Raw genomic sequence first — 72,089 nt, 5'->3', positions numbered from 1 at the left:
ATTTGACTTAAAAAATTTTTAAGTATATGATTACAATGAAAAAAAAGGGGTATGAAGGAACTACCAGAAGAGCTAAAAGAGAAGTCATAAAAAGAGCTGCCCCTAGGGGTAATGAGGTAGGGGGTAGGGGCCAGAGGTCATTTGTTTCACCATAGGTCATCTGTATTACATGATGTGTTATGATGTTAGTACTTTGATTTAAAAAAATTAAGGCAGTAAGAAGATGACTATTAAAAGACAAAAACCTATGGATGGTTCCATATGTCTTTCTGAGCAAATGCCCCCATGCTAATTAGCTACAAAACACTCATTAGATCTGCAAACAGAAATCAGAGAGTTCTAGGCTACAAGGTCATTGATGGCTCTTTCCAGCAATCTGGCCAGGCTAGTGCCCCCCAGTGAAGCCAAGCTAATATTGCTGGTGACAGAAAGGAGCTGTTTTGTGCATTACAGAGAGACCTGTGTGGCATCAGAGAACCATTAATGTCTGCTCTCAGAGAGAGTGCTAGGAGACAGCAAACTTGTCCCTCTTATCTGTGACAAGCTTGTGACCATGCAGAGAGCAGAGAACAGAGCAGCCAACGAGGACCGGCAGCTCCTCGACTTTTACTGGGAAGGAGCAGAACTGGCAGATTGAGTCTCCTGAGTGCCGGCTGCACGTGAGGCACAACTAGCCCTCAGACAGTCTGAACTGAGGCAATGGTGGCAAAATTTGACAATGCAGAATCCAGGCAGGTAGCCGGACTCATACTCACAGCCGCATCTTTAACCATGCTTCTAGAAGTGGGTTTTCCCAGGCTATGAGGCTGGAGATTGGCAGGGCCTCTGACTTGACCACTGAGATTTGAGGGGATTCCTCCTGAGAAAGGTGCCCTCACTTATAAGTTACCCCTAAAACAGAATCTGGGGAACTCTCAGACAGAAAAATTAAAAATTGATTGCAAATAGGATTGCGCCCAGGAACCAACAGTACAGTTAGAAAACAGAGCAGTAGCAGGACTATTCCCCATGTCAGAACTGAAGAGAAACATGGACATTTGAGTGAAAACCCATACAGAACACATCTTACCTCTATTCCTTGGGGCATCATCAAGAAAGGCTTTGAATGCATTTATTTGGTTTGTATGGTTTATCTTGTAATATCTGCCTATTTTAACAATAATTACATTTCAATAATTGTTTAAGTAGCAATGGACATACACATTTAAATATAAAGGTTCTTAAGCTCAAATAATACTTTATGTCCTGTGTAAAGGATTTCTTTTTTTTTATTTTAAATATATTTTATTGATTATACCATTACAGTTGTTCTATTCCCCCCTTCATTCCCCTCCACCCGCACACTCCCTCCCCCACCATTCTCCCCCCCTTAGTTTATAACCATGTGTCTCAATTTCTTTAGACTCTGTTTCCCCCACTATTCTCGCCCTCCCCCCTATCTATTTTCTACCTACCATCTATGCTATTTTCTGTGCCTTCTCCCCCCTTCTCCCCCTCACACCCCCCTATTTCTAACCCTCCATGTGTTCTTCATTTCTATGGTTCCACTCCTGATCTAGCTGTCCTCTTGGTTTGCTTTTGTTTTAGGTGTGGTTGTTAATAACTGTGTGTTTGCTGTCCTTTCACTGTTCATATTTTTCATCTTCTTTTTCTTATATAAGTCCCTTTAGCATTTCATATAATAAGGGCTTGGTGATGATGAACTCCTTGAACTTGACCTTATCTGAGAAGCACTTTATCTGTCCTTCCATTCTAAATGAAAGTTTTGCTGGATAAAGCAATCTTGGCTGTAGGTCTTTGGATTTCATGACTTGGAATACTTCTTTCCAGCCCCTTCTTGCCTGTAAGGTCTCTTTTGAGAAATCCGCTGACAGTCTGATGGGTACTCCTTTGTAGGTGACTGTCCCCTTATCCCTTGCTGCTTCTAGGATTCTCTCCTTCATTTTGGTCTTGGCTAATGTAATTATGATGTGCCTTGGTGTGTTCCTTCTTGGGTCCAACTTCTTTGGCACTCTCTGAGCTTCCTGGATTTCCTGGAAGTCTATTTCCTTTGCCAGACTGGGGAAGTTCTCCTTTATTATTTGTTCAAATACGTTTTCCACTCGTGGCTGTTTCTTTCCCCCTTCTGGTACCCCTATAATTCGGATGTTGGAACGTTTAAAGATGTCCTGGAGGTTCCTAAGCCTCTCCTCATTGTTTTGAATTCTCATTTCTTCATTCCTTTCTGGTGGGATGTTTTGTTCTTCCTTCTGGTCCATTCCATTGATTTGAGTCCCAGTTTCCTTTCCATCGCTATTGGTTTCCTGTGCATCTCCTTCATTTCAATTAGTTTAGCCTTCATATGTTCCTCTAATTTGTGACTATAATCTACCAATTCTGTGAGCATCCCGATAAATAGTGTCTTAAATTGGGCTTCTGAGAGGCTGGCAATCTGTTGGTCACTTAGAGTTATTGGCTCTGGGACTTTGAGTTCCTCTTGCGCCATCTTTTGGGCTGTTCATGCCTGTTAAGTAGCAGGATCGGAGCCCTAGGTTTTCACCAGAGCAGGGCAACTAAGTCGCTGGGTTGTGACGTTGTATGTGGGGGCGCGGTCAAAGAGGGACAATGGCTTCCCTCTGCTGCCCGCTGCCGCAACCCCCACCGGCACCGCAGCCACCACCGTCACCAGGCCCACGCGTTTCGTTCCACTGCACACGAGTGTGCCACTGCCGTCAGCCCTCCACCACTGGGTTCGTCCCCTGGGGCCCTGCGTGGTCCGTCTCACTGTGCACGAATGTGCAACCTTGGTCAGTCTGCCCCGCACCCCGACTGGCTTCCGGCTGCCCAGGGGCCTAGTGCCTAGGTTGGGGGATCTGTCCTGCCCGACCCAGCTCCGCTGCTGGCTCCGCCTCTCTTACCGTCCCCGTTGAATGGTTCGTAGCTGTCGGACTTCCGTATAATTCTGTTTTCTGGTCTTTGGGTGTGTCCTAGTTCTCCAAAACTTTTGTTGTAGTCAAACTTGGTTGTGGGAGAAGGCACAGTGTTTCCACCTATGCCTCCATCTTGGCGGAAGTCCAGGATTTCTTGATTAGGAAAAAAATATACCTTTATCTTCAAAACACAACAAAATAAAACAAAAAAGAAACAAAAAGAATTGAGCTACCATATGACTTAGCAATCCTTCTTCTGGGTATGTACCCAAACATTTTGAAAACCCTTATTCATAGAGATATGCACCCCTATGTTAATTGCAACATCATACACAATAGCCAAGACATGGAAACTACCTAAGTGTCCTTTGACAGATGATTAGATAAAGAAGATAATGGTACACACAAAACAGTGGAATACTACTCAGACATAAAAAGTGATGAAACATTGCCATTTATGACAATATGGATGGATCTTGAAAGTAATATGTTAAGTAAAACAAGGCACATGGAAAAGGATAAAGAACTACATGATTTCACTCATGGGGGTATAAAACAGAAAGCAACAGATGGTGCTTGCTTTCTGGTGGTTACAGGGGGAAGTGGGGTGAGGGGAGGATGAAGATGGTAAAGGGGGTCAAATGTATGGTGAACAGGCCCTGGCTGGTGTGGCTCAGAGGACTGAGCACCATCCTGTGAACCAAAGGGTCGTTGGTTCAGTTCCCAGTAAAGGCACATGCCTGGGTTGCAGGCCAGGGACACATGAGAGGCAACCACACATTGATGTTTCTGTCTCTTTCTCCTTTCCCCTCTGTCTAAAATAAATAAAACATTTTTTAAAAGTTAAAAAAAATATATATGGTGTTGGACGGAGACTAAACTTTGGATGGTAAGAACACAGTGCAATATGCAGATGATGTATTATAAAATCACGCACTTGAAACATACAATGTTATTAACAAATGTTACCCCAATAAATTTTTTAAAAGAAATTGTACTGAAATATAAATATCTTTTAAGTGGAAAAGAACAAATAATATGCAAAGTTTCAAACCATAATCATTGGATTTTATTTCTTTATAAAACAGCCTATTTACAATTTAATATGAGATAAAACCACAAAAAAAATGTTGCTTTGTAAAGCATATTTTACCTACTTTTTTCTTCCTCAAACCTTTTGGCCCATCATTACACAAGAGAACAAAGATCACCAAGCTCACATCAAGCTTCACATACTGCACTTGTTGTTGCTGGTTTGTGTGATTATTTTCAAGTTTGCAGGCACACTGCCTTAGCTACCTTGGTTTTGGCAAATTCCAGCAGAGACGACCACAGAAAAGGTGCTTACTGAGAAAACAAAGTCAGGTCCTAACTCTGTTCAATTGCAGTGTGACCGTGGGCAAGCCCTGGTGCCTCCCTGCGCCTCCCTGGGCTTCAGCTGCCTTATCTGTGAAGAAGTGTTGGGCTGACAGGTACACAGAGGGGCCCAGCAGAGATGATGCAAATGAGTAGAACAGGCTGGGTACCGCGGGGAAGGGAGTAGTGGGGGCCCTAGAGACTAGAGAGGATGTGCCCGGCTTAAAGGGAGCGGCCGCAGCCTCTCTGCCACCCAGAACTGCAGGCTCAGAGTTGGCCAGCTGTTCTGGTTTCTCATAAGAAGGGGTGGAGAACTATTGTGTTTTTTGTTTGTTTGCTTTATTTTTTTTTTTTTGTAAGAATTTCTTAATTTAGCAATCATTCTAACTCAGAAAAATCTCTTTGGGTCCAAAACACTTTTCCCAGCCAAGCTGTGGGCCAGCAGTTTGCAGCCTTCAGGCTGGGCCTCCTCTGGGAGGAGGTCCCCTCACCCGTGTCAGTGCTGTGCCGGCGCTTGCCCTGCAACGTGACAGACATTCTCCAGGCTCCACCGCTGCACACGTGGTCTCTTCACCTCAGGTTTGGGACCTCGGAGCCCAGTGCTCCTCTGTTGTTTGGTCAACTAGATTTGTTTTTCTCTATTAGGAAAAGGTAATTTTTTGAATGACTGGCAAGTAAATCAGGGCTTTGTTCAAAACAGATCGTTCTAAAATATTTATGCCATCAAATTTCTGTTACTTCTAATACCATGTGCTAAAAGATCAAGTTAAAATCATGACCTTTAGGCACTTCATGAAACCTTTTTTTAAAACTTTATTGAGATATATTTTACATGTCATAAAATTCATCCAGTTAAAGCACACAGTTTTGTGATTTTTAGTGCATTCCCAGAACTGTGTAACCATCACTAGAATCTAATTTTAGAACATTTTCAACACCCCCCAAAAAGAAACCCCACACCAAATAGCAGTCTCTCTGTATCCCCCTTATCCCTGCCCCACACAACCACTAATCTGCTCTCTGTCCCAGTAGACTTGCCTGTTCTGTACATTTCCCATAAGTTAACAGTTCTGATCAGTTTCTTTCACTGAGCGTGTTTTCAAGGTTCACCCACGTTGTTGCATGTATCAGTACTCATTATTTTTTATTGCCCCAAAATGTTCCATTGTGAGAATCATTTATCTATTCATTCATTAGTAGAAGTTTGTGTTATTTAAACTTTTTGGCTATTATGGATAATGCCATGGTGAACATTCACGTTCAAGGCTTTTTTTTTTTAATATCCGGAATTTTAAGAGGCAAATGATGGGAACTGATTTTTTTTATCCTCTCCTGAGGACATGTTTATTGATTCTAGAAAGAGTGGAAGGGAGGGAAAGGGAGAGGAGGAGAAACGTCGATGTTAGAGAGAAACATCAATCAGCTGTCTCTCGTGCATCCCCCCATCCTGGGATGCACCCACAACGTAGGCATGTGCCCTGACCAGGATAGAACCCTCAACCTTCCAGTTTATGGGATGATGCTTCAACCAACTGAGCCACACCAGCCAGGCCCATGTACAAGTTTTCATGGGCAAATATATATATATTTGTTTTCCTTGGGGATATTTCTTGGAATAGAATTGCTGGCTCAAATGGTTTTAAGGACCCACGAAATTATTTTCCAAGGTAGCTGCACCATTCTACATTAGCACCAGCAATATAGGAAGGCTCCCATTTCTCCACATCCTCTCCAACACTTGCTTGCCTGTCTTTTATATGATAGCCATCCTGATGGGTACAAAGTGCTATCTCATTGTGGTCTTGGTTTGCATTCCCCCAAAGACAAGTGATGTTGAGCATCTTTTCATGTGCTTCTTGTCTAATTGTATATCTTCTTGGGAGAAATGTCTATTCAGATCCTTTGCCTATTTCTAAAGTGGTTATTTACCTTTTCATTGTTAAAATTACAAGTTCTTTAAAATAATCTGATACAAGTCCCTATGAGTTTCATTTTTGTCTCAAATTTAATGCTCCAAATATTCTCCTTACTCAGATAGGAAACCATTCTAATACAAGTGGAAAACAGTGTAAATAACAACTTCTTTAATATGCCTATTAGATTTGGTCAAATTTTGACCATGTGATGCTGAAGAAATTGGGTGTTTCTTTTTTTCTGTGATCATATTGCATTTCAACTAAAATGATAATTCATAAAGTTACCTGTTAGATCCCAAAGAATGTTCTATGTTTCTTTTCTATTTTTATTTTGTTTTAAACATGCTAGAAGCTTACTCATGGTTTCCCAAAATGAAAAAGTTTTAGATTGAAAAATATTTGCAAACTGGGTTTACTTCTAGAGAGGTGAATCTCTGGGTCACAGAAGGACAGTAGAAAGAAGAGGGTTACACTGTGGCTACATTTTACACCACAAGTGGTGCCATTTAAGTCATTTTAAAAAGAAAAGCCCCTCTATAGAATATTCTGTTACACCCTTAATCTTAGAAATCAATAAAAATCATAACTAAAAATTCAAACAGGAAGGGGAAACCTTAGTTTTGAATCTCATCAAATAAATTTTATGTTTATAAAATAATCTAGAATGCATTATATAGGTTTTTTAATTATATAAATATAAATTAAATATTTTATTTATATTTACTTATATAAAAACCACAAGTTACCCCCTGCAAAAAAAAATGAAATAAAAATCAAGATTCTAAAAAAAAAACATCAAGAGGCATGCCAATCACATATTGTTTGGGTACCTTGTTCTTCGTTTTGATGTTTAGGTAGATAATTTCTCTTTCTCATAAGGCTTAACCAGGCAGGATCATTTTCTGCCCACAGGAGTAGGAAATGGCATCTGAAGAGTTGAAAGGCAAAAGTCAGATAAAGAGTTGTCTTGATCCAAAAAATAACACAAGCAATGTTTATTGCTACACAGAGCTTCTCAAAATAGCAGCCCTTGAACACTGGTGGTTTCCTGAACCCAAGAAACCTGTGGAGGTTTATATATAAAGTCAACAGCTAGATAGGAAAAGAACACATTCCCCCTGCTCTTTAAAAGCAACCAGAACACACTCTGTCTCCCATATTGTATAACACATCTTAGGTTTCTGAAAAGCAAGAGAACTTCTTTTACAGTATCCAGAATGTAGGAGAAAATGCTCCAGACCAGAAGCCAAGTGGTTTTAGCCTTTGATTCCCACATTCTCAAATGTCATCACATGGAAGACCTACAAGAGACCCCATCTCCGCGCCCGCCTAACACCGGTCTGCATTCTTGCAGTTTTCTCTTTGGGTCTTTCATGATGATCAGGAAGAAATGCAAATGAACCAGAGTTATTATGTTAATCAGCTTAACAATAACCCACAACCTTTGGACCAACTGAACCAGAGTTATTATGATCCCAGAGTTCTTTTCACAGTGTTATTTTTGATATTGTGAAGGTCAGGATTTCTAACTGTTCCACGCATATTCAATTAATAGAGGGCAGTAGATATGTGTAGCTCCCATACTAGGAAAGGACAAGGGAATGCAATGCCCTCGCTGATCTCCCATCCAACTGGAGTCTCAGACAAGGAGCTCAGAGGATGACTCCAGGTGGGGGTTTTCAGAAGGGGTAGGCTCCAAGCTAAGCACAGAACGGGGCAGGCCCTGGTAACGGGGAAGTGAGAGAGGAAGCCAGCCCTCTGCAGGCCTGCTCGCAGCCCTACTTACTGCCCAGGGAAGGCCACAGCCAAGTTTGCCCCCCTTCTCCCAGCTTGTCTGACACAAATATCACACTCATCCACCATTGTTTGCAGATACTATGTTCTCACAGAACCATCACACAGCAAATTTCCACAGGTTAAAAACATAACTAATTTTTATTTCAGTGGGGAAAAGACTGTGCATTTCTGAGCCCTTGAATTAATGACCAATGTAACTACTATGAAAATGGACCAATTACTTAAACAGTGAGCACTGGTATCATGACAAAACAAGGTGGTGTCCCTTCATACGTGACTCTTCAATATGACTGTCTTCTTACAGTCCTTTGGCTTTTGTTGTTACTGAGGGCACATGTAGGCTTATCCTCAAAAAGCACATAATGCAAAGCTCTGTATTTATGTAATTCACTTCTGTACTTATATGACTCACTTAGGTATTTATGTCATTCATTGTAACTCACAAGGTAGGCCTTGCGCCAGCAGCGTGAGCATCTCCTGGGAGCTTGCTGGAAATGCTACCCACAGCTCTGACAGAATCAGTGCCTGGAAGTGGGGCCCAGGGAACTGAGCTTTAACCCGCCCTCCAGGGGCCTCTGATACACTTTGAAGTTGAGAACCATGGCTGTCATTAAACCTTTCTTTCTGAAAATAGAAACAAAAAACAATAGAAGGAAATCATCAACACTAATGAAGCACAAGGTTATCTTTTGTAAACCAGCACAGCAGGAAAGCTGTGAGAGGAGACCATATGCATGGAGACCAGCTATTCAAAGCCAAAGATGACCAGTGGCCTTGAGAGTCACGGCAATTCTCCCTCACAAGGCACAGGGCCCACAGGTGACCCTCAGAAATGTGAAGAAACGTTTCGTCCACCGAAGGAGACAGAGAAAACTCACTGTTAGTAAAACCCAATTACTTAACCTCAAGTGAGCACATCTCCATGTGTAACGAGATTGCCTTCAAACACTCAAAAATTTTTTTCTCCCAAAAAGCTTTCCCCCACTCAGCCTCTTTAGCCACAACTTTGGAGGTGTCCTTGGATCTCGTTCGGGAGCTCATTTACTCTTCTTTACTTTTCCAGTAAAGGATTACCTTCCAGTTCGACATTTACCTTGGAAGAGGGGACCATCTACTTGACTTCTGAGCCAAATGCTCTGGAGATAGAGGATGATAATGCCTCCGTGCTTGATGTTTATTTAGTAAGTAGTTTTCCGTTTCTTTCCCTTCCCTGCTGGTTTACACATGCACCCAGGTCACGGTTTACACTGAACAAGCTCTGTGAGGCCAGATGCGCCTGGGCATTAAAGGAGACAGGGCAGCTGGTCACTTCTACAAACAGTGCATCTTTCCACAACCTATCATTTATGTACAACATTACGCAAAAGAATACCTAGGCTAATATCTAAATCACCACATGTAATAAAAGAAGAGGTCACTTAATGTTGAGTGACCCCACTCAACATTAAAGTGGGGCTCCTAGGTGTTATTCCAAAGTCACCTCTTCTGTGACTCAGCTGTATGCCTGTGTGCGGGAGTCTTCACTTGGGGAGACACCCTTGAAAAATTGGTGGCCTGAGAAGCACAGACGCAGGTTGTGGGAAGAACCTGAATTCAGCACCAAGCATCGTGGCTCCCTCCCTCCCTCTGTTGTCACCAACCAGCCATGTGATCCGGCGGGAACCTCTCCAGCTATGTGGCCTTATTTGTCAGCAGAGGGGAAAAATGCCTGCCCAACCCACCTCACAGGCTGCTTGGAGGATTATGAATGATCATGTGTGTGGACACTCTTCAAGTCCATCAAGTGGTCTTTAGAGGTTTAATTGAATCATTAGAGGAGGCCTAGAAAGAGCCTGTTAATGGCTGGATGGTAATATTCCCCTGAAAACTACACCTGGCGCCCATTCTCCATATGCTTATATAGCTGCACCAAATCTCACGAAACAGGGAAACGTTGATTTGGAATTTTCCACTTTTTCAAGTTGTGCCGAACCTGAGCCAGTGCATCACTCTTAGTGTCCAAGCCGGACATCAGGAATCGACACCATGTCTCGGAGTAGCACATCAGCTCACCCCATGTCATGCTTCTCCATGCTCCCCAATGTAGCACTGTGTTTCCTACGTGTACTCTGTGGGACATAGTTACCCAAAATGCTGGTCTGCTGTCCACAGCCCTCTAGGGTCTTCCCATCTTCCCTGGAGTAAAACCCAGGCCTCGAGGCCCTATCCAGTCTGGTCTCCCCTGCCTCTCTGACCTCCTCCCTGCCTACAGTCTCCTTGCTAGTGCTGTTTCAGCCACACTGGCCTCCCTGGCGGTCCTCCCACCCACCAAGCATGTTTCTGCCTCAGGACCTTTGCATATGATATTACTCCCTGGACACTGTCTCGGCTCTCCCATCCTTGTTCCCTCGCCTCCTTCAGGTCTCAGCCCAAACAGCTCCATCTCAGAGAGGTTTTCCTTGACCCGATATATAAAACAGAAGCCCCCAAAATATTATCAATGGATTATTTTTACAAGCCCTAAATATCCTCGTATGGCAAACAGAATTTTTTCTCACTAAGCAATACTCCTTTCCACAATGCCCTAAAATAAGCTATAGAGTATATTGCAAAATCTTTACAACAGAGTCCATTCCTCTCTAAACCAAGAAGACAGGGAATTAAATAGGAAAAGAATACACAGTGTTTGGGGGGATCTCATGGTATGTTTTGTTTTATCCAAAAGTAGGTATTACATAGCAGTAGAATTTTAAAGGAGTTACTGCTCATGTAGTCCATTCCCCTCACATTTAAAAGTGCATGTTATATAATCAATGAGAAATTCCATTATTTCATTTTGAAAATAAAAACTTCGATTACTGCCAACCCGATAAGCGAAAAATTATATCTTGTTCTAATTTGCATTTCTCTGAAGAAAAGTAGAAATCAAGAAAGCTGAAATGAAAGACCAAGTGAAACCTCACCTCCGTGAGCAAGGGCTCCGGCCACTTGTATGTTTACCACGACCAGAAATGCGCCCCCCAGGGGCACGTGGTTCTCTGGAATGGGACTCGGACCACAAGGTGGTTAAACGACATTGCTAGTACCTGTGCCTTATTATCCCTTATCCCTTTGGTAGAAAAGTTGTCTTATTATTGTGTTTGCTCCTCCTTGGTACTATCAGTTTCATTTATGAGAATGCTGCTAAATATTTATTTGGTTTTATTAGTATCTTTATTGTTTTATGTCTTTGATATTAAAAGCAAAGCATTTTGGGAAAGGATGATGCTTGCCTCAGAAGCCATAGGCAAAAGCTGCAGTATTCATCCTTGGTTATACTGAGAGCACCTGAGGACCAACTGGGAAAAAAGGAATCATGGGAGTTTGGAGTTGAAAGAGAGGGTGGTAGTGGTTAGCTGGTCGGTGTGCTCTGCTACCTCTTCCCAGCATGATTTTTGTTGTGCTTCAGAAGCACTGGAGGACAGGAAGGGAAGGGAGAGTGGAGTCAGGCCATGGAGGGAGTGACAAAGCAGTGGAAATTCCTCTCACCAAGATTAGAGGAAAAAACGATCTAGCCTAATCTTATTTTGTAGCTAATGGTAATAAGCTGTGAAACACTTTTGAGCTTTTCCTACATGCCTGGCACTGTCCTAAACACTTTATACATATTAATTCATTTAATCCTCGTAACAGCTCTGACGAGGCAGATATGGTTGCTAGCTTTGGTGTTTACACGTAAGGCAATCGGGCACGTGGAGACTATGCAGGGCACCCGCGGTTACGCAGCCCGCCGTCCGTGAGACTGGAGGTCAAACCAGCGGAAGCCCCGAGCCACACTCGTAACTTCTGCCAGGATCGGGAATGATGCTTCCTCTGCAGTACACAGATGACGCCTAGAGAAGTTAAGTGACACGTAAAAATATATATATACAACAAGGTAACATGTCATGAAAAATAGAGGGAAAAGGGCACAGAGACAAATTTGGGTTAATAAGCATTATTTTTAAATTCCAATACAGAGTGTGAGAGTTCAAGAAGAATGGTGAGGGCGACAGTTCGGTATTGTTGGGAGAGCACGGGATTTTGAAGAGCCAAACTAAGCACCTGCCAGGCCGTCTGGTGCTTTCCTTACCTAGCTCTTCCACACAGGAAGGTGTCGGTCCCGCTCATGCAGATGAGGAAGGCGGGGCTCACCTGATTGGCTCTCAGCTGGTAAGAAGCTGAGCGGCAGGCCAGCTCCTACGCAAACGTGGAAACCGTGCAGTACGCGGTCACGGTGCTTGTTACTGGTGATTGATGCTAGTCTCATGTTCTGATCATGCCTTTGAAAGTGACAGATGGATCCAAAAAGGAAGGAGTGGCAGTTTTATGTTGAGAATAGTTTTTGTAAAATTTCACTTTCATTGCTGTTTCCTTTCTATTTTTTTGTAGTTCTAGTACTGCCCTTTTGTACTAGAACTTCTAATACTTAAACCTTTTGCTCTTGCAACCCCTTTATACTCTCAGTTATTGAGGGTTCCCAAAGAGCTTTTATGCCTGTGAGTGCACAGTTAAAAAATTTAAATGAGAAAAATTTTTTATATTTGTAATTTATTCAAAATACTTCTATTACATGTTAAATAAATTTCTATGAAAATAACTATATTGTTCAGAACAAAAATAAATTTAGTGAGGAGTGTTATTTTTATTTTATCTGTTTACAACCCCTGATGTCTGACTGTATGGGAGCTGGAGTCTCAAACATTTCCACATCAGCCTGTGGCTGTACAGCACGTCGTTGACTCACATGTACAGCCGTGATGGGGCACAGGCATGAAAAGGCAATAACACCTTAAGTACTAATGGGAACAGAGTTTGACCTCATAGTGCCCCGGAAACAGTACCTCCCTCATCGTTCTAGTACTCAGACTTCATCCTGTCACCTGTTGGAAAACCAAATGGGATATGAATTAAAGAAATAGGCATCTGGATTCTATGCTTGTCTCTGCCTCTCGTTAATCATGGCCCTTGAATTCATCACTCTTTGGGGGCCTCAGTTTTCTCATCTACAACATGGATCACTAGATCATCTCTAAGACCCCTTCCAGCTCTGACCAGCTCTGACCCCTTCTAAATAAGGAGCAGCTGCAGATGTAGGGTTTGTCCAGAGTAGCTGTAGTTGTTTCTCCAAATTTTGTTCTCTTCACATAATCTTCCATAAACCTTCACCGTAGTTATACTTAGTTTTATGGCAACACATGTAGAAAGTTCTGCACCATTAACTTGTAATTCCAGGTTGTGTTTTCCTGTTGGAGACTTTTATTTTGTAATTTGCATGCTGTTCTAGATCTGAAAGGACCCAGCCCTCGCCTTCCCTTCAGTGTTTTTATTTGCCTCACCACTGTGAAGGAGTGAGCAGAAAAGCTGAGGAGTGAGACCACCTTGCCTCTCCCTTTGTCTCTCCTTTCTCTCGACATAACTAGGATCCTCTCGATCACAGCCGTCCTTACCTGAAGGGCACTTGGAGGCTCTGGGGTGACGCTGTGTTCAGTGTTGTCACAAACGTAGTCACATTTCTGTTGTAATGTTTCTCCTCCTCTCACATACAGCATTTCTCTCTCAACCTAATCTCCTGATGCTGTTATTTGTACTAATGGACAATATTGTTTATATCCATTTAAAAACAGATGATCTAACTCAGGTGATTTGTGCACACCAGATAACATCTGAAATTTCCTTTTTGTTTAAGGATCCACTCACATAATGTGCATGTATATTAAGCCAGCTATCCTGCTTCTTCCTGTGATTTGACATGAAATTAAAGGGGTAGGGTACCTTAAAAGACAGAATTGCCCCACCATCCTTACTAAAACATTTGGTTCAGGCTCCTAGCTATTCAGTACTGCTTTGGAAAGGCCGTTCGCCTTTATACTCTAGAATTTCAGCCTGTCTGAATCATTTGCAAATATTCAAATCAAGAGAGGTGTTTTAGAAGATCATTTTATCCAGTGACCAAAGATGTGTTTCCCATTGAATTTTGAGTTGATGACATAGATTAGGGTATTTAAAAGAATGCGGCAGAAATTAGCAGGCTCTATTGATTTAAAATGGGCAATCAGGCAGTTTCCATAATAGGGCTAGATTCCACTGTTTGAATAGTCCCTGATGTTCTAAGGCACTGACTGTAGCTGTTATTTTAGTTCCTAAGGCAGCTTTGTTGCCTGGTATGAATGCAATTTTGTGTTAATGGGGAAAGGAACAACTAACAAAGCCATTATAGCTGAGAAATGCCATGGGTGACGAGCAGGGATGGATGGGTAAGTGGGAGATACAGGATGGCTTTTTTAATAATACAGAAATTTGAAAGATGGCTGCCACTCAACAGTGACTTTCTGGCCTCTCTTGTTTAGTCCTGAGGAAATGCCCTTCCTTTTTACGCTTTCCATATTAGCATCCTCTCCATAAGAGGATGTTCCTTTCCTCCAGATATGTGTCTCTGCAGAGTGGCTGTTTGAAGTGCAAAAATAGCTGTGGGCAAAGGAGAAGAAACAGTTAAGCCATGTTGTTAGCCATGCTGGGGCTGGAGATCGGCGCGCTGACGCACAGCTGTAGGACGGCTTGATTACCGACTGTGTCTTTGGGGCGGTTAATAATACTCTTTGATCGTGGGCGACAGGCGGCAGAGAAGTGAAAATGATTGAGTTAACAGCTTATCATACTATTATGGATGAGAAAAGCCTGAGAAAAAGAAGAAAAACATTTTAAATTAGGTCACAGGGGTCTTAGAACATTCCACGGGAACTTTCTGACCAGAGAAACTGCATTTCTGGATTTGATCCCGTTGGCATTGAGGATAATGGCATACATGTGAACTACCAGGTCTCTCAATCACTTCTTGTCTGAACCAGTGTTGGCTGCTACAAGGGGTGTTTATCTGACTTAGTGGCAATTCTATTGCTTCTCAGCAAAGAACTAGATTCTCCACCAACCAAAAATAAATAAATGCTGCTTAGGTTTTTGCTAGATTTTAGTAAAAGCGAAGTAGGACCTGGAAAAGGCTACCTTTGGCTTGTAGGGCATTTAACCAAAATGCTACTTCCTTCCACTATCTGGCCACTTGTTCAATAAAGGGTAAAACAGTCCCCATTTTTATCCCCAGAAATGCTTGGCCCCCTTAAGTCATTGGCCAAACAGTGTTCCTGAGGAAGAGCTGAAGCCCAAATCCCTTGGCCTGAGCCCCACCACACCCAGAATTGACTTCTGCCCTGAAATGAGAGACACAAGCTTCCAATTAGCGAAGCAAAATGTCGGTCTCGGTTAGGAGGCCACCGGTAGGATTTGTTTTAATTAAACCACTGTTTAAGGATTAGCTTAGGGAATTGGAGTTATAAAAGCATGCTGGCTTTTCTGTTAAATCAGGCCCATAGTTAGTGACAGAATGACAGCCTGCAAGGCTGGGGCAGTTTTTCTGTTTTGTTTCATCCTAGCTTCTCAGGGAGTCCTGGCCTCACGGGCCAGCTTGGTTTCTTCCTCCTCCGAGGCCAGTTCCGCTCTGCAGCTTGGCTGGGTCTCCTGTCACCTCCAGCCCGACCCCATAGGTAGCCCCCTCATCTTCCTCTCCTTGCCTCCTAACACTGGTCCCTCTCCCCTGCCCACCGCCTCCAGACCCTCCTCGCTCTCTTCCTGGTTTCCATTTTCCTCTCCTCTCTTGTCCTGGAAAGCCCGTGCTTGCTAGTCCCCTGAGTCTTTCCAACTCTTGGAAGAGTGTTTAGAAAGAACAGTCTCTAATGGTGTGAACTTGGGATCTGCAGGAAACAAACAGCAAACTCAGAAGGAACCAGATTAGGAACAAATGTGAGTTTTAGGGAAAAGCAAGTTCAAATCATACCGTGGGCCTAGTGAACAGGGCTGTCCTCGCTCCTACCCTTTGCTCCCCGGGTCTGCGGGGGACGGGGAAAGTGTGGAAGAAGGGAGAATGCAGCAAACACTGCACACTTAGGGAAAAATAAGGCCTCCCTGAGCAGGGCCTGAGGGCTTAGCCTGTGCTGGGTCTCTGCCTGTGTTCCTTTGCTGGGGCTGCTGGAACAAAGAGCCACAGCCTGGGGGCTGGCGGGGGGGGGGGGGGNGGGCGGGGGGGCAGGCTCTAACAGGGCAAACCTGTTGTGTCACTCTTCCAGAGGGCAGACCCTCTAGGTCCAGGTCGGCAGGTACAGGTTCCCTCTGAAGGCCCCGGAGAGGCTCCTTCCTTGCTGCTTCTTGTTTCTGGTGGCTCCGTGTGTTCCTTGGAGTTCTTTGACATGTGACCTCTAATCTCTGCCTCCCTCTTCGCTTGGCCTTCTTCCCGTGACACCGCATGTCCTCTCTTCTTGTCATGAGGACACCAGTCATTGGATTAAGGGCTCACTCTAATCCCACGTGACCTCATCTTAATTTGTAGAGGTAATTACATCGGCAAAGACCTTATTTTCAAAAAAGGCCACGTTCCAAGGTTCCGGGTGGACATGTATTTTCAGGGGACACCATTCAGCCAAGTGCACTGCCTTACTCGGCCTTGCAGATTACTTTTTACCAAGCATGGCCCCATTTTCCCATGCAATTGCCATGTCCTGGCTAAGTAACTGAGGTTGGTTAGATGTTTCCCAATGATTCTGGATCCTAACAAAAAGGTACCACGTATTGAAGAAATGAATCTATTAACATATACAGTCACTTGTTGGGTACATACTGTGTGTTAGAAATAAAACCTCTGAGGTGGACCAGGGCATTGGTATTTTCAAAAGCTCAGCACACATCCAAGGCTGAAGTGCCGCACTAAGCAGGCTGACAAGGTCCTTCAGCCCGGAGCAGCCTATAATCCCCTCCTAAGACGGTTGGCCAGCTAGCTCTGCTTTACCCTAGAGGAAAAAATATGTACTCAATTCCAAGGTGAATCCTGTAGGTTCCCACCACACTCAAGTTTATGCATTGAGCGTGTGACTGTGTTCCTGGTTCCTGCAGACCCTACTGCCACCTACTGGTAGGAAGGTACCGCTGACCAAGGCAGATCCGGCATTGAAGTCCTTGAAGGAAGCCTGATAAAGCTCAGTGGGCTGTTTCCACTCTGTGTCCTCTCACCAGGGGCACATCCTTCGCATGACCAGGGCAGCTCCCTCGGACAGGCCCAGCACCTTCCACCTTTCGGGCTGGCCTGGAGGCTACTGTTACAGTCAGACACAGAACTAAAGGTGCTCATCTCCCCTGGGCTGTGAGGCTGCCTCTCTCCATCCATCCAGGCCATCTCCCCCTGAGCCTCTTTGAAAGGGCTTCCTGGCAGTTTGGAGGTTCCACACCGAAATTGCTCCTTTCTACTGGTTAGGCAGCAACTTTAACAAAGCCTCAACCGATGTAAGTTGGAAAAAGCCTTTTCTTCACTTTCAGCCTTTGAGAAGTCATCCCGTACAGCCACGCAACTTCTAGGTAACTGTACCTTTTTAAGGAACCCCCTAGAGGGGATGGGATTAAGTAGTATAATAACATTCAGATACACAGGGTGGGGCAAAAGTAGGCTTACAGTTGTTCCGATGGAAAATAATACAGTAATAAATAATAATACAAGCATAAACTCTGTGTTTTACATACAACTTAAACCTACTTTTGCCCCACCCTGTCGAATCTTCTTGTTTTTAATTTTCTAAATTTCAGTCATGGCGACTGCATGTTTCCCAGGGCTGCCATAAAACCAAGTCCCACACACTAGGTGGCTGAAACACCAGAAATGTGTCACCTCATGAGCCCAGAAGTCTGAGACCAAGGGGTCGGCACAGGTGGTTCCTCCCAAGGACTGTGAGGGCAGGATCCATTCCAAGCTTCTCTCTCTGGCTCCTAAACGACCAGCTTCTCCCTGCTGGGAGCTTTTCACACTGGCTTCTCTCGGTATGTGTCTGACTCTGTGTCCAAATTCCAGTCATCCTGGATTAGGGACCATGCGAATGACCTTATTGTAACATGATTACCTCTGTAAAGACTCAACTTCCAAGCAGTGTCACCTCCTGAGATACTGAAGGTCAGGACTTCAACACAAGAAATTTGGGGAGATGATTCAACCCCTAATGGTTCAAAGTACTAAGAGGGGAAAGGCTTGATGGAGAAAAGCTTTGAGTTTCTACCTTTCAGACTAGCAATTTTCAACTGGTGCGCTGCAAGAATTCTGAAAACATGCAACACCTGACTACTTAGTCAGGGGCACTGACCTCTTTTCCCTTAGACTGTCAAATTAAAAAACGACAGCAGCCAACACAATAGCCATCCAGGGTGAATGAATCAAAATTATACTTGTTGGGGTTTTTTTGTCATATCAGCAAAAAAAAGATTATTTCTTTTGGTGTGTCACAGAATTTTAGTCATTAATTTGTGTGTGCTGTCAGATGAAAAAGGCTGAAAATCGCTGCTCCAGACTATGGCCGGGAGCTGTTGGCATCGGATGCTTTCCTCCTACGTGTGAGAGAGAGAAGCCAGTTGCCCCTCCGAAGGGCTGTGCTCCTGTTTGAATGAAACCAGGCCCAGGTTCTTCCCCACAGCGCTTTCCTAATGCAGCAGACGCAGGGGTCAGAGAATTCGGTTGCAGCCCAGGGCTATATGATATATTAGATAATAAGGTAACCATTTGGGTTTACAATTAGCAGAAGTCACTCAAGTGCTGGAAAGGCCGCTGTAGACTTGTCAGCCAATATAAATCACTGATGCCCTCAGGCTTCCCTTGGGTCTTTGGAAAACAAATTAATCGGGCAGGGAACCATGTTAAAATATTGCTCCTGCACTAACGGTTTTGAAATGAGAGGCCGTAATCCTAAATCCATCCCTCGAGACGTCCGAGATGAGTGCCAGCTTTTTTCTTGGGCCTGTTCTCATCAGTAATCTATCTGCTGGTCGGTATGGGAGGCTTTGCTGGGGCATGTGGAGGCTGCCAGGAGGCCTGGCTTTCCGTGTGCTGCCAACACCTCAGACCTCAACAAACCCTCTCCCAGATCAGACACAACATGGTGTCTCCATCTGAACTGCCCGTGCCCCTCAAGGACCGTCCCCGTCCCACCTTCTGCCCCAGGGATTTCTAGTTAAAGGCCCGCAGTCCCTGGCCTTTGGGAAAGAGTCAATTCACCTCTGATTCTGAGTCTAAATTTTTTAAGTGCCAGGGTTGGACATTGGAACCTAGGCTTCTTTAAGTTCCCTCCATCGCTAAGGTCCCATGGTGGTGAGATCTAACTCCATTCATACCCTGTGTCCCGATTTGTACACTAGCGTGTGTAGTCATTCTACCACCTAAGGAAATGATGAGCTTTGGATTCCTGCTGCTACGGGACAAAGAGAAATCCCTCACTCCAACCTGTCTCCACGTGATTATGCCTGGCAAAGCAGCCCCCATCTTGAAGTAGAGATGAAAATAAGGAGATGTAAATGTAGACCCTCAGATGAAAGGAAAAAGACTCAGGACTTCCCAGAGTCCAGTGGTGGCTGCTTCCTCAGCACTCCCTGAATGTCAAACATGAGGCAAGCCAATGGCCCAGAGGAGGAGGGGGACTCCAGAGCTAAGGCAAGGCTTTGTGAAGCGTTAGTGCGTCTGTGGGGGGGGGGGGTGTTGATGCGGCATTTAGACTGAAATGAGCAGTGAGGTGGGGGGAGGCCATGTGCTCTCATGGCTACGGAAGGAACATAGGCCAAAAGCATAAGAACAACATGAAAGAGAAAGGAAACAGAGCAGGGCTGGCAAAAGCAGAAGTTAGGGATTGCTGATGGAAACGGGCTGGGAATAAGAAAAGGAAAGAAAAGGACCTACTGCCTATGATAGCCTGGAGGAAAAAAATGCTCTCCTCACACATATTTTGGCAAGGAACTTCAACTGGAAACCAAACTAAGGAGGTGCTTGGACACTAAAAAGGCAATGATTCTGTTTGTGTGGGTCCCGAGGATGAAGTCTGAGGCAGTTGTTGAAAAAGAGCATCACCCCTGAGAATTAAGAGCTGGTGGAAGGGGGAGACCTCGCAGACTGTTGAGTGCTGATTTTCTTGGCCAGTCTGTCGTGAAGCTGTGCCTCCTTTCAGCCCTGCCCTAAGATGCCCTCGCGCCATTCTGGGTCTAATGAAATTCTACTGACTAAATACAGTTGTTAAATGGCAGGTTGAGGGGTATAACACTAGCGACTAAGGTGTGTCAGGCTGAAAGGAGTGTGGAATGGGAAACGGCCCTAGGAATAAGACCTCTGAAAAGCAACCTCTCACCTTTGATGCCCTGCCTGTGCCTCAGAAAAGTGGACTCAGACCCTCCAGGTTGAAAAGACCACCTAGAAATACTCCACACTTTGGGGGTCCCCTGGGGGGACCTGGCTTCCACATAGTGCAGTTCACCCTTAGAAAGGACTTCTTGGTGAGTGAACAGACTGCTCTTGATTTGCCATATCCTTTTATTTTTCTGTGTTTGTGTTTTAAATCAATTTGACGTTGAAAAAGCTTGGTAGTCACTAACCATGTGTGTACATCATTGTGCAGTTTCTCTTGAAGAATTAAGCACTTGAGTTTAGGTGGCAGTAAAAATACACCTGGTCTCTCCACACCACACATAGACACCTGTGTGGAATAAATAACACTAGCAATTAGGGTCACGGAAATACCTAAATACTCTTATTTTTCTATGCCGACTATTATCACACCTTACCTTCAGGTCTTGGGATTTAAAACATATCTTTGACCTCAGAGCACACCATGCACAGGAAGCCGCCGTGGCACCCCTGTGGACAAGGTGTGTGTGTACACACGGCAGTTCAGGTGGTGACAGCTAGAATGTCATTCTGATGGTCTGTCCTCCCATCTCTGATATCTGGTGGGGCTCTCTTACCAAAGCACCAGTTCTCATTTCTCTTTCTAAAGTCAGGAGAGGGTCGAATCTCAGTTTCCCCTGGGAAGTGATTCATGTTTTGGGCAATAACACCTGAAGAGCCCACCTTGGTGCTGGGGAGCTGGAGGCACTTCCAAGTGAGCCACACTTTAAAGAATAAACTCGAGCCATCCAGTGTCCTTCCTAGGGCAGACAGCCGACTCTCCTGTCTCTTTATTGATGGACTTGTGGACTCTAATTTGAAGGAAAATTATAGTACATTTTATACAAAAGATAAAATTGTTCTCTGCAGACTTCTCACTGTGACCATGTTTACAAGCCTGAAGGCACTGTGCTTGTAGATCCCACCAAACACTTAATTAAGACCTGTCAGGCCATCGTGCTTTGTTAGAACTGTAAATCAGCACAGAATGGGCACTGCCGAGTGGCCAACCGTGCCATCCCAGGATTACGTCATGACACACATGCTGAGCTGGCACTTCACACCCGATCTTGACATTCTTACACCCTGGGGGTGAGAGCAGACTGGTGTATACCATCTACAGGAAATACAACATCCTCAGTTAAAAAAAAAAAAAACTTGGTAAGTTAAAGGACTTTTATGACCAGAGCAGGAAGTGACTCAGTATTGTTCTTTTTTTTTTACTGAATTATAAATGTAGCCAATTTTTTGAGGTACCAAAATATTAAATTTTTCAGACAGTGACTTATTTAATAGGAGCTAACATTTTACAATATTCTGAGTATTAGGTAGTATACATTTACAAATGGTATTTAACCTAGGAATAAATTAACCAAAGAGGTGAAATACCTGTATTCCAAAAACTTTTAAGACATTGAAGAAAGAAATTGAAGAGGACACAAATAAATGGAAGGATAGACTGTGTTCGTGGATTAAATGGATTAATATCATTAAACTGGCTATGAAACTCAAAACAATCTACAGAGTCAGTGCAATCCCTCTCAAAATACCAATGACATTCTCAGAACTAAAATAGCCCTAAAGTGTATATGGAATCACAAAAGACCACAAACTGCCAAAAACAGTCTTGAAAGAAAATACAAAGAACAAATCAGGAGGTATCACATACCCTGATTTTAAACTATACTACAACACTGTAATCCTAGAAACAATATGGTACTGGTACAAAAACCGATACATAGATCAAGGAAACAGAACACAGAGCCCAGAAATGACCCCTCACTTACACGGTCAGTTAACCCGTGACAGAGAAGGTACAAATGTACTCCAGGGCAATGACAGTCTCTTCACCCAGTGGTGTTGGGTAACTGTATAAATACACATGAAAACATGAAGCTGGGCCATCTCTTCTACACCATACATGAAAATAAACTCAAATGGATCAAAGACTTCAATATAAATCCTGAAACCATAAACTCCAAGGAGAGAACATAGGTAGAAAACTGTTTGATACCAATCTGAGTGATAGCTTTGTGGACACGTCCCCTTAAGCTTGGGAAACAAAAGCAAAAGTAATCCAATGGGATTTCATCAAACTAAAAAGCTGCTGGGCAGCAAAGGAAACTATCAACAAAATAAAAAGACCACCTACCAAATGTGATAATATATTTGCAAATTATATTTCCAATAAGGAGTTGATATCCAAAATGTATAGGAAACTTATATAATTTAGTAACAAAAAATGGGGTCAAAAATGAGCAGAGGACATGAAAAGACACTTCAAGAAAACAAAGATGGCCAACAGGCACCCTGGCTTCTGTGGCTCAGTTGGTTGGAGCATTGTCTTATATACTGAAGAGTCTTGGGTTTAATTCCCAGGTCGGTTTTTTTGTCGGTTCAACCCCTGGTCAGGGCATGTGCAAGAGACAAGCAATTGGTGTTTCTCTCTCACACAGATCTCTCTCTCTTTCTCTCACCCACCCTCTAAAAATTGATGAGCAGGTCCTCTGGTCAAGATTTAAAAAAAAAGATAGCCAACAAATGTATGAAAAGATATCATCCATCAGGGAAATGCACATCAAAACCACAATGAGGTATCACCTCACACCAGTCACAGTGGCTCCCATCAATAAATCAACAAGCAAGTGTGGGTGAGGATGTGAAGAAAGAGGAACCCTGACACACTCTTGGCAGGATTGTAAATTGGTGCATCCAGTATGGAAAAAATGTGCCAAAAATGGCACATTTTTGGTGCCATTGGTGGCACCCGATCGCGGTTCAATTCCCAGTCAGGGCACATGCCTGGGTTGCAGGCCAGTTCCTGGTTCCTGGCAGGGGACACACGAGAGGCAACCATACATTGATATTTCTCTCTCTCTCTCTCTCCTTCCCTTCCCCTCTAGGATAAATAAATAATTTTTTTTTAAAATTCACTGAAGCTGAACACAGCCTCTTACAACAATGCCAGTACACTGACACAGATGGATTCCTAGAACACTCACCTAGTGGGGAAGCCTGTACTACAAGGAGCCTGCCCTCCAAAAGATAATTCCAGTTTTGGGGAGGTCCCCCATCCCTTATTTTTTGTATACTGTATATACAACTACCCCATTTTGCAGATAAGACAAATACGGTGCAAAGAAGGTTAAGTAACTTGCATGTTCTGTAGCTGTAATAGGAAATCAATAGATGTAACTCACTGTGTCTGTCTCCAAAGACTGAGCATGGGACTGCTTCCCCAAACCTATCTTAGTATAACTGTCACAGACTGAATTACCTGCCTCTGATTTTAAATGCTTATCATTTTAGGTGAAGTATTTACTGGATGTATTTTTACTGCCCAGCCACATGGACAGTGTTTGAAAATGAACACAGCATTCAGGATGAGTTCAAGACCATGTCCAAGTAATTTTGATTGGCTTCAGACCTGATAGACCACAGCACATCCCCAAGCCCTGTGCACTTGGAGGAGGGCAGGAGTGCATCTTAGGTGATGCAGCGTCCTTCTGAGTGTCGAGCACAGTGCTGTGATTTATTAGGGACTCTATAAACTGCATCAATGACCTATAGTGAGTCTGCTGGAAAAGCATCACTGCAGAATCCCAGCCCAACCCACCGCCACTTCGACCTGCACATTTCCCAGGCAGGAGTCACTGGGAGAAGTAACAGACTTGCGTTCGTGTTTATGAGGAGCAGTGATAAATCAATGTCAGAACAAAGTCTCACAGCTGCTTTCTTTCTTTTCCCCCCTAGTAAATGCAAATGGTGACCACCTAAGCAGATAGATGAGACCTGAACAGTTGCGGGAGAAAAGTTCCTCCACTCCAGAATTTGCCAAAGGAACTTGGCGGAGCCCCACGACACAGAACGATGACCAACTGGACTTAGGAGCTTGTGGCTTTCAGGGGAGCCTCAGTCCGTGGGCTGGTCGGCAGATGTGATACCACACTCTTCTCTCATTTGCTGTTGCTTGCCGAACTGTGAAGAACTGCATGAACCATATTTAAGCTGCTTTCTATACCATTGCCAATCACTTTTTTCAGACTTGAAAGTGCTATTTTCCTATTCACACTAGCATTATTTCATTCTGCATGCATCCAGTGATTATATTTAAGCAACATATGTAATCTGCTTATATATTTTTTAAAAATCCATTTGTGCAAAATGGTATATAAAGTATAAATCCTGCTCTTCTTGCAAAATTATAATCATAGCCATGTCATTAAAAGTTTAAATTGGTTTTATCTAAAGATCAGTATAATAGGTCTGCGTATACTTTATAGATATCTAGCCTCTATAAAGGTATTCTCACTGTTTACTAGTGAAGGGAGAAAAGCAGAGCTATTTACAAAAGGCCTTATGTCGTGTACATACACGTTGTCTTTGAAATATTTGTGATTTAGTTTATTGCTTGTAAAAGAGAAATTATATAATTTATTTAGTAAATACTATTGTAAACTATAGTTTTATTGAGAAAAATAAAATATTTTGTTCTCAATTGCGGTAGTACAGTAATTCCAATAGTTTATGGTCTTCTTTTATTAATTAAAAAGAAATGACTTAGATGCCTCTCATTTCTAGATATTGCGGGATCGTTACTAAAGCACCACTCATGATGGATAAAACTAAAGAGAAAACCCTATGGGCCCTGAGAAAAGACTCAGTAACAGGTTCTGCTCCACTCGTTCGAGACTCCCCCAGTGTCCTGGTGTATCAGCCAGCTTGTACCATGTTCTGCTATGGTAACAAGCCCCGAAATCTCTGGATGGGGATCTGAGGAGTCCCTACCTAGAACATGCCGCTTGCATGGAAGAAGGAAAACAGGGGAAGTGTAACTAAGATGGGAGCTCATAAAAAAACTTCAGCTTAAATGTGGTTACAGTGCTCCTGCTCACACTGCACTGGCCGAAGCAAGGGATTCTGCCAACTCTGTTGTTGAACGGGTGGGAATACACTTCCCATTAAGGAGTGGATTCAGTAGAGAGGCAGTGAATGTGAAGCAATGTATGCATCTATACCATCTCGTGAATGTCCCAAGCAGCAAAGAGTTAAGAGGCTGCATAATCATACACTGGGCGGGGGGGGGGGGGGGGGGGGGGGGGGGGGGGGGGGGGGGGGGGGGGGGGGGGGGGGGGGGGGGGGGGGGGGGGGGGGGGGGGGGGGGGGGGGGGGGGGGGGGGGGGGGGGGGGGGGGGGGGGGGGGGGGGGGGGGGGGGGGGGGTGGAAGGGGGGGAGGGGGGAGGAGTCATTAGAAAGCAGAATGACCCAGGCTGCAGAAAGACTTTCCTGATACGATGCTCAGTGTAAAATACTTCAAGTTAAAGCAAGGTGATTTCTTGTAAGCAGACATGGTATTAACTTTTATAAATGTAGCCTACAGCCACAGTTACTCAGTATAAGTAGTTTTACCTGCAGAGCTGGTGCTGGGAATCCATCCTGGTTTGGGATGTCAATGGGGAACTCTACTGAAATGGATTTCTGAGGGTTCTTGGCCTCTCTCTTCCTCGTATTCCTGTGTGCTTGCAGATGCTCTCCCTCACTACAGGAGTTTATCTAGCTGGAATCCCACTCTTTCCCCCTCACATTTGTAAACCTACCCATTTATCTAAGCAGGGATCCTTAGCCCGGGACCCATTGATTCCTATGAGGGTCATAAGTAGATATTAATATGATCATAAAACAATATTCACAAGTAGGGCATGCCTTTGAGCAGGTGGAACTTCTTATTCATAAAAAGAGAAGGAGTAATTTTCATCAAATTCAAAGTGACCTTGGCCTGAGAAATGTTAAGTGTTATCATTCTTAAGGCCTAATTCAAATGCTATTTTAATGCCATGACGCTGTCTATGACCCCAACCTCACCCTTGGGCCGCCTGTAGTCATTTCACCTATGTCAGAAAACCTCAGCACGGTCCACCCTCTTTAAATAATTGAGGTATAATTTACATACAATAGAGTGCACAATATTAATTGTATAGTTTAGAGGAGTTTTATACCTGTATATGCCCGTGTCACCAGCATCTAGAACAAGTCAGCAAAGATTTCCAATTAACCTACAGGCCCCATCGTGCCCCTCTTTATTAATGTCATGGGTGAATTGATGCCTTCCCCCTCAGTGCCCCAAAGGTAACTATTGTTATGAGTCCTATCATAATGCACTGGCTTTGCCCATTTTTGAACATTTTATAAATGGAATTATACGATACATACTTTTAACCTGGCTTCTTGTTGTTCGACATTATATGAGATTCATTCACTTTGTTGTGTGTGGTGGAAGCTCATTCTTTTAAATCACTGAGTAGTATTCCACTGCGTACACTATTCCATAATTTTCTACTGTATTGCCAATTGACATTTGGGTAGTTTCCAGTTGGGGGCTATAAGTGTGCATGTCGAAAAATGAATGATGAGACCCTCAGGCCTCTTTGTGCATACAGTCCCTAGATGCAGACAACTTGACTTCTACCGCCCCTATTGGGCACGGAAGAATTTTCTCTGAGAAATATCACTACCAGAAAATAGGTGATCTTAGTAAAAAAAACCCTAAAGACTTCATACCCCCCCAAAAAAAATTGCTAGAAGTAATAAGTGAATTCACTCAACTTGCAGGGTACAAAATCAATATATAAGAATTGATTGGTTATACACAATATACTAATAATAACCTATGAGAAAAAATTAAGAAAACAATTTATAATTATGTCAAAAGAATAAAATACATAGAATGATCAAGGAGTTAAAAACCTCTACACTCAAAACTATAGACATTAATGGAAGAAATTGAAGAAAACAAATGAAAAGATATCTTGTACCCATGAAAAAATTAATATTGCTAAAATTTCCATACTAACCAAAGTGATCTATACTATCAAAATTCCAGTGACCTTTTTAAAAAATTTTAATTTATTTTTAGCAAGGGGAGGAAAGGGAGAAAGAGTAGGCGAGAAACATCAATGTCTGGTTGCCTCTTGAGCACCCCCTACTGGGGACCTGGCCTGCAACCCAGGCATGTGCCCTGACTGGGAATCACACTGGGGACACTTTGGTTCATAGGCCAGCATTCAATCCACTGAGCCACACCAGTGACTTTTTAAAATGGAAATAGAATAAACAATCCTAAAATATGTATGTAAATCCTAAAATATGTATTCAAACGGCCAAAGTCATCTTGAGAAAGAAGAACAAAGCTAGAGGTATCACACATCTTGATTTTAAACTATTTTTAAAAGCTATATTAATCAAAATAGTGTGTTATTGGCATAAAAGTGGACACACAGATAATGAAACAGAATAGAGCCAAACAAATGAACCCACACGTACACAGTCAATTAAATCATGACAAAGGAGGCAAGAATACAATGAGGACAGGGTAGTCTTTTCAATGAGTGCTTCTGGGAACACTGGACAGCTTCATGCCAGGAATTAAACTATTGGGTTGGCCAAAAATTCAATTATGATTTTTCTGTAAAATAAAAGACACTTCTCAGTTTCACCAATAACTTTATTGATTTGGATATTTTGGGTATGCTGTCTATCTTCTATTTCCCACTATTGGCTTCTAGTGGGCAAAGGCCAGGGGCGCTGCTAAACATCCTCCGATACATAAGACAGCCCACAGCAAAGAATTATTTGGCCAGGATGTCAGTAGTACCAAGAAACTGGAAACCACTTTTGACACATTGAATCAGTCACAGCACCTTCTCCATACACTGTGCACAAATCGCCTTTTGCATTTCAGTTGTGTTTTCACCTTTCTTGAAATAATAAAGCATAATATGCCAAAAATGTTGCATATTTTCTTCCATCTTCAATATTAAAATGGCTGCACAAAAATTCATCAATTTTGATAAGTTTTGAATACTGTTAATGAAGTGGAAGACCTGTACAACAAAAAATGCAAAATTTTGTTCAAAGAAATTGAAAGCATAAAGAAATAGAAAAGTATTCCATACTCATGGAAGAATATTGTTAAAATGTTAATACTAGCCATCATCTGTACATTCAATGCAATTCCTATCAAAACACCAATAGCATTTTTCAAAGAAAAAGAAAAAACTATCTTAAAATTTACATGGAGCTTTCCATGCTGATAGCACTCTTGCAAACATGGTGAGGGTTCCTAACACCCACCAGTCTTTTTGTAAGACGTGAGGCAGTCATCAGCTCCACAAAGTAACACAGTACAAGAAGGGCAAGGATTCTCTGTATGTGCAGAGAAAGTTGCAATCGCAATATGACAGGAAGCAATGTGGCTATCTATAGTGGGCAGACTAAACTGATTTTCCACACACACACAAAAAAGGCAAAGAGGATTGTAATGAGGCTTGAATGCGTTGAGCCCAACTGAAGATCTAAGGATTCTGGCAATTACAAGATGCTAGCATTTTAAACTGGGAGACAATAAGAAGAGAAAGGGCCAAGTGATCCAGTCCTAAGCTTTATATTGATTTTATTTATTTTATTACATGACGGTACTAGTACATGTACTTTTATTACATGACAGTACTATCTTGAGGATATGTTCAAAAAAAGTGCATGGAACTGCAAGACTCCTAATAGCCAAAGCTACCATGAGAAAGAAAAACATCCAGAAGCATCACACTTCCTGGTTTCCAACTACACTACAAACCTGTAGTAGTTAAAACAGTGTGGTACTGGCATAAAACAGACACATAGACCAATGAAACAGAACAGAAAGCCCCAAATTAAACCCATGTGTAGGTGGTCAGCTGATATTTGACAGGCATGCCAAAAACACCCAGTAGGGAAAGGACATTCTCTCCAATAAATGGTGTTGGGAAAACTGGATAACCACAAGCAGAAAAATGAAATTGGAATCTACCTTATATCACACACAAAAATTAACTCAAAATGGATCAAAGACTTAACATAATACCTAATATTATAAAGCTCCTAGGGAAAAAAAAACATGGAAAAAAAACTCCTTGAGGTTGTTCTTGGTAGTAATTTCCAGGATATGACACCAAAGCACAAAAAACAGAAGCAAAAAATCAACAAATGAAACTACATCTTAAAGCTTCTGCACAGCAAGAGAAACAACAAAATAAAAAGATAAGCTACAAAATGGGAAAAAATATTTACAAACCATGTTTCAAATAAGGTGTTATTATCCAAAATATATAACAAAAAAATCCAATTAAAAAAATGGGCAGAAAACTGGAATAGACACTTCTCCAAAATGGATATACCGATGGCCAACAGATATATGAAAAGATGCTCAATATCACTAATCATCAGAGAGATGAAAATTAAAATCACAATGAGATATCACCTGACACCTGTCAGAATGGCTATCATCAGAGATTTAGCAAGGATGTGGAGAAAAGGGAACCCTTGTGCACTGTTGGTGGGAATGAAGATTGGTGCAGACAGTGTGAAAAACAGTGTAGAGTTTCCTCAAGAAATTAAAAATGAAACTGCCTTATGACCCAGCAATTCCACTTCTGGGGATTTATCCACAGAAACCTGAAACACTAATTCGAAAGAATCGATGCACCCCCATGTTCACTGCAGCATTGTTTACAATAGCCAAGATATGGAAGCAAACCAAGTGCCCATCAATAGACGAGCAGATAAAACAAGTATATACAGTGGAATGTTACTCAGCTACAAAGCAAAATTCTACCATATGCAAACAGTCCAGATGGACCTCCATACTGTTGGACCTTTAGGTCCATGGATGGACCTTACTACACTCAGTGAAATAAGTTATAGAAAGACAAATACCATATAATGTCACTTATATGTGGAATCTAAAAAACAAAATTAATAAACAAAATTGAAACACTCATTGACACAGAGAGTGGACTGGTGATTGCCAGAGGGCAACTGAGTGAAAAAGGTGAAGGGATTAAGAAGTACAGATTGGTAGTTACAAAATTATCACAGGGATGTAAAGTACAGCACAGGGAATATATTGAGATACAATGTACAGTGCCAGGTGGGTACTGGGAATATCGGGGAAGCACTCTGTAAAGTACATGATTGTCTAACCACTATGCTTTACACCTGAAACCAATACAAAATAATATTGAAAGTACACTGTAATTGAAAAATAAAGGTAAAATAAATAGTAAATGGGCAGAGGAACTGAATAGACTTTTTTTTTCTAAAGAAGACATCCAGATAGCCAATAGGCACATGAAAAGGTGCTAAATGTCACTGCTCAGCAGATAAATAAAAATCAAAACCACAATGAGGTGTCACCCCAATACTGTTAGAATGTTGATTTTCAAAACGGCAAGATGCACCGACTGTTGGTGAAGATGGGAGCAGAGGAAACCTCAGTGCACTGTCAGTGGGATCGTAGATTCATGCAGCCACTATGGGAAACAGGACGGAGTTTCCTTTAAAAATTAAAATAGAACTATTATATGATCCAGCAATCCCACTTCTGGGTATTTATCCAAAGGAAACAAAATCACCATTTCATGGTCATGGTAGCATCGTCTACCATAGCTGAGACAGGAAAGCAGCCTGTCTATTGATGGTCGAATGGAGCTTTTTAACTGTGCTACACAGATGCACACACGGAATATTATTCAGCCATAAAAAAGAAGGCAATCTTGCCATTTACAACAGCACAGACGAACCTTGAGGGTATTGTGCTGGGTGACATGAACCCGACAAAAACAGACACATACTATAGGATCTAATTTGTATGTGATGTCTAAAAAAATTGAGCTCATAGATTCAGAGAGCAGATTGGTGCTCGCCAGAGCAGGGTGTCAGGGGAAGGGTTGGGGGGAGGGGAGGGAATGGGTGGCGGTCAGAAGGTTATAACAGAAATAAGTCCTGGGGATGGAAAGTATAGCATGGTCGTTAGTTAATGAAACTGTATTATGTATTTGAAAGTTACTAAGAAAGTAAATCTTAAAAGGGCTCATCACAAGAAAAAATTGTGTCTACATGAGGTAATAGATGTTAGCTAAATTTTATGATAATCAACTATATATATATAATCAATGTTGTATACCTAAAACTAATACCATGTCATATATCAATTACATCCCATTTTTTAAAAACATATTTCCTTTCTTTGCTTACTTTGGGTTTAATATGCTGTCCTTTTCAAGTTCTTAAGGTGGCAGTTGAGGTCATGGATTTGAATTATTCTTTTCTGACGCAGGCACCTGTGCTATAAACCCCCTCTTGCGGGCTGTTTTAGCAATGGGGTTAACAAACTTCACGTGCCTGCTCCCATTTTCACTCAGTCCAAACCACTTTCCAAGTTCCCTTTTGAATTCTTCTTTGATCTATGGGCTATTTAAAAGTATATTATTTAGTTTCCAACTATTGGGGGATTTTTCAAGAACTTTCCTGTTACTGCTTTCCAGTTTAATTCCATTGTGATCAGAGAATATGCTCTGCGTGACTCAAATCATTTTAAATGAATTGCAACTGGTTCTATGGTCCAACACATGGTCCATCTTGATGTTCTGTCTATTTGTACTGTCAGTTACAAAGACACAGCACAGGAGTTTATGAAAGTCAGACTGCAGAAGCGATGGGCCCTGCATTCCTCCCGCAGATCACGGCGCAAGCCCCACAACACCCTCCGGGGTTGGGGACAGCATGGGCTCATGCTCACCGTGTGAATCCCGAACCACCGTCCCCTGGAGTTCTGTACTATAGAGTGTGTTCCAATAGCAAATGCCTAGCTACAGGCATATCCATTTGTCCTCTCTTTCTCCTCTCGCCCTTAAGTTTGACAGTCAGTTCTGCATACCTACGATTCTGATTACCTACCCTGGAAACAACACATTTTGCTATTGCAAGTAAACACAACACCCTTTCTCAGTCCCACAGGCTGGAACCCAACAAAATGGAGAGGAATTCCTGATTGGAAAGTTTCTACTGTGGCTGTGAATTCTCTATTGTCGATTCAGCAAATGTTGGTCAAACAAGTATCTATCGTGTGATAGGCCTGGTTCTGAGCTTATGGGTTAATCTTGGGCCAATACGTGGAGACTGATGTAGAGAGGGTCAGACTGGAGGGGAAGAGGAAGAAAAAATGACCTGGTGTTGATAACAAGGGAAGCCCAGCTTCCATAAAAGAAAAAGCCACACTCCCTCTGGAAGAACACAGCAAGGACTGATTGCCTCTCTGTGTTTCGGGCCAGGGCAGTTTCCTGGGCAGATGGGAATTCTAAGTCTTCCCCCACAGAGTAACTTAGAGATCCCCTCTTTGCTTTCATCACAGTAAACCAGCCAAAGTTCTGCCTATGTCTGACTGACCTCAAGATTGCTCTTTGTGTATCAATTCTATCGAGTAGTCACTGCTAAGTTAACCTCAACAGCAGTCCCATGTCTTGGAAGTAGGCTCATGTGTTTAGAAACAGCCATGTGCCAATACAGGACACTTCATGTGGCATCCGTCCCTGAAGCTCAGTCAGAGAAAGCCAGGGGTCTAGAATGAGTACAGCTTACTAGACACATCTTCATGCTTTATTTATAGGTTAGAACATCAAGTACTTAGCTGACCCAGAACACAGAATAGTCTTTATTTCCCTTCGTTTTCCATTATGCTTTTATTCACCATCTGGGGAGCAGGGGAGTCCTTAGCATCCCCAAGGGAAAGGGGATCCCTTTACAGCGCCCGCAGAGGGTCTTGCCTTGGATTTGTGAAGAATGCAGTATCTCTGAAGCATGGTAAAGCAAAGCTCAGTAAAACCAGGTGTGCCTGTGCGGCGTTCAATTCTAACTTCCCTTCCATCTGCAAAACAGTCTATGGGGACGAAGGATTCAAACAAAGAAGCTTGCAAATGTCTAACTCCCTGCGTAATACTGCATGTTCCGGTCCAGAGAGAGATACTCATCAAAACTGGATTCTGACATGTCCGATTCTAGTTTATTTCCTTCCCATTAGCAGAATAGTAAAAACACAACATCTCTGAATGCCAGGTTTCTACATCAGATTTGTGGACAGAAAGGATAGCTATAATATGGTGATGTTAAAAATTGGCATGGCCTCTATAGGATTAAAGAAAACATAATTATATTATGGGAGTCAGAAAGTTTAGAAGATGGAGAAAGTTTGCTAACAGTAATTTATGAAGAGTCACATTTCGTGACGAAAACTTTGATGAGCATCCATCCACTGACACCACCCACTTGGCTGTAATATTTGTAAACATGGGTCAACACACAAAATGACCAGCGTTGTAACGTTGTCAGGACACGAAAAGGAAGTAGCCCTGGAAACAGGCACCCCTGCCTACCTACGAGCATTTCTTTTGATATATACGGACAACTGAGAAGGGTGGAAATGGGAGGGAGGGGGGAGGATGGGGGGTGGGATGGGATGGGAGTAATAGACAGAAAACTGTACTTGAACAACAATTAAATAAAAAAAAATTGGGGGAGAAAAAAAGACGCTGTTAACAGGAGTTACCTCCAGAGAGAACAGCACTGGGAGTCTGGGGAAATGTGGGTTCTAGGCAGGGAAATTTTTACTTTTCATTTTATTAATTTCTGAGTTGCCCAATGTCGACCATGAATTACTTTTCTTATTAAAGCAGCACTGAGACAGAGCTGTAAGTTTTAAAATGGTAAAGGCCTATACATTGTTATATTCGTGTGAGAAGAAAATGAGTTATGTTAGCATGTATATGTGTACACATATATTTACATGTAGAGTTACATGTACACCTAAAAGCACAAAAATACCTATAAAAATGCATCACGACTTGGTAGCACTTACCTCTGGGGAGGAGAGTAGGGGAGGAACCAGGGGCTTTCTACAGTCTCCATTACACGGTTTCCTAAAGGCACTCATTGATGTGCTACTTGTACACTATTTAAATCAATAAAAAGGGACCGTTTCTATGGAATCTTTTTTCCCTTACCTTGGAAGTTTTCCCGCTTATCCAGGTACCAGCACTCTGAGGGACTGCACCCCCCCCCCCATTTTATCTGATTCTGGTGGGGTTTCCAATCACTGGACCCCGCCACCACCTGAGTCAAAGTCAGCAGTGGGCACATGACCCAAGGCAGACCAATACGTTTCTCTCTTTTAGGGATTGGAATCATGAGCAGAAACCCATGGGGACTGGAGGAATTTGTAAGTGAGTCATGCAAGGCTGTGTTTTAAAAGGCATGTGTTTCTGAGGCTTAACCAATACGTTTCTTGGGCTCCTATCCTTCTGAGCCCTGGCTTCTCCATTCCTCCTTTATGTGTCCTTCCAGTCAATTCCACTTTAAAACAAAGCAAACGGAGAGAGAGAGAGTAACAAGTTTATTGAAAACCATAGCAAACTGAGGAATGGTCACACTGAGTCTGGGTTTCCCGAAGCCACTCAGGTGGAAGTGTCTAACAGACTGTTGGAAATGTGGGTCTGGGACTGAGTAGAGAATAAGAATCGGTGGCACAGATTTAAGAGGTGTGAGCGGGTTCCAGCCAAAATATGTGATCCAAGAAAGACAACAGAGTCGCAGATGGAAGTACAGGAAACCCCATCTGAGGGTGGGGGAGGGAACATCAAACGCTGTCATCCCTTTGCTCACCACACTGGCAACTGTCGGCCTGCCCTACTCAGTCCCTCTGAGGCCTTGAAGGTGATTTCCTGTGCACACCCACCAACTTGTCAGTGTCACGTGGTTTGCAGCGTGACTGCACACGTACGGTGCCTGGTCATTATCATATAACACATAGGCAGTGAAGCCAGGTGACTGACTAAGAAATCGTACTCGGGATATGATGTTACATCCAGGCAGTGTGGACCATGCCAGGAGCTTTTGCAACCATTTAAGACAAAATGGTGTACGAGTTTCTTCTGCCATCGCCATAACAACCCACGTTCCATGACAAATAGTCGGGGCCCTCAGGAGAAACAGGAGAGAACTTGATGTTTTCCTTTGGGGGTCCCATCCGAGACACTCGACATCTGGTGATACAGCGCACCTGTCAATCAACACTGGACGAGGCCTCAGGTGCGGCAGAGCACTCTGCCAAAACAGGCTGTAATAAATCAGAGGTCACGCTGTTGTGCACCAAGCCCAGTTGTTCTCAATCTTAACTACACATTAGAATCACCTGGGACATTAAAACAAATGCTGATGACTCGTCTTGCCTCCCGAGATTCTGACTGAGTTGGCTAGGGGTGTGACTTGGACTTTTAAAAGCTCCCCAGGTGATCTTACTCTCCAACCAAGATTTAGAAGCTCTGAATGAGCACATCCATATACTTTGTGTGACGTGCATTACAGGAGCCTGCACAGTATATTTAAATTTTGAAATTATTTTCTAATAGTTAAAATTAGTCAATGTCACATACCCCAAACCCTCCGGAGTTAGGGCTTCTGTTGGAAGACCTGCAGACAGCAGGCCCGCATTCTCACTATTCCCCTGTGCCGCCTGCAGTCACACCTGATACAAGCATTTCGTCCGCACTCCACTGACCTCTTTGCCCTTCCCACTATCTCCACAGCACAGGGCCAGTGACAGTTGCTGGGTATCATCCTGCTCCCTGTGGGGTTTCTTATATCAGTGTGAAGAGCAGTGAGATGCTCAGCTTATCGCTGTGTCTCCAGCAGAAACTGGAAAGCCAAAGGCAGCCCACGAGGACCACGTGTTCCGTAGGGCCTGCTGCTCACTTCCAGCAGCTGCGAGCGTACGGGTGTGTGCCCTTGGTTTAAATCCATGTCTTCCCTGCAGGAGCACTGAAATGCCCCATAACCTATAGGGCAAAACTGCTAAGAAGAGACAGCTCCCACTTATAATTATCTTAATAATTAGATGGCTCTCTAATACAAGTGAAAGCTATATGAAAACAGTGAGCAAGAAAGGGACATGGAATGGCAGAAGATAGTTCTTTCCAGAATTAAGAAAATGCAAGACGGTTAAAAACTTTGTATTCATTCTTTTTTTTTTTTTTTTGAGAAACAAAAACCAAATCCATATGTTCATTTTTTTTTGCATTTGAAGTACTCCTTGATGACATCCTTCGCCCGAGACTCTTTGCCAGAGTCCTTAGCCTCCACACAACACAACCAGCCACGTAAGGGAGTTTTCCCTCTCTGTCCATCTTACAGAGGCCTGCCTTCCCATCCCATAGTTTCTTTTTTTAAAAGATTTAATTTAACTTAAATTTAGATATTTATTTATCTTTAGAGGGGAAGGGAAGAAGAGAAGGAGAGAAATATCAATGTACGGTTGCCTCTTGTGAGTCCCCTGCTGGGAACCGGCCTGCAACCCAGGCATGTGCCCTGACTGGGAATCAAACTATGATCCTTTGGTTCACAGGCCCGCGCTCAATCCACTGAGCTACACCAGCCAGGGCTTCCATTCCCCTAGTTTCTTATTGCTGTCAACCTTAGTTAGGTTTGGTGTTCAGCATAAAGGGCCTCCACCAACTTGACATACATCCCCAGCTGGGCTCATCACAGTTGGATGCGAGCACATGAGGTGGGCTTGGCGCTTGGCTAAGACTTCGGCAGCTTCATGAATTCCGCAGGGGGCCTCCTAAATGAGGGCGGTCTTGAGCACCTTCCGTAAAGCACTATTCACCTCTGCTTTACACCTCTGGCAGCGATGCCTTCTGAGGCCCTGGCAGTGGGTTTGGGGTAGAGCGAATGTTGAACGCACCCAAGCCTCTGCCTCTTTGCAGCTCTGTGGCCCCAGGGAAAGAGCAAAAACGTTGTATTCATTCTAAAAGACAAAATGAGCTGGAGCCAATCTGACCTGTGAGGTATAAAAATGTGTAACCTAGAGAGAAGAGAGAGAAAGAAAGAGAGAGAGGAAGGGGGGGGAGAAAGAAAGGAAAAGACTGCAGCCTTAGAGTGGATGGCAGCCTTGCTCCCCAGGGAGTTGGGGATCAGTGCAGCCAAGCTCGATTCTATTTTGAGAACCCCCTTACAAGACTGCCCAGCATTGGCAGTTTCCTCAGCCAGGCTCTGTGTCTGTGCATTCCGTCCCCTCTGCCTGCTGTACTCTTTCCTCCCTGACCTCCTTTGTCCAGCCAACTCCTCATGTCGCAGGCCTCATGGACTCATGCCCTCCCCACCCCCAGCTAGATACCGGGCCACTCCTGCGTGCTCCCGTTGCACCTTCTAATTACCCCATCGGAGCACTCACGTGGCTTTTGTGTGTGCTTTTAAGTTATCTCTCTCCTCACAACAGTCAACCGGAAATGAATGAAATGACTTAAATATAAGACCCGAAACTAAAACTACTAGAAGAAAACACAGGAGAAAAGTTTTGTGACATTGGTCCTAGCAGTGGTTTCTTGATTATAACACTAAAAAGCACCAGCAACAAAAGAAAAAAATAGACAAATGGAGGTACATGAACTACAAAGCTTCTGCACATCAAAGGAAACAATCAACAAAGTGAAAGGGCAGCCTATGAAATGGGTTGAAAACAGAAAAAATAGACATGAAATGGGAGAAAATATTTGCAAATTGTATGCCTACTAAGGGGTTAATGTCCAAAATACATAAGAAACTTCTACAACTTAGTAGCAAAGAATAATAATAATAACCCCATTTTAAAATATGCAAAGGACTGGAATAGACATTTCTCCAAATAAGACATACAAATGGCCAACAGATACGTGAAAAGACGCTCAACGTCACTAATCATCAGGGGAATGCAAATCAAAACTACTATGAAATATCACCTCAAATCTGTGAGTGTAGCTATTATCAAAAAGTCAAAATAGGAAGTCTTCATGGGGATGCAGAGCAAAGGAGACCCTTGGACACTGTTGGTGAGAATGTGAAATCATGCAGCATCTTTGAAAACCGGTATGATGCCTCCTCAGAAAATGAAAAGGAGACTTGCCATATGATCCAGCACGTGCATTTCTGGACACATACAAAAAAAATGAAATCAGCATCTTGAAAAGGTAGCTGCACTTCCATGTTTATTGCAGCATTTTTCACAACAGCCAAGACGGGAAAGACCCAAACATCCATGACAGATAAATAAAGAAAATAAAAATGTGGTGTATACACACTATGGAATGCTATTCGGGCTTTAAAAAGGAGGAAATCTTGCCATATGTGACAACATACTGTACCTATAACATCCTGTACCTATAACATACTGTACCTATAACATACTGTACCTATAACATACTGTGTTCCACTTATAAGCATGAAGTAGGTAAACCGATGGTGTAGATTAGTGGCTGCCGGGCTGGGGGCAGGGAGAAATGCAGAGTTCCTGTTCAATGGGTGTACGGTTTCAGTTACCAAAGATAAATAAGCTCTAGCTGTCTGCTATACAACATTGTGCCTATAGTTAACTCTGTGGTACCACTATCACTTAAAATGTGTCAAAAGCCCTGGCTGGTGTGGCTCAATGGATTGAGAAACGGCCTGCAAACAGAAGGGTCACTGGTTCGATTCCTAGTCAAGGCACATGCCTGGGTCACGGGCCAGGACCCCAGTTGGGGGCCTGTGAGAGGCAACCACACATGGATACTTCTCTCCCTCTTTCTCTCCCTCCCTCCCCCTCTCTCTAACAGTAAATAAATAAATAATTTTTAAAATAATACTAACAGTATGTCTGTAAGAACTAAATGACATAGCACACATGAAGCACTTAGCACAGTGCCTAGCGATGGTAGTCGTAGCAGAGAGCATATTCAGTCCAGACTCAACTTCAGAGCATTGACAAAAAGGCTTTCCCTGAGGTTCTGGCTCGGGGTCTCTCATGAGGGTGGAGACTGTGGGCAAGCCTCATCTCCTCACTGGCTTTTGATTGGATACCTCAGCCTCTGGCCACGTGAGCCTCTCCGTAGGACGCCCCAGGTCCTCACACCCAGGCCGTCAGCTCTCCCCAGACTGAGCGATCTGACAGGGAGCCCGGGAAGGAAGCCAGTCCTCTAACACCTGATCTCAAGTGTGACATACCCTCACTTCTGCCACTTTCTGTTGGTCACACAGACCAACCCTGGCACAATGTGGGAGAGGAATACACAGGGGTGGGAGTACAGGGGTGGGGTGGCATTTGGGACTGGCTGCTACTCTTCTCTCCCTCTTTGTTTTATTTTCCCGCACCACCTGTGACTAGCTAACACTGCTTATTTTGTTTTCCCTCAGTCTCCCCACAATAGAATGGAAGAAGGCAGGAATTCCCCCCACTTTGTTCTCTGTCATATCATCGATACCTAGATCAATGCCTGGCACAGAGTAGGGCTTCATTAAATGTTTGTTAAATGGTGAATAAGGAGCCACCCAGCTGTGCCATTTCTGTAAGAAATGCTCTTGCATTCCCAGTCAGAATAGCATAGGTCATAAGTACTGCTCATGCTTTTTAATTTTTTTAATCCTCACCAAAGGAAATGCTTTATTGATTTTTTTAGACAGAAAGGAAGGGGGCAAGAGACAGATATGTGAGAGAAATATCAAATAGCTGCCTCCTGGCCAGCACTTAAAAAAAATTAGTACTTGATGCTCACAATCTATGAGGGAAACAGGACAGCATTTTTTAAGGATTTTATTTATTTATTTTTAGGGAGAGGGGAAGAGAGGGAGAAAGAGTGGGAGAGAGACATCAATGTCTGGTTGCCTCTTGAGCACCCCCTACTGGGCACCCAGTCCGAAACTCAGGCGTGTGCCCTGACTGGGAACTGAACTGGTGATGCTTTGGTTCATAGGCCAGTGTTCAATACACTGAGCTACACCAGCTAGGGCAGGCCAGCATTTTAAAAGTGAAATTCAGGGAGATTAAGGGACTTATTGCTCAGGGCGAACCAACGGTGTGGTGAGTCTGGGCCCAGTTCCCCTGTCCTCACCAGTGCCCCCTCTTTCAGGGCCTCCCTCCTGCACCGGGCAGCCCTTGGCCTTCCTGGCAAGTCACCATTCACACAGAATAGTTCCCTAACAGTTCTTATGGCTTCACGTAATGAAGCGTTCATATTGGTCCACACGGCTTTCGCTCAGGCAAGCCGGCACTGCTGGAATGAAAGGGGAGCCAAGAAGCCTGCGGAGAAGGCACAGGACCCCACTGTCGACTTCAGTGAAGAGGTGGAGACCACAGCTGATCAACAAACTGACCTCTGAAAATGAATAGAAGGATAGCAACAAAGATGCCAGTTACACTGAAATGGAGTCCCAGCCCATACCCAGCATTGCGATTTTGCCTAAAGCAGCGGGTGAAAGCCAGGTGGCCCGACTCCTGGCAGAAAGCAGCACAGGGGGTAACAGCTGCATTGGGTTAGGGCGAGGGGTGATAGCTGGCACGTGGCAAGGGCCAAAGGTAAAGGCAGGGTAACCTGCCCCCCCCGCCCCCTTTAACTCCTGTGAAGACCACCCACTCTTCTGTTTCATACCCTGGTGAGGGGAGGTGCGCAGATCAGCTGCAGCGACCCGGCTTCTTATTGATCCCAACCAGCCCGCAGTCCCCTGAAGCACAGACCCGATGTCTATGGTCCTCCTGTCCTATGGTCCTCCTGTCCAAGCAGCCCCGAGGCCACAGGTGCATGGACACGCCTCTTCCTAGAAGGTACCAGGGCCAACCATGAGGCCAAGTGTGGGACTTGAGTTTTCTAGTATCTGTGTTTTGCATGTATAATTTCACTTAATCCTCAGGCAACCCTCTGAAGTAAAATCATATGTGCTCAGTTTTACAGATGAAGAAACTGAAACCGGGTTAAAAACTAGACCAAGGACACACTGCAAAGGGCAGAGCAGGGATTTGAACACTTAACATTTTCCTTAAAACTTGGGAGTAAGACAAAAAAATGGCTTTGGGAATGTAATTCAAAGTTATACTAGAAGAGTTGTTTTCAAGTGAGGACAATTCCTCCCCCCACGGCCTCCCAGCCTGACCCCCAACCCCCAAAAGGGGCGTTTGGCTAGGTCTGTAAACCTTTCTGATCATCAAAGCTGGATCAGCAAGCAAGTATTACTGCCATCTAGTGGACGGAGGCCAGGGATGCTGCTGAACATCTCAGGTATGTGACAGCCCCTACAAGCAAGTCATCCAGTCCCTGGTGTCCACAGTGCTGCTGTTGAGAAACTGTGTTCTAGGGCATGTGACTATGTTTCACTTATTACCTGCTGTTAAGTAGGCCTCAAGAATGTCAACTTGTAGAAAACTAAGATGCAAATGATTCTTGTTTAAGAAGGTAACTCCGAAGGTTATAGTTACACAGACACGAACTAACCAGTTGTGATCTAACGTAGCAATATTACTCCAGAATTCCCATTATCACTGACTATATAGATCAGTTTCTTCCATCCTCTTTGACACCAGCTTTGCCCTTGTCCTGATTCCCTCTTACACACCCATAAGGCAACTACAGACTGGGTGCTGGAGGCTGGAATTCGAAGATCAAGGTGCCAGCAGGGCTGGTTTCCTCTGAGCCTGTCTCCTTGCCTCCAGTCGGCAAGGAGTCGCCTTGCTTCCTATGGTCTTATCTCTGTGCACACGCACCCCTGTGGCTCCCCCTCTTCTCATTAGCACACCGCTTATATCGGGTTCGGGTCCCAGCTGATGACCTCATTTAACTTCAGTCACCTCTTTAAAAGCTCGATCTCCAAATGCAGTCACCTTCTGAAGCACTTCTCGAGGTTAAGATTTCATCCTGTGAATTGGGGGGGGAGGGCGATTCAGCCCATGCATCTCTCTAATTAATTAATCTTTGACACGTGTTCGGTATATATTTGTATGCGAATTAGGTTCTTAACTTTTTGAAAATCATGCTTTGCAAACACATCTGTCTGAGTCCACCAAGTCTCCATGTTTCTGCTGCATCGGGCTGCTTCCTGGAGGGCTACTGGTATAGTAACACAAATTCAAGAGAAAAATGACTCTCCAAGGGCAATTTCAGATCGACCCCAGGCTTCTTTTCTCTCATCCTATCAACCAGTTTGCATGCAGAGTTTTTGTACAGTGAGAGTCCTTCACCTAAAGTTTTCTTAATCTGTCAGATCAGGGATCAAACACTATCACACTTGGTCCCTGCAGAAAACCTTTCTCAGCAAATAAATCCAAACAACCTTTTTTTCCTGGCTACTGAAAGGTTCAATAATTAGCACATTAATTAAGTAATGCACATATTTCATGTTTATTGTCAGAAACATTTTGGAATTGTTGATTGATTAATTTTGCTGACTATCTTATGAACTTAATCTATATTGAGGTCAAGATCATGCATCAAGATCTTGGGATTCATATTCTGGTCCCATAATCAGTCTCCTGGGACAAGCGCTATTTCTCATCCCTCGTTATAGAAAAATTTGCCCTTAGCAAATGTCAGAGAACATCCCCAGCAATTTCTTGTATCAATCAATCCAAACAAACATAATGGGCTTGCTCTGGCCCAGAGCTGAAATCACCTCCTGGCAGCAAATTAAGTGTTAGGCTCTGAGTCAGAGCCCTGAGCTGAAGCCCAGGGCCAAGCGAGAATGAGAGAGAATTCAGGGACTTAAGTTTTTGTCCATTTATTGAAAGTTTTGAGACTCCAAATAAAATGCAAACAAATATCTCGATGCAGATGTTACTCTGTAGGCCATTATTGGCCAGTATTAGTCAGTCCATTATTTGTTGGTAGTGAGCAAAGAAAGTCACTACTACTGAAGAGGTAGGAGACCAACAAAGAGCATCATTCATTTTTTCTTTCATTCATTCAGTCACCAACAGAATATCCATCATGTGTTAGAGATACTGGCCAGGTAAGATGACTTGGAAGCACAGGGGGTGCCTAAGACACAGTTGTGGGGACAGAGAGGTTGATTTCAGAACAGACACTGGAAGAGGCTACGTCTGCCCTCGGAGTTACTGAAGGAGGAAGAGGAGACAGCCAGGTGGTCCTGTGCGTACGGCTGTGAAACAGATTCCCCCCACACACAAACACNAGCATCATTCATTTTTTCTTTCATTCATTCAGTCACCAACAGAATATCCATCATGTGTTAGAGATACTGGCCAGGTAAGATGACTTGGAAGCACAGGGGGTGCCTAAGACACAGTTGTGGGGACAGAGAGGTTGATTTCAGAACAGACACTGGAAGAGGCTACGTCTGCCCTCGGAGTTACTGAAGGAGGAAGAGGAGACAGCCAGGTGGTCCTGTGCATACGGCTGTGAAACAGATTCCCCACACACACAAACACATGCGTGGGGAAGAGCAGGTTTACAGTTGTTTGTATGGAAAGTAATAAATAATTAATGCAAGAATAAACTCTGTTTCATCTACTCACAACTGTAAACCTACTTTGTCCACCCTGTACTGGCTTAAATCCAAGCCAACATCTTTTATGCTCAGATTCTAGGGGTCTGGAATCAGGGCACAGCAGTGACAGTGTGTCTCTGTTCCAGGCTGTCTGTGGCCTCAGCTGGAGGTGGTCCCTTCTGAAGACCAGTTCACTCGCATGCCTAGTGGTTGATGCTGGCCGTTGGCTGGAGGCCCCAGTTCCTCTCTGTGTGGTCTCTCTGTCTGGGCAGCTTGGATTTCCCCAAAATATGATGACTGGTCCCCTGAGCAAGAATCCCCAGAAAGAGAATTCCTCCTCCCTCCTAAAAACCTGTATCTTTTGACCTAGAATTGGAAGTGACACAGCATCACTTCTGAGGAATGTCAAAGCCGGAAAGACCGTGTGAGGTGGCATAAACATTGGTGTGAGCCTCTTTGGGAAGCCCGATCTTTCATACCAGGCAAAGAAATGGAAGACCCGGGGACAACATGAGGGAAAACCCAAAACAAAAAGAAAACATTGCTTGTTCTAGAAACTACGTGCAGTTTGGAAAGGGAAAATGTCTAGATCCCTCCTAATATCCATTCTCCTGGTTTTTTAACAATCCAACTTCTGAATTTTATTTGGACACACTCGCTGTTCAGCTAAGTGACTCTATCTCCAGATAGATAGGGTCACATGATTAAGTTCTGGACTATGAGATGCAAGTGAAAGTATTACGTTTCAAAATTGTGTCTTTTAAAGGGAGAGTATGCCATTCCCTCCATGCTGCTGCCTGGAATACATGTGTGATGGCCAAAATACTAGCAACTATTTTGGGCCATGGAAACCAGGGCCACAGCCCAGCTAGTAGAGCCATGAGCTAGAAGGAGCCTAAATCCTGGATAACATTTACTGCCCAGGAACCCTGGACTGCCGATTTCATGACATCTTTGAATATGAAAGAGATACAAACTTCTAAAGTGTTCAGAGCATCGTTTTCTTGTTCTCTGTATGCTCTGCGAAACCTAATCATAACTGGCACACTCAGATTAGCTGGAAAATAGGGTACACGGTGGGAACACTTTTCTTGACTGTGGAGAAAGGAAACTGATAGGAGTGCTGTGGTGTGAATCACATTTTATATTTTTAAGATTTTATTTATTTATTTTTAGAGAGAGGGGAAGGAAGGGAGACAGAGAGGAAAAGAAACATCAGTGTGTGAGAGATACACCAATCAATTGCCTCTCTCATACCATCAACTGGCAAGCCGGTTGGGAACCCAGGCATGTGCCCTAACTGGAAATCGAACTGGTGACCCTTCAGTTCATAGGCCAGCACTCAATCCACTGAGCCACATGAACCAGGGCTTGAATCACATTTTTTAGACTTAGATTTATATATTTAGAAAGCTCAACCTGGGCACATTGGCTCAATTTACAATTTTGCCCAAGATGTAACTTAGTACCATACTGCAGAGGTTCTCAAACTTCTGGATGCACCAGATTCCCTGGAGGGCTTGTTAAAGCGCAGATTGCTGGCCTACCCCCAGAGGGTCTGATCCAGTAAACCTGGAGAGGGCCTGCGGATGTGCACCCCTACCATGTCCCCAGGTGATGCTGAAGCTGCTGGTCCGCACATTCTGAGGACCACTGCCCTAGAATAAATCCTATCAAAGTACCCTAAGGGGAGGGAATGTGAGTTTGGGGAGAAATGATCACACCCTCAACCAGACTGGCATTGGAATGCCCTGTACACTACCTCCTTGCACCTGCCCTTTGGCTGAAGCAAGCTGGGTGAGGGAAAGGTGCTGAGACCTAATGAGTCCCTCAATGTGCCCCAGTTTCTAGGCAGATGTGCCTCATTCCCTCTGACCACCTCCAAGGATCTGAAGAAGGACAGATTCTGGGCCTTAACACTCTCTGCCCGGCTACTAGGAGCCTGTTTCCTTGGCTGAAAAGATAGGGCAGTGACACCAACTTTGCAGGGCATTGGAGTATGTGCCAGGCCCTTTCTATGCCAGAACATGCTAAGAATGCTGGTTGGTAAAAGTACAATTCTCCAACTATATAGTGAAGTTCTGAGGATGTGAAGTGGGCCTTCCTGCTAGTGTGGCAGGCTTGGGGCCCTAAACAACAGCCAAAACACTTTCCTTTGCCTCAATGGATTCTTCTGGTGTGGCTTTGGTGAGGGATTCTCAGCCTTGGCACAACTGACATTTGGGGCTGGGTAATTCGCTGTCATGGTGGGGCTGTCCTGTGCACAGCCTGATGTCTAACAGCATCCCTGGGCTCTATCCACTAGATGCCAAAGCACACACACTGCCTATCCCAGCACTGCTGTGACAATCAAAGCATCCTCAGACACTTTGCAGGGGAAAATAGTTTCTCCATGCCTGCTTGGCATATACATAACAGGTACTTAATAAGTGACTACTTGCAATTAGTTAAATGCAGGAGAATGTCTCTCATCCAAAGAATGCCCTGGACTGCCAGATAGCCAGTCAGATCCCACCCCTTCTATCCTATTCAACACCCTGTGCAAATGTCACTTCTTCCAGGAAGACTTCCTTGATTGCCCCTAACCTTCGTTGTATATACTCTCCCACTCAGTGCTGACATCCATTAGTTTATGTTCCTCTTTAACACTTGGAATTTAGTGTTCTACACATTTATACCTTCCACTATTCACAAAGTACCAAGGTGACTCTGGAAAAACTTTAGTCATTACCCATTTTCTCCACCAACTACCTTCCCTATAAAAATGCTATTCTATGCTACCTATATTTGACATTTTCTAAAGCACATATAAAATGTGAAAAAAACCTTCATGATTTTTATTCCTTTACAACATACAACTTAAGTAAAATTTTCTTCTAAAATGTACTAACAGCCTAACCCTACATCTAAAAGAACTAGAGGAAGAACAACAAACAAAGCCCAGAGAGAGTAGAAAGAAGGAAAAAAAATCAAGATTATTTGATTATTTCAAAGTAGAATTACATGACATAGAGACAAAAAAAAACAAAACTAAAAGGATCAATGGATCCAGGAGCTGGTTCTTTTAAAAAAATCAACAAAATTGACAAACTGCTAACCAGACTCATCAAGAAAAAAAGACAGAGGACTCAAATATATAAAACAGAAATGAAATAGAAGTAAGGACCAATACTGACATGCACACCGGCTCGTGGGGTCCGTGACATTGTGGATGAGGTATGAGACAAATTCACATGGAATACCTAGTCCTGTGGAAAAAAAGGAACAGTGTGGCCACTCTCTCAAGGGGAAAGCACCCCGACCCTTGCATTGATAGACTTTTATTGGATTCAAGGTGCATAGGAATATAGGGTGTATACATAAAGCTCATTGTGAGGCAGAAATGATTAAATAATAGATAACATTCAAAGAACTCTGAGGGCTTATTCTGAGTCAGGGTCAGATGGTTAAAGAGCCATAAAACTTTGGAGAACAAACTCACTTCCTGCTTGGTCCCTTATTATTTATATTGAGGGTATTAGCAATGTAGGTTTCATGGGATTTTATGCATTCTTTCTTAGGCCTAATCATGCTAGGTAACTCACCCTTTCCTGCACAGGGTGGTGCCCACCTCCAGCATTGTTTCAGGCTTAAATCAGGCAGGGGAAGTAAGGCAGCCAAGAGATTAGGAGACTACTCAGACAGAATGAGGACTCAGCTATGTCAAAGCCGAGGCGTGAGGGTCCATCACTCCCTTTTGCTATAGGCCCCCAAGTCCTTCCCTGGGGCCTCCCCACGATCATGCCTGTCTTACGTCGTTCCCCCCTTGGGGAATCTTACCCATCATTGGCTAACTGATCAAGCATTGGGGGCCGGGCAGGGTGAAGAAAAAAGGAGCAGAAGCAGAGCTCCTGCCAGGGAAATAAGCTTTGTCTCCTTAGTGGCTTATGGTCTGAAGGTCGCTCACTCAGCCTTAGCCATGGTGGGAGGGCAGGTTACAGCTCCAGAAACCAGTCAGGGCATTTCCCAACACAATACCACGGAAATACAAAGCAGTGTTGAAATTACTATGAACAACTATATGCCAAGAAATTGGACAACTTGAGTGAAATGGATAAATTTCTAGAAATATACAGTCTTCCAAAAATAAATTGAGAAGACGCAGAAAGCCTAAATAGACCAATAACAATTAGCAAAATTGAGCAGTAATCAAAAACCTCCTGGCACACAGAAGCCCTGGACCGGGTGGCTTCACAAGTGAATTTTACCAAACATTCAAAGGAAAACTAACTCTTATGCTTTTCAAACTATTCCAAAAGAATTCAAGAAAAGGGAAGACTCCCCAACTCTTTTCATGAGGCCAGTATCATCCTAATTCCCAAACCAGGTAGACACAACAAAGACAGAAACTTACAGACCAATATCTCTGATGAACATAAAATCCTCAACAAAATATTGGAAATACAGATCCAGCAATACATTTAAAAGACCATATACCATGATCAAGTGGGATTTACCCCAGGGATGCAACGATGGTACAATGTTAGCAAATCAATCAATGTAACACGTTAGATGAACAAAAGGAAAGGCAAAAACCACATGATCCTATCCATAGATGCAGAAAAAGCACTTCATAAAATCCAGCACCCATTTATGATAAAAAACACTCAGCAAAGTGGTAATAGAGGGAGCATACCTCAACATAATAAAGGCCATATACCAGAGACCTACAGCCAACATCATACTCAAGGGGCGAAAACTAAAAGCTTTTCCCTTAAGATCAGGAACAAGACAAGGGTGCCTGTTTTCACCACTTATATTCAACATAGTACTGGAAGTTCAAGCCACAGTGATCATAGAAGAAAAAAATGAAATAAAAAGCCTCCACATTGGGAAGGAGGAAGTAAAACTGTTGTCGTTTGCAGATGACATGATCATGTACATAGAATACCCTACAATCTCCACCAAAAAAAACTACCCCACCTAGTAAGTGAATTTGGCAAAGTAGCAGGATACAAAGTCAATATTCAGAAATTGATGGCGTTTTTGTACAGCAACAATGAACTATCAGAAAGAGAAACTAGGGGAAAATCCCCTTTACTATAGCAATAAGAAAAATAAAAGGGAGCACTTGGGGGGTGGGTAGGGCTGGGAATATAAGACAGAAAACTGTACTTAAACAAGAATTAAATAAAGAAAAAAAAAGAAAAGAAAAATAAAGTACCTAGTAATAAATTTAACCAAGGAGGTAAAATACCTGTACTCAGCCATGACTGGTGAGGTTCAATGGATGGAGTGTGAGCCTGCAAACCAAAAGGTTGCTGATTTGATTTCCAGTCAGGGCACAAGTCTGGGTTGTGGGTGGGGTCCACAGTAGGGAGCCCACAAGAGGCATCCACACACTGACGTTTCTCTCCCTCCCTCCCTCTCTCCCTCCTTTTCTCTAAAAATAATAAAATCTTTTAAAAAAATTTTTTAAAAGACCTGTGCTCAAAAAAGTATGACACTGAAGAAAGAAATTGAGGAAGACACAAGTAAATGGAAACATATATCTGTTCATGTATTGGAAGAATTAACATTAAAATGTGTACAGTACCCAAAGCAATTTATAGATTCAATGCAATCCCTATTAAAATACCAATGGCATGTTTCACTGGTCTAGAACAAATGCTCTAAAAATTTATATGCAGCCAAAAAAGACCCTGAATAGACTCAGGAATTTTGAGAAAGAAGAATAAAGTTGGAGGGATCACAATACCCAATATAAAGCTATATTTATTACAAGGCCACTGTCATCAAAATGGCCTGTTACTGGCATAAGAGCAGACATATAGATCGATGGAACAGAACAAAGAGCCCAGAAATAAACCCATATCTCTATGGTCAATTCATATTTGATAAAGGGGGCATGAGTATACAATGGAGTAAAGATAGTCTCTTCAATAAATGGTGTTGGGAGAACGGGACTGGTACATGGAAAAAAAAAAGGAAGAAACTAGACCACCAACCTATGCCACACATCAGCATAAACTCAAAATGGATAAAACAGTTAAATACAACTTGTGATATCATAAAAGCCCTAGTGGAAAATACACACAGTAAAATTTCAGATATCCCATGTAGCAATATTTTTGTCGATATATCTCCTAGTGCAAGGGAAATAGAGGGAAAACAAACAAATTGGGACTGCAGAAACAAATGGCTTCTGAGCGGCTAAAGAAAACATCAGCAAAATGAAAAGAAAACCAACGGTATGGGAGGACATATTTGTCAACAATACATCAGACAAGGCTTTGATCTCCAAAATATATAAAGACCTCATACAACTCAACCCCAGGATGACCAAAAATTCAACTGAAAAATGAGCAAAGGACCTGAACAGACACTTCTCCAAGGAGGACATACACAGAGTCCAGAGACATATGAAAGGAAGCTCAACATCACTAGACATCAGACAGATGCAAATTAAAACCGCAGTGAGATATCCCTCACACCTCTCAAAATGTCCACCATCAATAAATCAACAAACAAGTGCTGGTGAGGATGTGGAGAAAAGGGAACCCTAGTGCACTGTTGATGGGAATGCAGCCTGGTGCAACCACTGTGGAGAGCAGTATGGAGTTTCCTCAAAAAATTAAAAATGGAACTTCCTTTTGGCCCAGCAGTTCCACTCCTGGGAATATACCCTAAGAACTCCAAAACTCCAATTCAAAGGAACTTACACACCCCTACATTCATAGCAGCACTGTTTACAACAGCCAAGGGCTAGAAACAGCCTAAGTGCCCATGAGCAGATGAGTGGATCCAAAAACTGGGGTCTATTTACAAAATGGACTACTACCCATCACAAAGAAAAAGTGCCTACCTTTTGCAACAGCATGAATGGAACTGGAGAGTATTATGCTAAGTGAAATAAGCCAGGTGGTCAAAGACAAACCATATGATGTCACTTACAACAGGAATCTAATGAAGAAAATAAACTAAGAGCACAATAGAACCAGAGACATGGAAACATGGAACAGACTGACAGCTGCCAGGGCGTGAGGGGGATAATGGTGGAAAGAAGGGGAAAGGACTAATCAAAGAACATGTATGAATGACCCACGGACATGGACAACAGTGTGGGAATTGACTGTGGGAGTGGGGGGCAGGGGGCTGGGAGTGACAAAGGAGGGCAAAGGGGGAAATATTGGGACAACTGTAATAGAATAACAATACAAAGTAAAATGTATTAACTTAATACTGTGCACTTATTAGGGTCTAGGGCTTGTCCAACAAAATGTTATATGGATTAATTCATTTTACTTTTACAACCCTATGAAATAGAAACTTTTATGAAACCCGTATTACAGAGGCTAGCAAGTATGCAGTGTCCAGATATAAACCAGGCAGTCCATGTCCTGTGTGCACACTCTTAATTAACTGTTATAACCTATACTGGCAGCCAGTTTCAAGACTTGAACCCTGCCCGTTCCCAGTAAGACTGGGCTCCCAAATCCTTCCTGTATAGAATTTCTGCAGCAATGGGTCACTAGGATAAGGTCTCCGCGGTCAGGAACCTTGGCTACTCATTCACTATGTTGCCCAGGAGCGACAGATCCGTGCTTTGAACAAACTGGTTTCTCCAATATTGTTAAAGACACAAACAGCGCAAAGCTGGGCAGTTCTGAAGTCCAACCTCTGACAGGTTCACAGAGCCTACAGAAGAGAAGCCCTGGGCTCTGAGCTGAAAAGCGGCCCGTGCGACCCCCGGCCACCAGGTGTCGCTGCAGCGCCCCCGGACGGGAGGGCGGAGCGGCTGCAGATCGCGGGGAGGATGTGGACGCTCGGACGCCGCTCGGCTGCCGGCCTCCTACCCCGCTCTGCGCTACCCAGCTTGGCCCACACCGGAGTTAGGACCGCACCGCCGACGAGCAACATCCCACTCAGCGGCCGCAGAGACCTCCGCTCCAGAGCCGGGCGGGCCTGCGCTTCCAGCCACACAGTGAGTACCCGCCAGGCACCGCGGGGCCGCGCGCGCGCTGGAGGAGGGAGATCACGCAGCCGGTGACGCTCTGCGCACGCGCGCACGCTCCGGCTCTCGGGTGCACTGCGGGACGCGGCGGACTGAAAGAGTTTGTTTCTGTAAAGACTGAAAACAATGCCCAGCAGATAATGAACAGTCTAGCACGTGTTGTAGCTGTAACTGCGGTTACCTCGGATGCCCTGACTCCTTCAGAGCCAACCTTTTTAGACTTGTCGCCTGCGCTCTGCACCCCCTCTCCCCTTTTCCTTCTCTACTCACCTCTCAACCCCGTGCCTTTTGCCTTGGGCCTGATGATGGCTCAAGAGCCCAAACTGACAGCCTCTCACCCGTTAAGGGCAACCAGTGACCTTTGGAGAATGTAAATAATATCGCAAACTTCTTAAAGCCCTTCAGTGCCTCCCCAGGGTTAAGTCCAGCTGAGCCCCTGTAGCCCTCACCCCTCTCTCACCTCCCTTGCTGTCGGCGTTCGGCGTTCGGGCTTTTCTGTCCCTTCACAGGCTCCGTGCTTTCGTGCACTGTGGTAGATCCCTCTGCAAGGTCCCCTTCTCTACCTCTCCACTTCCTTCCCCCGCCACCCCCACCCCCGTTATTTTCTCTGACCCTTCACCTGGTCAGTAGGGATATATTGAAAGAAATCGATAGGTCACATTGTCTCCTGCAGATGATGTTAACTAATCAGATCTGCCAGACAGCTGTCCACCGTCAGAACTTCTCATCTGGACGGCAGCCCACTGCTGCCTCTTGCTACGTGTTGCTTGTTTTTAGTCAAAAGCTAGGACCATTACTGGAGCTTCCAGCATCGCCTGTGCTAACAGCCTAGAACTTCCTGTGATGATGGGTTTGTTCTATATCTCTGTCACTAGCCAATGAGACCACAGGACACTTGAAATGTGGCTGATGCAACTAAGCAACTGACTTTTTAAATTTTATTTCAGTGCAATACATTTACATTTAAATGGTGCATGTGGCTGGTGGCTACTATACCGGACAGCACTGGCTTAGAGACTGGGAGAATTCCATGTAATACATTAAAAAAGGTGAAAACATTCCTAATAAATACTCCTGGAAGCCTCTAACTGGGTTACTCTCAAATGTAGAAAATGATGATATTGAACTGTCATTAATGGACTGTAATATACTAAAAAATCATAGTGTTCTTCTTAACTTTGGCTTTTAGAGTTTGAGCCTCCACTGCCTCAACCAGATGCTGAATATCAAAAAGCAGAGTGTCTGTTTGATAAACGTGAGGACAGCAGGAACTTTGGGCAACCCAGGGTAAGATAAACACCTTCCACATCAGATCTCTCTCTCCAACATATACACACATGCACACACTTCTATTATCTTTTACAGAACCTGTTTTCTTCCTTAGCACCATCACTCATAAACATCTCCACATCACTGTCGACCATGTTATTTTTAATGAAATAGTATTCAATTTTATAGTTGTACCATAATTTATTGAACCCATCTCCTATTGGTGGACATGTAGGTTGTTTCCAGAGTTTTGTTATTATTCTCTTTGATACCTTAGTAGTTAGGGTAAGCCGAGCTTCTGTAGCAAATAGGCCCAGACTGTAACGGCCCAGAACAGAAGTGATTTGTGTCCCTGGGCAGTCCAGGCCTCTGTGAAATGATTCAGGGAGCCAGCCTCCCTCCACCTTCCTGTCACCTGCCAGTGCTTTACTGTGCTCTGCATGGTCAAGGCCAGGTTGCCCTGTCCAGGTTCTATTCCACAGAAAGGTACGAGAGCATGGAAGGCCTGGAAGTGGCACTTGTCCCTCACATTTTAGAAGGAAGGACTTGGTTCCCTGGCCCCATCTGGCTACGGGGGAAGCTGGGATGTGTGGTCCAGTAGGTGCCCTGGAGAGGAGGCGATGAGTTCTGGTGGAAAGCTGCTAGGCACTGCTTTGGTCTACCCTCAGCCACTGATACCTGCACGGCCCCTTTTTCCACACATCACACATGCTGCCTCCAGCCCCAGGGCTGCAACCACGGCCTATGTGGTCACTCATTCCCCTCAAAGGCCAAGATTTCCAGGTGCCATAACGGTCCTCTCCCTCACATCTGGGAATGGCTTCTCTGACTTACACACTCACACACTCCCACAGACAAACACACATAGAGCCACACACACAGATGGGGCAAGGCAAGTTAACTACTCCCACAACTTCCATTCAGAAAAGCGATGTGTCCCTGGCCTATGGTAGCAACGGAGTTCCCCTGGGCTGCCTGAAACAACTGGCAGAGGGGCCCATTCCTCCAAGAAACCCCAGTTCTGCCCCCTGGGAGTCTCCTCCTTGTCCATTACCTGCCGTGGTCCCAGGGGAGGCAAGCAGTGTCCTCCTCGGGGGCAGGCAGCCTTTGCAGCCCACTTCCTACTGAGAGCAGTTTGGGCTTTCAAAGACTGTCGTGTCTTTAAGGTTTCAGTAGGCTCTTGTAGGCCAGACTCATTTTTCCCTGATACAGGATTTTCTCAAAAACCTAGTAGGCTTCTGATCTCGTTACTTCCAGTCAGTCCCACAGCCAGTATCCACAGCCAAATTTCCTCCATGGATGTAAGCCCCAGGCTACCTTGCTTTTTGCATCCTCACCCCATGCACAGCTCTCTCAACCTGATTTCTGCAAGAGGATTGGATCCCTTTTTTTTTGGCTTAATGAGAGGCCTGTGTTGTTCAAAGCCTTACATCCTCCTTTGGCCTTTTCATCTGTGTGCAGCCTTTAACCCCCAAGTGTTTCATGTCATTCCATCTGCCTGCAGATGTGCCGGTTCTCTCCTGGCTCACCGTTTCCATGTCGCACCAACTGAGAGCAAGGAACCACCATACACAGGAGCATTCTAACCGTCCCCACAACCGCAGGCTCAGTAAGCATGCTGTTGGCCTTCCAGGTTATCCCAGGCAGCAGGCTAACAGAGGGCCTGGAGGGCACCCACCCTCTGGGCCAGGGCTGTGTGCTGCTGCCTTCGTTAGGTTTTTGCTTTTTTGGGACCATTTCCAGTTCCTCCCTGCACAGACTCTCTGCTGCTGCCCCTCACCCCTGCAGGTGATCCTCTAGGTCCCGTGGGGCCCCTGCATGATGGGGCCCAGTTCTCTTCTTCAGGGCCTACTTCTGGTCTCTGGGAAGCACGCCTTTGTCCTGCCATGAGTAGGAGGACAGCACACTTCTGCTATAGCCAAACTGGCTGCTGTCAGGTCGCACCTGCCAAGCTCTTGACTTTGGACTTCATACCTGGGTCAGGTGTGTTTTTATGTTTCCACACTCCTCAGGACACATGTCAGCCTCTTCTGCAGGTTCTCTGCAGCACACCCAGCCAGGCCCCTCACCATCTCCTAATCAGTCCAGAACCTTCCCCCACATCTTATGCTTGAAGCAGATGATGGGCTGGGTGTTCAGTGGTCATGTTGCAGACCTTTATGTCTCACATGAATTATCCAGCAGCCACTGGTGCCTTACTTTAGGCATCCTGGAAACTCTCAGATGATGGAGTTATCGCTTACATCTTGTAACCTACACATAGATCTGTATAGACACAAAAGCTCATACAAGGATATTTGTTAGAATAGTATTTATATTGTTGTAATTCACACATCATAAAGTTAACCATTTAAAATGTACCATTTTGAGGTTCTGAGACTATTCACCTGGTTGTGCAGCTTTCACCACTAACTCCAGAGCATTCTCATCATTCCAAGAAGAAACAGCCTGCACATTGATAATCACTCCCCGTTCCCCCTCTCCAAGCCACTGTTCTACTTTCTGTCTCTGTGGATTTATAGCGCTTCTTTTAAATTGAGAAGTACTGTATAGGAATGTCTCCAAGTCGTAAATGTACAGCTTGATGTATTTTCAAAAACCGAACATAGCATGTAACTCAAAAATAGCTCAAGAAATAGAATTACCCACCCCTAAAAGCAAGCCTGCTGCTCACTTCAACTTATTAACCCCTCCCTGCCCCAGAGTAACTCCCGTTCTGATTTCCAACAGGCTGGATTAATTTAGCCTGGTGTGTTACTTTGTATAAACTGTATCATTAAAGATAAATATGTTTGTGTGTGGCTTCATTCAGTCACCATTATGTTTGTGAGATTTTGTCCATATTGTTGTTAATAGGCATTTTTATTTTGCTATATATTAATCCATTGTATGAATATACTGCAATTTATCTGTTGTATTATTCCATATGGGCACATTACATTGGGCAGTTTTCAGTTTGGGGCTGTAGGGTACTTCTGCTCTGAACATTCTAATATACTGCATGGCTTTTGTTGAACCCAGGAATGCATTTTTTAAAAAATTAAAGTATGGTTGACATACAATACGCATCTCAGGTGTACAACATAGTGATTCGACATTTATATACCTTACCAAATGGTCACCTCCATACCTCTAATAACTATCTGTCACCGTGCACAGGTCTAACTGTACACCCTGTGCTGTACATTACGTCCCCATAACTTACATATTTTATAACTGGAAGTTTGTATCTCTTAATTTTCTTCTCATTTTGCCCATCCCCATCCCTGCCTCTCTGGCAATCATCACTTTGTTCTTATACCTCTGAGTCTGTTTTTGCTAAGTATGCATTTCTTTTTATTTAATTATATTTTATTGCTTATGTTATTACAGTTGTCCCAATTTTTCCCTCTTTGCCCCCCTCCACCCAACACCCCCCACTCCCTCAGGCAGTTCCCCACACCCACCAATGTTCATGTCTGTGTGTCATGCCTATAAGTTCTTTGGCTACTCCATTTCCTACACTGTACTTTACATCCCCGTGGCTATTCTGTAACTACCTACTTGTACTTCTTAGTCCCCTCGCCTCTTCACCCATCCCCACACCTCCCTTCCTGCGGGCAACCACCTCAATGCTCTCCGTATCCATGGTGCTGTCTCTGTTCTTCTGTTTGCTTAGTTTGTTTTTTAGACTCAACTGTTAATAGATAGGTATTTATTGCCATTTTATTGCTCATAGTTTAGATCTTTTTTCAATTTTTAATTAAAAAAAAATTTTTATTGTTGTTCAGTTAGAATTGTCCCTGTTTTTCCCTCATTGCTCTCCCTGGACCAGCCCACACCCACCTCCCACGTTCAGTCTCCCCGACATTATTCTTGTCCATGGGTCCTTTGTGCATGTTCCTTGACTTGACCCTTCCTCTTCTTTCCCCACTTACCCCTCTCCTCCTCCCCTCTGGTTACTGTCAGTTTGTTCTTTATTTCCATATCTCTGGTTCTAGTTTGCTCTCTCGTTTGGTTTGTTGATTAGAGTCCACTTGTTGGTATGATCTTCTTTTTCTTAAGTGAGACCCTCACACCCACTACGTCCCCCTGCCATCTGGCAGCCATCAAACCACTCTCTGTATCTATGGCTCATTCTTTTCCTTTGCTTAGTTTGTTGTTTAGATTCAGTTGTTGATAGATTTTTATTTTTTGTCATTTTATTGTTCACAGTTTTGACCTTTGTTTTTCTTAAATAAGTCCCTTTAACATTTCATATAATAATGGTTTGGTGATGATGAACTCCTTTAGTTTTTCTTGTCTGGAAAGCTCTTTGTCTGCCCTCTGATTCTCAGTGATAGCTTGGCTGGATAGAGCAGTCTGGCTGTAGGTCCCTGCTTTTCATGACTTTGAATATATCTTGCCAGTCTCTTCTGGCCTGCAAGGTTTCTTTTGGGAAATCAGCTGACAATCTTATGGGAACTCCTTTGTAGGTAACTAACTTCTGTTATCTTGCCGATTTTAAGATGCTCTCTTCATCTTTAACCTTTGGCATTTTAATTATGATGTGTCTTAGAGTGGGCCTCTTTGCATCCATCTTGTGTGGGACTCTGTGCTTCCTGGGCTTTCATGTTTATTTCCTTCCCCAAATTAGGAAAATTTTCTTTCACTGTTTTTTCAAATAGATTTCCAATTTCTTGCTCTTTATTTTCTTCTGGCACCCCTATGATGCAAATGTTGGTCCCCTTTTGGTTATCCCAGAGGCTGCTTATACTGTCCTCATTTTTTTGGGATTCTTTTTTCTTCTTGTTGTTCTGATTGATTGTTTTTTTGCTTCTTTATGTCCCGTATTATTGATTTGAATCTTGGCTTCATCCACTCTCTTGTTGTTTCCCTGTATATTGTTCTTTATTTCAATCAGTATACCCTTCGTTTCTGCCTGGATCTTTTATATGCTTCTGAGATCCTCACTAAGTTCCTTGAGCATCCTTATAACCAGTGTTTTGAATTCTGCATCTGATAGATTGCTTATGTCCATTTCATTCAACTTTCTGAAGTTTTGATCTGTCCTTTCATTTAGGCCATGTTTCTTTGTGTCCTCATCTTGACAACTTCCCTCTGTTTGTTTCCATGTATTAGGTAGAGCTACTTTGACTCCCTGGGTTGGCAGTGTGGCCTAATGTAGTAGGTGTCCTGGAGGCACAGCCTCCCCTATCACCCAAACTGGGTATTCAAGGTGTCCCTTCATGTGGGCTGAGTACACACTCCTCTTGTAGTTGAGCCTTGTTTGCTGTTGTCAGATCAGTGGGAGGGATTTACCCAGGCCAATCAGCTGCCAGGATTGGCTGTGATCACTGACCACCATCCTCTATCCTCTGTGGAGGATCAGCTGTGCAGAGGCAGCGTGGTGGTGCTCTGACATGGTCTGTACCTGTCCACTGGGTGTGCAGGCTCTACATTTTCAGGTGGTGCAAGCCAAAGTGAGCTCCCACCTTTGTTTTGCTCAAGGCCACCCTGCCTTGGCTTTAAAGCAATCGGAGATGGCTGCTGCTTGTGCAGGGCTTGGAGAGTCCCAGGCAAGGCCAAACTGTGAATCTAGGCTGGCTGCCGCTAGTGCCATGCCTGGGGCGACTTAGCAAGAGATACAGGGGCTGGTGGCTCACTGAGATGGCTGTTTCTTATTTGAGAGGACTTAGGAAATTGTGAAGCTTGAACCAAACCATCCCTTCAAATGGAAAGTCTGTTAACAGCTTGGGTGGGACAGGACCTCAGGGTATCTCCAGGGTGGGGCAAACCGTGTTAGCCAGGTTTATGGAGTTTCAGGTATGGCACCTACCAGCAACTCTGTGGCTCTGTGGGAGAAGGGTTCAGAAAAGGGACAGTGGCCTTTCTGTCTGGGAGAAAGCTGTCCCCGACCTCTCGCCTTAATGCCAGACCCCTCACTTCCTCCCTGTACGCCGCTGGTGCCTCCTAAGCAGCTATTCCTGTGCTGGAGCTCAGAGGGAGTGAGTCTGAGTAGATGAGTCTGTGTGGGGGTTCTTTAAGAGGAACTGCTTGGGGCTCCAGAATTTTCTTCCACCCACTGAGTCTCCATTGGTGTTTATAGCCAGATATTATGGGGACTTATCAACCTGTCACTGGAATCCTGGGTGTAGGGCAGGGACTCCTCACTCCCAAAACATCCCTCCTGAATTTTATTCACCGTACGTGTGTGGGACCAGCCCATTCTGTGTCTCCACCCCTCCTACCAGTCTGGATGGGTGTGGTTTCTTTAATTCCATAGTTGTCAGACTTCCATTCCATGTGATTTCTGATGGTTCTGAGTGATGGTTCTGTAATTTAGTTTTATTTTTGGTGTGATTGTGGTCGATAGGGTTGAGCTGTGTTTACCTATGCTGCCATCTTGACTGGAAGTGTGATGTGCGTTTCTGTTGTGTACATCCAAGACTGGAACTGATGACATGTGAATGTCATCAACTTTAGGAGACACTGCCCAGCAGTTTCCCGGTGATTGTTCCATTCACTAGACCATCAGCAACCAGAATCTGAACGCTCGGGTGGCTTCACTTCCTGGCTGACTCTTGACATTATCTGTCTCTTTGACTTTAACCATCCTAGAGGTATCTCATTGTGATTTTTTAATTTCTATTTTTCTGAAGATTAACAAAGTTGTGCACCTTTTCATGCATGCATTGGCCATTAGGATATGTTTGTTTGTTTTTTTAAATGAGGTTGTTCAAGTATTTTACCCATGTTTCTATTGGGTTTTCTTCCTTACTGATTTGTAGGAGTTCTTTTTATTCTAGAAATAAGTTCTTTTCAGATGTATGTAATGCAAATATTTTATCCCACTTTGTGGTCTGCCAGATATAAATTTTAATAATAAAAGCAGTGGAGACCTCAACCTCCAGCTAAAGGTGACTGGTTGAATGAATAATGTAAAATATTATAAAAATCCCTATGTGCTAATATGAAAAACATTTTCAAGATGTATTTGTGAGAACTGTAATGTGCCTCATTTGTTTTGCTTTTTAATTTTTTTATTTATTGATTAGGAGAGAGAGAAACATTGATTTGTTGTTCCACTTATTTATGCATTCATTGGTTGCTTCTGCTGTGTACCCTGACCAGGGATGGAACCAGCAACCTTGGCACATTAGGACAGAGCTCTAACCAACTGAGCTACCGGGCCAGGGCCGTGCTTCATTTGTAAATTAAAAAGAACATAAAAATTTTGGAAAGATACAGAAGAGACTGCCATCACACTTGACTGTGAGGATGGGGACTGCCAATTTGGGAAGAAAAGCTTATTACTTGTCTGTCAGTCCTTTATGCTGTTTAATGTTTACCCTGTACATGTTAGCTATTTTCCACCAACTTCATAAATCTACACAAATGAATGTGGTGTTTTGACTTTACTGAGATGGAGTGGTTGGTAAGCGCATGTTTGGGTGGTTTTGTCGTTGCCCCGCAGCTCCCTTGACGAGGCCACTTACGAGAGACTGGCAGAAGAGACCCTGGACTCCTTGGCGGAGTTTTTTGAAGACCTTGCAGACGAGCCTTACACATTCGAAGACTATGATGTCTCCTTTGGGGTACCTCTTCACTTACTTCGTTTTACCCTTTTCTCCCTAGGAATTTTAGCTCACTAAAATAAAGAATGCCCCTCTAGCAGAGGTAAGCATGCATCCAAGAACATGTGGTTAGGGATGAGACCGAAAGACTAGGGTTCCCATTCCAGCCCTGCTGCGCCAGCCTTGTGGCCTTGGGCAGGTCATTCAGCCTCTTGGATCCTCATTTTTGCTTAAAAGTACAGATTCTCATGCTTCACTCAGTTCCCTGTAAAGATAAATCAGAACGGGACTGAGCGTGTGTTTGTCTCCTCGGGCGGACGTGTGGAACACTGAACTAGACCGCTCGCTCTGAGCAGGGTGGATAGTGCCTGAGAAGTATCCAGGCAGCACTGACAGGGGCCCCACTCCTGGAGATTCTCAGGCAGTAGGTCAGGGTGCATTCCTAGGAGGCGTATGTTTTAAAAGCTCACCTGAGATTGAATGTGCATCACTACAGCCCACCCCTAGGAGTTTTTATCAGTGGGTCTGGGGTGTGGCCCAGACAAGGCATTGGAGGTTTTAAAGTTTTAAAATCCTCTCTCCAGTTGATTCTAATAGGCAGCTTGGGTGAGAACTTCTGGGCTGGATGAGACCCTAAGCCCCACATCCTGGAAGCTAGGCGAGTGCTGGTGGGTATCTACTGGCCACCAGGTGGCAGACTTTAGCAAAGGCCTGCCTTTGAATTTAGAATTACTGCTGAGGCCTTAGGGAGCAGTTCTTCTTTTGCCATTGGGAATAATCCCCTTCAGAGGTTAATCCTCTTGACAGCAATTAATACCAGGAGACGTCATGAAGTTTGCATTTTGGGTTAGACCAAGGAATTATTTAGGAAAACCAGCGCTCAGGCTAAAGTGATAGAGAGACTGTTGGATATGGTTGTTGGGGCGCTGAATAGAGAAGGGACTCCCTCCTGTGGAGGAGCCAGCAAAGTCTCGGAGGTGCCAAGCTTGGTTGTAAGGAGAGTGGGGGACTCGGTAAACAGAGGCAACAGGGCAAGAAAGGAATGAATGCCTTCCAGGTAGTTTTAATGACCACAGTCAGCCGCGGACAATGCAGCAGTGCCCAGGCAGGGCTGGAGAAGTGCCTGTGCAGACAGCCTCAGAGCGCAGGGCCGCCTGGGAACTGTTACACAAGGGCCTGGCCAAACCAGCCATCTGTGGGGTGCTTAGAGATGGGGACGTCACAGGTCCCTCCTCCTCTAGCTGCCAAGGGCTGTAGCTGGAGGAAAACCCAGTCCCGGGCTGAACCCTGCCACACGTGCAAACACTTACTAATATGTCACAGAAACAGTCACACCCCCTGTTCTTGTAGGATCAGTGAAGCGCCACCTTGGCCCAAGTACTTTGCATAAATGTTTCATTAGAAGCAAATGTGCCAGTATTCTAGCAGCTGGATCCTGTTGACCTCATGGAATCCAGCAACAAAAGCTTCTGCTCAGTGGTAGTCACAGGACCTTATTCAGTCCTCCCTTCTGTGTNCAGACCGCCTCAGAGCGCAGGGCCGCCTGGGAACTGTTACACACGGGCCTGGCCAACCCAGCCATCTGTGGGGTGCTTAGAGATGGGGACGTCACAGGTCCCTCCTCCTCTAGCTGCCAAGGGCTGTAGCTGGAGGAAAACCCAGTCCCGGGCTGAACCCTGCCACACGTGCAAACACTTACTAGTATGTCACAGAAACAGTCACACCCCCTGTTATTGTAGGATCAGTGAAGCGCCACCTTGGCCCAAGTACTTTGCATAAATGTTTCATTAGAAGCAAATGTGCCAGTATTCTAGCAGCTGGATCCTGTTGACCTCATGGAATCCAGCAACAAAAGCTTCTGCTCAGTGGTAGTCATAGGACCTTATTCAGTCCTCCCTTCTGTGTCTCTTTCAAGAGTGACTCAGCTGCTGGGCTTCCCAGGTCCTGTGACTGAGTGTAACCGGCTCCTACAAGGGAAGAGGCCCCTGTTTTTCCGGCCAATCCATATACCTGAGTATCATTCTACTCACCAGCAAAAAGTTACTTGTAGCAAATCGTGTGCTACTCAGGAAATTCTGTAGTGCAGATGTAGAAAGCCAAAGGAATGGAGTAGCCGCCTCTAGTTTGGACTTCTGATGAAATGCTTTGAAACGCTGACTGCCCTAGAGAGCGAATTTCTGATTGGTCTTTCAGGGGCTAATGTACATATTTTACGTATAAGATAAATCAGTTGAAGTACATTATAGGCAATGGAACACCCGTGACACTATTGCTTGAGCTTTCTTGGAATACAGTCTCTCCCTGTTCTCAGGGTCCTGGTGACGAAAGAAATTTTATTCTGCCCTCCTAGGTTCTTTCAGCTGGTCTAATAAATGTACATAAGACAGATTAACAAGAGGAAATAACCAAATTTAATTACATACATATGCATGGGACCCCCACACATACGAGCGAGTCAGAGACCCCACATACATAACAGATTTAGGGACAGACAGTTAAAATGAGGCATATATGGCTCTCTGAGCTAAAATGAGGGAAGGCACCTTGGGGCTTCAGAGGGGAGGAAGGTCATTGCAGGATGATAAGAAGAGCAAATGTTTAGTAATTAGGAATTTGCCCTGCCATATAGCTAGGTTATAAAAAGTTACTTCTGATAATAACTTCTATTATGAGCAAGGCCCCAAATGTAAATTATTTAAGGGAAAAGTAAAAGTTTCTTGGGGCCACAGGGTCAATTGCCTTCAGTTCAAAACAATTTACATGCCAAAATGTCACATTTGGGGGTGGCCAATGTTTAAAACATAAACCCCTAAAGGTCCAGTTGGATGTTGGCTCCTCTGTGAAGCCCTCCTAGGTGTTCCATTCAGACACCATTGGTCCTTCCTTACCCAGTATTCTGGGGGTGACTCCATGGAGCACTGATCACCCCACATTCTCACTGTCTGTTTACACAGCCGCTCCCATGATTAGACTGAGTTCCCTGGCAGTGGGGACACTTCATTCTTGGTACCCCAATGCCTGGAGGAACACTGCCCATTTATTTAAGTAATAAATGTTGAGTCACTATGTAAATGAAATAAGGCCCACGTAATTTTTCTAAAACACACTTTCATTGATTCTACTCAACATTTATAGATACTTTGCTAACCTGACGCTGACCAAGTTGTCTGGTCCAGATATACCCAAGAAAGCAGACCAAGTTGTCTAACCCAGATACACCCAAGAGTGCATTTGTTCTTTTTTTTTTTTATGAGAATTTGCTTGTTGCCATGTTCTTCATGAACTGTTTTGTTGATGCTTTACTGCTGTAGAGCACAGGTTTCTTAACCTTTTGAGGTCAGAAACTCCTCTAAGAATCTGACTGTTCTCCACCCTCTCCTGAGAAAAACTTCCCACACGGGTCTGCGTAGTTTCAGCGTTAGGGTGGAGGCGGTTTGTAGACCCGAGGACCATTCTGGTCTCAGATTATGGACACTCCCTTCATGTTTATTATTCTTACTCATTAAGGGTAAGGTGGTGTCTGTTTTAGGAGTGTGGGAAACCACATATATTGGGTTGGCTCAAAAGTCGGTTGCCTTTTTCTTCGTAAAATAAAAGACACATTTTTCATTTTCACCAATAACTATGGATTTGAATATTTTGAGTATGTCAGCTCTCTCCTCCTATTGGCTCCGAGTGGGTAGAGGCCAGGGGTGCTGCTGAACATCTTCCAAAGCATAAGACAGCCCCACAGCAAAGATTTGGCCAGAATGTCAATAGCAGCAAGAAACTTTGCAAACCACTTTTGACACATTCAATCAGTCACAGCACCTTCTTCATACACCGCACAAATCTTCTTGCATTTTCAGTTGCATTTTTACTTTTTCTTGAAATAATAAAGCGTAATACGCCAAAAATGTTGTGTATCTTCTTCCATCTTCAATAGTAAAATGGCTGCACACAAATTCACCAATTTTGATGTTTTTTTAAAATGCACGGTAATATGATAGCTGTCACAATACAATCTAACAATTGTTTCAAATGGAGTTAAAGACTTCAAGACTTCATTCTAGTAGGCACTACTAGAGCCATTGTACAGAAAAAATGTAACCTTTTTTTAAGATTTTATTTTTTATTTATATTTTAGAGAAAGAGGAAGGGAAGGAAAGAAACATCAATGTGTGGTTGCCTCTCGTGTGCCCCCCAAGTGGGGAACTTGGCCTGCAACCCAGACATGTGCCCTGACTAGGAATCGAACCAACGACACTTTGGTTCCCAGCCTGTGCTCAATCCACTGAACTACACCAGCCAGGGCTAAAAAAATGTAACTTTTTGGCCAGTGCAATACATGAAGTCCCTAACTTAACGAGCTACTCGGTATATGTCTATTTCTATAAATCAGTTGTTGACAACAGAAATTGCTATTTTTTGCTTCCACCTGTGTACTGCTGCTACTGACTGGTGGGAATTAATAAACCTCAGCAGCTGTGGCCAGGGTCTCTTCTGATTGATCAGTGCCCATGACTCAGCAGCTGCTAAATGTTTTGGCTGTCTCTAATCCTCTCACCACCACCCACACCCTGCATGTAAGTCTGCCCACGCTCCCAAAATAGATTCAGATTGCTGCGTGAGGAATAGCAGTAATGAACAAACGCCCTTGTCTTCTGGTCTGTTACAGACAGTTCCAAAAGCAGTAAGAACTCCTGGGGAACCAGTAAGGCAGCTCATTTCCTTCCTGCTCTTGCCACTTGCCTTTGGAAACAGCTTCAGGCTCCACTGGGGAAAAAATTGAATTACACGCAATGAACAGGAAGCGGGGGTGGGGGCCGTGAGTGTGGAGAACTTCTGCCTTGCATAACCTTCCCACCAACTTTCATACAAGTTATCACAGTACCCAGTCATCATCCGCTCCGCTAATTCAACCCCAAATGGATGTTGTATCCATCCAGCACTTCACCAGAAGAACGGATGTGCTAGACACTGAAAATGCTAGAATGAACAGACACATCTCTTCTCAAGGTGCTTACAGTAGTGGAGGGTACACATCATTTACCTGGGACATTATTTATATTACCTGTAGTCCCAATGTCGCTATAATTTCCCTGCTTTTTTTAAGCAGAAAAGAAAAGTTATTAAAAAATCGTTCAACAGCATCCTTTCCATTTCATGCCTATCAAGTTATATTATTATTGGTACTTTCTCCATCTTTTCAATAACTAGCCCTTTGTGTTTGTGAACCAAACACAGAATGTAAGAACCATTCAGGGCCCCTTGGTTGGACAGACTCTAGAAGGCCCAGAGAAAGGCCGCCGTGTGTCTCCGCAGGTGATGCAGGGTTGGGGAACAGCAAGCAGTCCCTCTGTCTGCTGGTGCCGGTCGAGGGCACTTGGTGGAGTAGCTGTTTCTTTAGTATCTATCCTGCGCATTCTAAAGAAACCTCTGGCCTTGGGACTAAAGGGCTCCTTTGTTGAAAGACTGTTTCCAAATTTAAATGAGCATTTATTCTTTATCCAGCAAAGTTGGACCAACTGGTCTTTTGAAGAATTCTCGGCTCCTGTAGAGGAAAATAAAGCTGGAGAGGAGTGTCTGGGAAGCTTGTGAGATGCGTGGGAAGGGTCTGGAAACGGAAACCCTGGTCTGGAGTGGCTGCCTTCCCCCAGCAGAGCTGAGGCTGGGGCTCAGCTGAGACAGGCAGAGCAAATGGTTTGGTTACTTCCTTCTTTCCTACCTTTTTTCCTGTTTTTGGTAAGGAACTTGTCCTGTCCCTTGTTTGGGCCAACAGGGCACTCCAAGAGAGTTAACGTCTGAGTTTTCTTTAACACCCTCCAGTGTTTCTGGCTGGCAGTGGGCAAACAAGGCAGTGGTCAGGGTGCAGGTCTTCCGGTGTGCCAGCTGTGACACCTGGGACAAGCCCCTCCCTGAGCACTGTGTGCCTCTGTCCCCATCTCGAGAGGGGAGGATGGTTCTTTTCACCTGGCTGGACTCACAGAGAATGAGAAGCAGCGTGAGATACCCTAGTCTCCTTCTGAGAGCAGTGTTCTTTCAGCAAGATGTATTTCTAGACTAAACTGAAGACGTTTCTTTATGATGGATATTGTGTACTTTTATGAAGGCATGGAGTTGAAATGTAACAAAACATGAAGCAATTATGACAAAGTGATAACTATCTTATTTTATTTTCCTCATGTTTCCCCCGCATACCTGACCCCCTAGAGTGGTGTTCTAACAATCAAACTGGGTGGAGATCTAGGCACCTACGTGATCAACAAGCAGACCCCAAACAAGCAAATCTGGTTGTCTTCACCATCCAGGTATGTTCCAAGGTCAAAAGCTCTCATTGTCAAGCTTCTTTGAAACATGACATTATGGACCATTGAAGAACTTCCCCCTCAGATGTCAGCGTCTGTGCAAATGGATCTTTCCTGGTGTTTGCCCCTGTCTCATTCTCCGCAGGAAAGTCTCTTTTGGTTATGTGACTTCTGTCTGGTGATCCTGTGGCTGCTCTAAAGCAGATACTGGGCTGTTAACAAGCTCTGAAGTGAAAAGTTAATAACTTTTCAGAACCTGGCCTAGACAGTTTTTCTCTATTAAATCGTTGCCCTGCCTTTTAGAAAGCCACTTTTCATATTATAGCCCCTGAACAAGCTGCACTTTGTCTTCAAAGCAGGTTAAAGTTTGACCTCTAGTTGGTTTTGAGCATCTTAGTTAAAGGTTAATTGAATTGCATTTGCAGAATTGGACTGTGTTCTCTGTGGAGGTGGGAGGGAGTTTTAAGCTGCTATGCCAGGCATTTAATCTCTCATGGCTTTTCCAGTGATGTGCTTTCCATCTAGTGGAATAAAAAATTGTGCTGGGGATGGCATTCCAAGGCCTGAGAACACGCGGGCAGAGAGGGTCCTTCATCCTTCTGGCTGCTGTAGAAGTGGTTGTAAGACAGTAGAAGGGAGCTGCCCTCAAAGCACTCGTGGACCAGCCTTTGTGGGTCCTTCACTAGCACGTCCCAGAGAGAACCTATTGACTGAATTGGGAAGGGCCCAAATAGAACTAGACACAGACTTCTTTGAGAGCCTAATTGGGTTTGCCTTTTTTTTTTAAGTTAACCTCCCCTGCCCCAACCTCGATCTCATTTTTAGGCGGTTACTATTATACTCCTTGTCAGTTCAGCATCATGTCTCCTTCATTCTAGCCTCACGGGGGACTGTGTTACAATTCAGCAGAACAACTTCAGAAATCACTCTTTTCTAGCAAGGTCCTTATTCACAAAGGGATTGCTTTTTAGACTCCGTGTGTTTGAAGTGGAGGCGTTTTACCCTGTGTGGGCCAGTTCTCTTTGCCCCAACCCTCGCTGTGGCCATGCTTGAGTGCGGTACGTTCTGACCCTTCATCTCCAGGGGAACCAGTAGGAGAAACTGGGCGGATCCGCTCCAGCCCGGCCGTCAGCTCTGCGGACCGTGGCTTTGTGAGTGCCTGGCGGGGCACCAGCACCAACCGTGCCGCTGCACTGAAAGAATTCCCTGCTGTTTGGAGACTGGAAAAGTCTGTGCCGTGTTTGGGCACACCCACCAGCAATGTGATCCAGCCGCAGGCATGTGTGGAAGCATTTACTTCTAGATCATAATAAATTCCTTTTTTTAATCTGTAATCTGTAATGGGAATCTGGAAAGAAAATCTGCTAAGGAGCCATTTTCTATCACAAATATTACAATGTCCTTATGAAAATGTTATTTCCCACTCTGTTTTTCCCAATGGTCCAAATTCATCTTTTATGGGACTGCATTTGTGAGAATTGGGTGTGGGGAGCGGTTGTTTCTTTCTTTTCTCAGTTGACAATGTTTCCGGTCCTGTGGAAAGAGTGGCCTTTCCTGGCCACCTCGCCCCCCTGGGGAGGCCGCAGGACAGAATGAAGGAGGAGCTGGATGCAGCCTGGGCGGCCAGGCGGGCCCGGAACAGTGGAGGGGCCGGTGCTTCTGCTCGCTCTGCTGGGCGTGCTGGTAGCACATCAGAGCCCAGGACGTGCTCTGGATTTGGTCTGGATCCTTAGCCTTTTTTTATGTGGCCCGGCAGTTTGTGTTCCGCAGTCTGTGCACTTGAAGCAAAGGCCTCCGTCCTTCTGGTTTTTCCCTTTCGTCTCCATTGTTAGGAAAATGTTCAGACCCCAGCATTTGGTTGATAATACAGAGATCCTTGATTTTTTTGTTTGCTTGTTTTGCTTTAAGATTTTATTTATTTATTTGCAGAGGGAGGGGAAGGGAAGGAGAAAGAGAGGGAGAGAAATACTGATGTACGGGAGAAATGCCAATTGGTTGCCTTTCTTACATGCCTAGCTGGGGACCTGGCCTGCGACCCAGGCATGTCCATGACCATAATCAAAGTGGCAACTTTTCAGTTCGCAGGCCGGTGCCCAGTCCACTGAGCCACACCAGCCAGGGCAAATTTTTGATGTTTTTGTACCCCAGAAGATGTACTCCCAAGCTTCCCCCCTTCCTGGCAAACTCCTCCCACTCTTGGACTTTGGAGAATCTCTCCCTAAGTGCACAGGGGCCCCTTCTCATGGGCTTCCAGTGTCCTCTGCACCCACCTCCTTCAAGTGCTTATTGGTTACCTTGTTATCTGCTGGCACATCTGCCCCTCTGCCAGGCTGAGAGGAGGTGAAACTAACGGGCACAAGTAGTGTACAACTGGAACGACAAGACGTGCCAAGCCCAACTCCACCCGTGTCCACACAGCACACTGGTCCCAGCACGAGGGGCACACACCACTCCTGTTCCCATGACGAGCTTGAGGTGACAGAACTAGCTCATCAAACTTGCAGGGATTTAAGGTTGATTTTTTTAAATGTTTTTAATTATATAGGTGGTTGCCAGGGGCTGGGAAGGAACAGGGGGAGAGGAGGAAACAGGAAACTGCTCTGTGGGTACACAGTTATCTTTTGCAGGGATGAGATGTTCTGGAGCTAGGTGGAGTAGTGGTTACACAACATTATGAATATGCATACATGATAATATGTGCAAGGACAAACATCTCGATGGTATAAGAACGATCATACTTTTCAAAGCACCACTCTGATGTAGCAGGTACCATGTATGAGTCAGGAAAAGCAACAGATGGGAGTGTGGTACCCAGAGACTCATCAGTAGGGTTTAGATGTTTTGAGGTCTTGAGAATTATTCTCTAAATCATTCCAGAAGGTGAACTGTGTAACTGTTCTTAAATAGAAAGACCCTAAGACAAGGAGTTAAATATATACCTTACTGAGTATTACTTTCTGGAGTCACTCCAGTGTTTTAGTGGCAACGTCCGTGAAACCAGTCTTCCTCCTAAACAGCCGTCCTCTGGACAGACCATGCGTGTGTTTTGTCTTGCAGTGGACCAAAGCGCTACAACTGGACTGGGAAAAACTGGGTGTACTCCCATGACGGCGTGTCCCTCCATGACCTGCTGGCCACAGAGATGACTAAAGCCTTGAAAACCAAATTGGACTTATCTTCTCTGGCCTATTCTGGAAAAGACACTTGATACCCAGCCCAGTTCTGAAGACACTGAAAGGTATAAAGCGAGGACCCCAGCTTCCTTCTGCCACTGAGTGTCTCGGTTGTTCCTGCTTTTGAGGACAGTCGCTTTGTGTGTGACAGCTCTGGGGAGAGAATGCATCACCTCCCACTCTGTCCCTGACTTTGGATTTTCAGTTTTCATGGTGGTTTTGGATTTATTGTCTCAGTTCCTCTCTCACATCTTTATAAAACCTATAAACCTCTGCCTTTAAATATAACCTTGCAACAAAGAAAAATAAGAAGGAAAAACTCTGAGAGCAGAAATAAACGGGCTCACTATTCATTCTTTGAAGAACTTGCAGAAAAACTACATGAAGAGTCGCTGATCTCACCATTCTGTCTCAAAAGGAGACTCATTAAACAGGAGCCGAGAGACATTCCCACGCCTCTTGAAAACATAAACACTCTAAGCCTGTCTGTTGAAGTGTCAGTGGCAACTTGGGAATTCTCGAACTGAAGCCTGTTCTTCTTTGTGCTCTGTGTCTGCCAAGGTGTATGTAGCCTGCAAGGGGTGACTCGAAGATACGGTGCTGTTCTCCCATACGTACACACATATATGTGCATACACACATTTAAGTATGTGTATGTGTGTGTATTTAAATCTCTTTTTAAAATTTTGGGGTCAGTATAGAATCAGCTGCTGCAACGCAGGTCTGAGAATGCAAAAAATTGCCCAAAGACCGGAGGGGGGAAGAAAGCCATCTCTATAAGTTCGTGGGGGCTCCTCATGAATTGTGAAGGGCCACACAAATCCAAGTTTGTGTTAATGCAAAGAACCCTGGTTTGCACTTGGCTAAGCCCAAAGTGCTGTCTGTCTCAGGGCAAGTTTCTCGAATTCGCTGGACCTCTGTCTTCCCATGTATTAGATGAAAATGAAAGAGTTGAACTGGATAGAGTACAGTTGATTCCCCATTCAGACACTCACTACTTCTGTTAGGCAGCCTGACAGGCTAGCTTTAATTTCCTCTAGTAGATAAGGGGATGACAATGAACAGTTTTTTAAGCTATAGAATAAAATATATGATTATTAGCACTACTTGAATATCCACTGAATTCATTTTCAAATAATAGCCATCCTTTATCGTGTCCGTACTATGCTAACCTATGCTACAGACTGTTTATGTTCCCCCCAAATTCGTATGTTGAATCCTAATCCCCAAAGTGGTGGTATGAAAGAGTGGGGCCTTTGGGAGGTGATTAGGCCTTAAGGGGTGAGCCCTCATGAATGGAATTAATCCCCTTTACCATATGAGGACCAGCTGTCCCTGAGCCAGGAAGTGGGCCTTTGCCAGACACTGAACCACTGGGACCTTGGTTTTCAACTTCCCAGTCTCCACAACTGTGAGCAGTAAATTCCTGTTCTTTACAAACCACCAGTTTATAGTGTTCTGTTACAGCAGCCTGCATGGACTAGGACAGCCTGCTACACCGTATGGCCTCGTTTTAGCACCCCCGGAACTCATCCAAAGTTGCATCCATTATTCTCTTAATAAGAAAGATTTATTGCTGACAAGTCTGTGGAAATGTGTAGCAAAGAGTTTTGCAGTGGGTGAACCGAAAACAGTCCATTATAGAAAAAAATTAACAATAAAACAACATGCACAAATGTTCAATCAGTGCTTAAAATATTTCTTTTCAGCCCTGCCTGGTGTGGCTCAGTGACGTGAGTGCCAGCCTGTGAACCAGAGGGTCACTGGTTTGATTCCTTATCAGGGCACATGACTTGGGTTGCAGGCCAGGTCCCCAGTAGGGGGCATGCCAGAAGCAACCACACATTGATGTTTCTCTCCCTCTCTCTCTCTCCCACCCTTTCCCTCTCTCTAAAAATAAATAAAATCTTTTAAAAATATTTCTTCAGACATAAAATTGTATAGGCTGGCAGGAAGTTTAAGTGTGGTAGGTCCAAATCAATATAAAATCACGTGCATGTGTGCCTTAGTCTCATTTCAGTGGAAGTGTCGTACCTACCTCACGTAGAACTCAGTTAACCAGTGCGCTCATTCATCGCATCTGAACACAACGTGAAGCGCAGGCATTTAACCAAGCTGCTGTAACATGACCATGGAAGTTAGGGACACAACTCAAAACTTGAGAAGTATTTAATCAGGGCCCCACAATAGAAAATGGGAGTCAGGGAAGCTGTGCTCTTGATGCTTTCCTTGTGGCCTAGCCTTTCCAGCCTATTTACATGCATTTGTGACTGGTTTAATTATTTAGTTCCTAAGGCCCTGGGAGATTCCCATCAAGGCAGTGAATGGAGTACAAGCCCAACAACAGCCCCCAGGGGGGCAACATACTGTGACAAGCAAACTGGAAGAGCACCACAATGCCCCATCCTCCACCCTCACCCACACCTTCAGACCCTGGGAGCATCATCACATCGATGGTACCACCCATGTGAAAGGATGACTTTTCA

The 72,089-nt window shown here is 44.1% G+C and overlaps 2 protein-coding genes and 2 pseudogenes across 3 annotated transcripts in view; 3 read left to right on the top strand and 1 right to left on the bottom strand.

The window, feature by feature from the left end:
- The window catches only part of PIP5K1B (phosphatidylinositol-4-phosphate 5-kinase type 1 beta), a 319,864-nt gene extending 295,345 nt beyond the window's left edge, over window positions 1-24,519 (top strand). For both annotated transcript variants that reach the window (XM_037061705.1, XM_037061706.1), the window contains 2 exons: window positions 9,042-9,159; window positions 23,955-24,519. In XM_037061705.1, the coding sequence (XP_036917600.1) occupies window positions 9,042-9,159; window positions 23,955-23,957 (121 nt within the window). In that variant the 3' untranslated portion in view covers window positions 23,958-24,519. The remainder of the gene's footprint in view (window positions 1-9,041; window positions 9,160-23,954) is intronic.
- Window positions 24,520-28,307: 3,788 nt separating this feature from the next.
- On the top strand, window positions 28,308-28,636 carry LOC118997877 (60S ribosomal protein L36a-like; annotated as a pseudogene).
- Window positions 28,637-36,125: 7,489 nt separating this feature from the next.
- Window positions 36,126-36,869, bottom strand: LOC118997876 (40S ribosomal protein S12-like; annotated as a pseudogene).
- A 14,218-nt stretch (window positions 36,870-51,087) lies between these two features.
- Window positions 51,088-71,189, top strand: FXN (frataxin). Its single transcript, XM_037061704.1, has 5 exons — window positions 51,088-51,309; window positions 52,529-52,626; window positions 60,044-60,164; window positions 66,336-66,433; window positions 69,488-71,189. The coding sequence occupies exons 1-5, from the start codon at window positions 51,142-51,144 to the stop codon at window positions 69,636-69,638; spliced, it is 636 nt and encodes a 211-aa protein (XP_036917599.1). The 5' UTR covers window positions 51,088-51,141; the 3' UTR covers window positions 69,639-71,189.
- Window positions 71,190-72,089: the final 900 nt, after the last annotated feature.

Source organism: Sturnira hondurensis, unplaced genomic scaffold (assembly GCF_014824575.4).
Source record: "Sturnira hondurensis isolate 20B ecotype Veracruz unplaced genomic scaffold, ASM1482457v3 Scaffold0013515, whole genome shotgun sequence".
Classification (NCBI taxonomy): domain Eukaryota; kingdom Metazoa; phylum Chordata; class Mammalia; order Chiroptera; family Phyllostomidae; genus Sturnira; species Sturnira hondurensis.
Note: the sequence above shows the minus strand (reverse complement) of the source record. Positions and strands in the feature narration are given on the sequence as shown.

What these genes read in the sequence shown, in the direction of transcription:
- FXN (XM_037061704.1), top strand. Translation starts at nt 51,142, where the DNA reads ATGTGGACGCTCGGACGCCGCTCGGCTGCCGGCCTCCTACCCCGCTCT. An exon ending in CCTGCGCTTCCAGCCACACA is followed by an intron (nt 51,310 to 52,528) that starts GTGAGTACCCGC and finishes TTTGGCTTTTAG; the next exon opens with AGTTTGAGCCTCCACTGCCT. An exon ending in TGGTTGTCTTCACCATCCAG is followed by an intron (nt 66,434 to 69,487) that starts GTATGTTCCAAG and finishes TTTGTCTTGCAG; the next exon opens with TGGACCAAAGCGCTACAACT.